This window comes from Nuphar pumila, chromosome 8 (assembly GCF_984573655.1).
Source record: "Nuphar pumila chromosome 8, dmNupPumi1.hap1.1, whole genome shotgun sequence".
NCBI classification, from domain to species: Eukaryota; Viridiplantae; Streptophyta; class Magnoliopsida; order Nymphaeales; family Nymphaeaceae; genus Nuphar; species Nuphar pumila.
Window position 1 is genome coordinate 6,098,959 of NC_143256.1, and position 63,881 is coordinate 6,162,839.

A 63,881-nucleotide genomic window follows, 5' to 3' on the forward strand; every position below is an offset into this window, starting at 1 on the left:
AATACCAAGAAAATGATGCAATTCACCCAAATCTGTCATCTCAAACTCTGCCATCATTGAGTTCTTAAACTCATTCAACATCTGCATATCATTCCCTGTGAAAATTAGATCATCAACATAAAGACTTACAACAATGAATCTTCCTTCTGAATTTGCTTTGATGTAGAGAGTATGCTCATATGGACATTTCTGAAATCCACACTTTTCAAAATATGAATTGATGCGGCTGTACCATGCTCTGGGTGATTGCTTCAACCCGTACAAAGCTTTCTTCAACTTGTACACTTTATTCTCTTCTCCTTCCTTAACAAACCCAGGTGGTTGGTCAATATAGACTTCTTCATTAAGAACCCCATTCAAGAACGCAGATTTCACGTCCATTTGAAAAAGCTTCCAATTATTCTGAGCAGCAAGAGAAATAATTAAACGAACATTCTCAAGTCTTGAAACAGGAGCAAATACCTCTGTAAAATCTTCTCCTTCTTTTTGCTTGTACCCTTTTGCTACCAGCCTTGCCTTGTGCTTGTTGATAGAGCCATCTGGATTCATTTTTGTCTTGTACACCCACTTTACTCCAATAGAGCTTTTGTGTGATGGTAAATCTGTAAGCTCCCATGTATCATTGTTTTCAATTGAAACAATTTCTTCTTTCATGGCTCTCCTCCATTTTTCTTCTTGACATGCATCATCAAAAGAAATTGGATCTTCACCTGCAAAGAAGGCAAAAAATATGGCATCATTTTGACTAATTTCTTCTGTGACATCATATAATTCTTGGATTCTTCTCATTTTTTTTATAGGGCTGCTTGATGAAGTACTTGGGGAAGCAAGAGAATTTCCTGCTTGGGCACCATTTTCATTATTTTCAAATGCTAGACCATTCTCTTCTTCTTCAATCTCAAAAGGAAAGATAGGCAATTTTTCCTTTTCTGCCTCTAAGTCTTCAAATATGGAATTTTCATCAAATCGAACATCTCGACTGATCACAATCTTCTTTGTCACCGGGTTGTACAGCTTGTAAGCCTTGCTTCTTTCGCTGTAGCCTATGAAAATACACTTCTCTGATTTATCATCCAACTTGTTTCTCATAGCATCTGGAACATGAGCATAAGCCACGCTCCCGAATACCTTAAGATGGTGAACACTAGGCTTTGAACCATACCATGCTTCATGTGGTGTGCAATTTTCCAAGCTTATTGTTGGTGATCTGTTAATAAGATAAACTGCACAAGAAACAGCTTCTGCCCAAAATCTTCTTGACAACTTCTTCTTCTTAAGAATGCATCGCGCCATCTCCATAATTGTCCGATTCTTTCTTTCACATACACCATTTTGCTGTGGTGTATGTCGGACTGTCATTTCATGTCGAATACCATTGTCCTTGCAATATTTTTCAAACTCATTTGAAAAATATTCACCTCCGCGGTCAGTCCGCAAAGTATTGATTTTCAGCCTAGTAAATGTTTCAACTTCCGCCTTGAAGTCTTTGAATTTCTGAAAAGCTTCAGATTTTTCTTTGACACAATACACCCAAACTTTTCGTGAGTAATCATCAATGAAAGAGATAAAATAACGATTACCTCCCAAAGATGTCACCGTCATCGGACCACAAAGATCTGAATAAATAAGCTCCAAAGGTCTTGTTGCACGCCATGATGATTGAGGAGGAAATGGATTTCTGTGTTGCTTTCCGAGTTGGCATGCTTCACAAACTTCATCAAGATGATCAATTTGAGGCAAGCCTTTGACCATCATCTTCTTTGAGAGAAGCTTTAAATTTCCATAATTCAAGTGTCCATATCTATCATGCCATAGCTTAGAAACTCTATTATCAATACTTGTAAAACAAGACAAATTTTTATTTTGAAGAGTGAGTGAAAAGAGATTATTTGAAGCAACTCCAACTCTTGCAATAATTTGCTTTTTCCTTGACAAGTAGCAAGCCATGTCATGAAAATGAATGTCATATCCCTTCTTCAAAAGATTCCCCACACTAAGCAAATTATTTTTTAAACCAGGAACAAAATAAATTTCAGACATTTTCTCAATTTTTCCTGATTTTGTTTTGAACTCCATTTCACCAACACCACTAATTTTGTAAGCCTTTCCATCTCCTACTTTAACTTCACCATAATTAGATTCAAACAACTTAGAAAATAATTTTTTGTTACCTGTCATATGTTTGCTAGCACCACTGTCTATGTACCAGACATCATCAAGACCTCCACCATGAGACACAAGCAACAAAGTGTCATGATTTTGTTCTTGGTTTTTGTTTTCATACACCAAACGAGCATCATGCCTTTCTTTCTCCTTGTACCCGCATTCACTTGCCATATGACCAGGTTTGTGGCAATTATAGCATTCAAAATAGCTACGGCTTCTCCCTCTTTGATTTCCACGACCTCTTCCTCTTTGCGAGCTTTTGAAATTTTGATTTTGATTCAAGTCATTCTCCTTGCTTGAATAATCGCCTCTTCCACGAGCATATGAGGCTCTTCCTCTAAAGCTTTCACTTCTTCCACGACCACGTCCTCGACCTCTTTGATTTTTGAAATTCTCCTTCTCATTTAGAGACAATTTCGACTGGAGTGCTTGATCCAAAACTACTTCTTTCTTCTTTTTTATTAGCCTTTCTTCATGAGCTTGCAACGAGCCCGTAAGTTCATCAATGGTCATGGAATTCAAGTCCTTTGATTCTTCAATGGCTACCACAATGTAGTCAAATTTTGAATCCAAAGAACGAAGAATTTTCTCAATAACACAAACATCATCCATAGTTTCACCATTTCTTTTTAATTGGTTAACTATAGATAATACTCGTGAACAATAATCAGAAACTGATTCTGACTCCGTTTTGTGCAAACATTCAAACTCACCTCGAAGAGTTTGCAAACGAACCCTTTTTACCTTTTCACCTCCTTTAAATGAACTTTCCAAAATCTCCCATGCTTGCTTTGAGGAAGTAGCACACGCAATCTTCTCAAAAGCGACTTCATTTGAGGTTACTCCTTGGTAGATTACCACAAGAGCTTTCTTATCTTTCTTTCTTGACGCTTTTAGACTCTCTCTTTGAGCCTGTGACATTTCTTCTTCATTTTCAACTTCAACATAGCCTTTTTCGACTATCTCCCACAATTCTTGAGATCCAAGAATAGCTTTCATTTGGATACTCCAATTGCCGTAATTTTCTTTGGCTAATTGAGGGATGAAAGGAAGAGGAATAGAGTTGCTCATTTTAATCGAACAAAGCTCTAATACCAATTTGAAGGGAATAAAATAGAAAATGGAGAGAAAAGTTGAGAACAATTATGGAGAATGACTTCTAATACTTTTACTCAAAAAGGCTCTTCACACTTTGATACCTACAATGACTCTTAGACTAGGCTTTTATAGCACTATTAAGACCTTTCTAGATGTATTGAGACTCCAAAAGATTCTTAGAAACTTGTACCTATTTAATAACTCTAGAAGACTCTTAGAAACTTGTACATACTCAATAATTCTAGAAGAGACTCTTAGAAACTTGTACCTATTTAATAACTCTAGAAGACTCTTAGAGACTTGTACATACTCAATAATTCTAGAAGAGACTCTTAGAAACTTGTACCTATTTAATAACTCTAGAAGACTCTTAGAGACTTGTACATGCTCAATAATTCTAGAAGACTCTTAGAAGCTTGTACATACTCAATAATTCTAGAAGACTCTTATTCAAGTTTAATTTATTCTCAACAACAATTGTGCATACTGATACACATATTAAAATAAACACGGGATTAAGAGGGTATTTGTTTTATCCTTATGAAAGAGGTCTTTCATAGCCTCTTTTTGGAGTTCGGTTACACTCATTCCCCGTCATCCCCATCATCATACCCCATTCAGGATCTCATTGGCGCAAGTTGTTTTGATCAAATTTGATCACATAGATGGATTCTGTATGGACAATTTGATAGGAATCAACCTTTGGATTGCACTTTTTTAATAAAAACAAAAAGACTTTAAATCAACAAATTTTAGCATGTTTTATAGCTGTTGATTTTTTAATCAACATAAACTCCTATACAAAGGTCGTATTTTAGTGATTAAAATATTTATATTCACTAAAGTGAATTACGTAGATCATATCTATGAGGTAGATTTGATCAAAATAGCTTGCATCAGTGAGATGCCAAGATGGGGTATGAAGATAGGGTTGACATAGGGGATGAATGGAACTGAACTCTTTCTGAGGATGAAACAAACATTTTCATGAGAATTACGTAGATCATAAACAAACATTTTAATTTATAACTTAGATTTTTTTACAGATGAGGATGAGATCTTCTTCACTTGAGTTACTGGAGTCTCTCCTTGATTTCTTGTAACATTTAGATATTTGCCACCCTTATCATCCTTGAATTTAGGATCTTCAAGATAAACTCTGTTGGAGACAATCCCATTAGGTCCTTGATTTGATCCTTCCAAATCAGCATGGTTATCTTATCCTTCCTGATGTAGTTATCTGCATGCTCATTAGATCTTCTGTCTGCGGCGTTACAATATTTTCTGATCTTATCTCCATCAGCCCCCCTCAAACTTGACCTGAGTTGGATTTAAAGTTCAAATTTGCTTCTTAATTTTTCAAAATCTTGTTTAGCCAAAGCCTCAGTAAAGATATCAGCTACTTGGTTCTTTGAAGGCACATATATGGTCTCTAATAATCTGTGAGCCACTTTTTTAGAAACAAAGTGGTAATCAATTTTCACACGTTTCATTTTAGAGTAGAACACCCACTTTGTCTAAACTTGTATGGCAAATAATTAGTTATCACAACATGAGCAAGAGTGGTTTAGCTAGATACACACCAAGATCATGTAAGATGAATGTTAACCAAATTAATTCTGTAGTGGCCGAGGCCATGACCTTATATTCTACCTTAGAACTAAAATGAGCCACAAATGATCGCTTCTTAGCACTCCCAAGAGATCCAGTTAACACCTAAGAAGGTAGAGTACCCTAAGGTGGCTTTTTTGGTGAGCGGGCAATCAGCCCAATTGACATATGAAAAGCATACAACTCAAGAGAAGACTGTGCTAAAAGATGAATTCCCAAGTTTAGTGTTCCATGAACATAATGAATTCTTTTAACCATTTGAAAATGAAAATTGTTGGATTTTACATAAACTGACTCACGTAATTAACACTGAAAGATATATCAGGTATGGTAAAAGTTAAATACTGAAGTCCTCTAACTAAGCTTTTGTACAACGTTTGATCTGAAAAACGAACTTCCCCATCTTTGATAGGTCTTAAATTGGAAATCATAGGAGTTGTGAGCACCTATCATTTATGCTTTATCAAGAAGTTCATATGCATATCTTTTTCAATTTAAATACAATCCTCCAAAAAAATTTGTGAACTTCAATGCCAAGAAAGAAATGTAAAAAAACCAAGGTCATTCATACTAAATTATTATCTGACTTTGGTCTATAAATTCCTAAATGAAACTTGAATTGCTACCCATAAGAATTATATCATCAACATAAAGAAGCAGAATAAAAATGCCTCTTTTATTTTGACAAGTAAATAGTGATGAATCAACAATGCTAGAGTGGAATCCCATAAATAATAAAAATTTGTTGAAGCGATGATATCGGATCCTAGGAGCTTGCGAGCCCATAAAGAGCTCATTTTTATACATGATTTGGTTTCTCCTGATCAATAAAACCTAGTGGTTGTTCTATGAACATAGTTTGATCCAAGTAACCATGAAGAAAGATATTTTTAAGGTCAAGTTTCCAAGTATCCCATCCGTGCACAACAACATAGTAAGAACAATTCTGATGATAGCAGGTTTAATGATTGAAGTTAACATTTTCAAAAAGTCCATGCCCGGTAGTTGGTTAAACCCTCTAGCAACAAGCTTTGCTTTTAATCTTTCCATATTATCATTACTCTTGAGTTTGGTTTTATAAACCTATTTTGTTCTTCTAATATTCATTTCCTTAGTTCTGGGAACCAATTCTCATGTGTGATTCGACACGAGCAATATTTCTTCTTCCATTGCTCTAACCCATCCTGGGTGTTTATGAGCTTCTTTAACTCCTTTAGGTTCAAGTGGAATAGTCAAAACCACAAAATACTTTGGATTTGGTTTAACTATTCCATCTTTCAATATGGCCACCATTCAATGACTCTTATGAGGTTTTCACAAGCTTGACTGCAGAATCCGATTGAATTAGGTTCAACATGAGAAGGATTCATATTATCATCTGGCTCTATCGTGGTATTACTAACTGACCCAGACCTGACCCTGTCTAGGATGCAGACCCGCCCAAGAGCCTCAGTCCGCCAGCCTTGGAGGGCGTTTAGCCATCTTTAGATTCTTGATTTTTGGATTAGTTAGGATTCTTGTTATTTCATGCTTCTTGGTTTATGGGGATTCTTGGATTAAGATTCTTATCTTATTGGTTTCTTGATTTAATTATACTTCTTAGTGGGACTGCCACAGGCCTATTTCCTTCAATGGGCTAGCGCGGCGCGACGGTCCTTCTTCACTGCCGCAAGCCTACTCGTCAGCTCGCTTGCCGATCGCAGAAGCTTGTAATCAGAGTGCAAGAGAGCAAGAGAGAATAGAGGGAGAGAAATTGCAATCACAAGAAGCAATCACAATGAGGGTGAACAAAATAAAGCTCAACGCATTTACTTCATTCACAATTTTGCCCGCAGGCTATTACAGTTCAAGTATACGGGCTGTCCCTTCGGGGTATTGATTCACCTGAACCGGACAGCTTATATCAGACTCAACAAAAGCAAAACAGACTCTAAGCGCAACTGTACACAGTAAGTCACAAGAGAACATGTTCCTCCCTTCAAATCATGCGCCGTCCTCGGCGCCATCTGATTCGTGGTAAGCCCTGACTTCAGCCGAGTAGCGACTGTTCATTCGAAATGCAGGCTCCCACGTTGATTCCGTTGTTTCCTCCCACTGCACCAAGTATTTCTTCGCTTGTCCCAAGTAGTTGACCTTGTGGCGAAGGATCTGACTGAGGTGCTTCTCGGCTCGTTGTGCTGTCGGGGCCCTCTGTATGATGGGAGCGCATTGTGGCACACTGCGTTCCGGGTCTCCATCATTTGGATGGAACTGCTTGAGGTTGCACACGTGGAACACCGGGTGCACCTTGAAGTCTGGGGGCAACTCTAGCTTGTATGCCAGCTTGCCCACCTTCTTTGTGATGGTAAAGGGTCCCTCATACTTTCTGAGTAGTCCGCGGTGCTGCCCGCAGAAGATGCCTATGCGACCAGAATATAACTTCACCAACACTTGGTCCCCAACTTGGAACCCTGCGGGCCGACGATGTTTGTCCGCCCACTTCTTTATTCTCTTTGCCGCTTTGTGTAAGAATGCCTTCGCCAACTCATTTTGCTCGTGCCAGTCGCGGACAAACTGATAGGTGAATGATGGCCTTCCCTTTTCTTGTGTGGCAAGAGTATGCGGGGTCAGTGGCTGCTGCCCCGTGGCTATCTCAAACGGACTGTGGCCTGAAGACTCGCTCTTCTGCAGATTATAACAAAATTGTGCCACATTAAGGAGCTTCACCCAATTTTTCTGATTGACACTAACAAAGTGCCTAAGGTACTGCTCCAGTATCCCGTTGATGTGCTATGTCTGCCCATCTGTCTTCGGATGGAAGCTTGTTGAAAACATCAACTCAGAGTCAAGTAGCCGAAATACTTCACGCCAGAACTTGCTCGTGAAGCGAGCATCGCGATCACTCACAATGCTCTTCGGTATGCCCCAGTGCTTCACCACATGCTTTACGAATAACCCTGCAGTCTTCTCTACAGGGCACTCCTTGGAAGCTGGGATGAAGGTGGCATACTTTGAGAAACGATCCACCACAACCAAAATAGAACTGAGGCTCTCTACCTTCGGCAGACTAACAATAAAGTCCATGAAGATGCTATCCCAAGGACGTTCTGGAATTGGTAGAGGCTCAAGAAGACCGGCAGCCTTCTAGTTTGTCCCCTTATCTTGCTGGCAGATGAGGCATGTTCGCACATACCCCTCAACGTCGTCTCTCATCTGTGGCCAATAGTAGCTGCGCTCAAGGAGTGCTAAGGTCTGTTCCTGACCAGAATGGTCGGCCCATAGTGTATCATGGCACTCCTTGAGTAGCTCTCGGTGAAGGCTTCCCCATCGTGGTACAAAGATACGTCCTCCTTTTGTTACGAGGAGGCCATCCTGTAGCCAAAATTGTCGAGTCTTTTCTGCCTGCGTCAGAAAAAAAAGATGTTGTGCGGTCGGATCCTGCTGCGTACCCTCGCGGATGCGGCTCAGTAATACACCCTCCAAATGCACTTCAGAAGGCTCCACGCGTGCAGCTACCAGTTCAGCCCTACGGGTCAGGGCATCTGCCACAACATTGGTCTTTCCAACCTTGTACTCCAAGGCAAAGTCAAACTCAGTCAAAAACATCTGCCATCGAGCTTGTTTAGAAGTCAACTTCTTTTGCGTCTGAAAATAGCTCGTGGCCACATTGTCCGTCTTGACGACGAACTCGCCACTCAAAAGGTAGTGTCGCTAGGTCCTGAGGCAATACACAATGGCAGTCATCTCACGTTCATGCACTGTGTAACACCTCTCTGCATCTTTCAGCTCGCGACTCTCATATGCGATCGGATGACCATCTTGCATAATAACTCCGCCAATGGCAAAGTCTGAGGCATCAGTGTGGACTTCAAAGGGTCTCGAATGATCAGACAGTCACAGCACTGACTCCCTCACTAAGGCTTTCTTTAAGCCATCGAAGGCATCTTGGCACACTCTTGTCCAGAGTTATACCCGATTCTTCTTTAACAAATCTGTGAGGGGTGCAACACTGAGGGAATAACCTTCGATGAAACACCGATAATAGTTTGTCAAACCGAGGAATGACCGCAATTCTGGCACTTTGCTTGGTGGAACCCACTCCTGGATGGCCTTTATCTTCTGCCCATCCACACGCAGCACACCACGCGCCACAACATGGCCAAGGAAGCTGATCTCCTTCTGCCCGAAAAGACACTTCTCTCGTTTGACACAGAGGTCATTCTCCTTCAGCACCTGAAACACTGTTCGCAAGTGCCCGACATGTTCCTCCATGTTACTGCTGTAGATCACGATATCATCCAGGTAGACTACCACAAACTTGTCTAAGTAAGGGTAGAAGATCTGGTTCATTAAAGTCGTGAACGTGGTTGGAGCATTTATCAACCCGAATGGCATTACTAGAAATTTGCAAGCACCATAGCGGGTGACACAAGTTGTTTTCGGCTCATCACCTTCGGCAATCATCACCTGCTAGTAACCCTATCGCAGATCTAGCTTGGAAAAGATATGGGCACTGCCTAGCTGATCGAACAAGTCCGCTATCAATGACAATGGGTACTTGTTCTTCACCGTGACCTTATTCAGAGCACGATAATCCACACATAACCGTTTAGAGCCATCATGTTTCATCTGAAAAAGGACTGGGGCACCAAATAGGGCTTTTGATGGACGAACAATGCTTGCGTCCAACATCTCATCTAGATGTCTGCGCAGCTTCTTCAGTTCAGTTGGCCCCATACGGTATGGAACCATTGCGGGAGGCTTCGCTCTCAGGGTCAACTCAATCTTGTGGTCGACCTCACGTCTTGGCTGAAGACGCTTTGGCAATTCTGGAGGCATCACCCCCCGAAACTCCTCCAATAGTGGGGCTAGGGTCGGTGACACTATTGCTTCTACCTTCCCTTCATCTGCTCGCACTGCAACTAAGAATGTCTGTTCTCCATGCTTGACACCCTTCTTCAGTTGCATTGTCGATAACACTGAAGACTTGCCTTTCTGCGTAAGGCACTGCACTGTGTGGGACATGTCTGACCCCATGATCGTCAACGTGTTAAACTTTGGCAGCATCATAACATTCTGGCTTCGCAGAAACTCCATACCCAGAATCACCTTGAAATCGTCTAGGGGCACCATAGAGAAGTTGACTTTGCCGACCCAACTCCCCACTTGAGTAGCCACATCTCTTGCTTCACCAAGGATGGGCTTGGCCTCAGAGTTTACTGTTTTGATAGTCCTCTGCTTTGGCCCAGTTTTCAAGCCCAATCGCTCTGCCTCTTCCCGCGAGACAAAGTTGTGTGTGGCCCCAGAGTCTATCATAGCTGAAGTAGACTTTCCATTCATAATGACTTCTACGTATATAAGTTCCTTACTGACCTGCATGTTTTTAGCTATGCAACTTCTAGCTGCGTTAATCGATCGCATGGCCCCCATCCTTGGTTGCATGGTCTCAGTGTCACTGCATTCAATATCGCTGCATTCTTCCCGTGCAACATTGGCTTGCTTGTCGTCCTTTACAAGGCGCTTTGGGCACTGCCTGGCGATATGTCTATCGCCGCAGAACCAACATGTCACAACCGCACATTTTTTACTGTTGTTATGCTTTGTGAAGTTCTGCTTCTTTTCGGATTGATGGTGTGTCGACGCCTCACCTTTATCATTGCGTTGTTCATCCTTCTTGCCTCTGTGGTCAGGCTTCTTCCCAACTTTGGTTGATGGGGTGAAAGGCTTGCGCTAAGTGTCAACTAAGCGCTCTGCCGCCACATATGCATCCTCCAAAATACAGGGGTTACTCCTTTTCACTTCAGACTGTGCCCATGGCTGAAGTCCCACAATGAACCAGTTGAGTATGTCGTCTTCTGGCATGTTAGGTATCTCCAGCATAAGCTTCTGGAACGTTCTGACATAGTCTTGCAACAAACCAATGTGTTTGAGCTCACGAACCATCCGGTAAGCCTACCTCTGCGCATTTCTTGGCATGAAGTAGTTGCGCAACTCCACTTTGAAGTCATTAAAGGTGTCTATCACACATTGACCCCTCTTCATGTCATTGCGCTTCCGCCTCCACCAAGCGATAGCATCTTCATCAAGTAAGGCCGCTGCAGCCTTAATCCTCAGATCTTCGAGGGTCACATTTTGGATATCCAAGTAGTCTTCTACTTGGAACAAGAAGTTCTCAATGGCCTTGCTGTCACGAGAACCATTGAATTTTGTGGGTCTTGGCACATCAATCCTTGATGGCCTCTCACCATTTCTGCCATTTAGGGTCATCGCCTGCTGCAACGTACGGTTCTTCAACTGAAGCTCCCCTACTTCAGTCTGCAAGTCGGCCACTGTAGTCGTCAACGAAGTGACCTGCCCCATTAATAAGGATACCTGCTCTTGCAGTCTCGCCACCACATCATTCAGTCCATTGAATGATTCACATGCGCGTGAAATCGCTTCATCATGCGAAGTCACCTCTTCCACCAGCTTGTTAACAGTTGCAACCAACTTTTCTTGGCCCCGAGGTGAACCCATCTCCTCAGCTTCAGCAACTGCCTTGCCTTTGGTGTTGCGCAAGTTTTGATAAGGCGCCACGATGTCTTGCTCACAAATCGCAGTCTGTCGGCGTGTCTGTCGACACAGACTCCGGAGTCTCTTCCCCAACACGAGAACGGGCTCTGGTACCACTTGTCACGGGCCTATTTCCTTCAATGGGCCAGTGCGGCGCGACAGTCCTTCCTCACCGCCGCAAGCCTACTCGTCAGCTCGCTTGTTGATCGCGGAAGCTTGTAATCAGAGTGCAAGAGAGCAAGAGAGAATAGAGGGAGAGAAATTGCAATCACAAGAAGCAATCACAATGAGGGTGAACAAAAGAAAGCTCAACGCATTTACTTCATTCACAATTTTGCCCGCAGGCTATTACAGTTCAAGTATACGGACTGCCCCTTCGGGGTATTGATTCACCTGAACCGGGCAGCTTACATCAGACTCAACAAAAGCAAAACAGACTCTAAGCGCAACTGTACACTGTAAGTCGCAAGAGAACAAGGACATTGTGCTTTTGAAATTTATTTACGGCTTGAGAGATTATGAGTCTCCCTCCACATGTCTCAAACATAACTCGCAGAACCTCCTACTATGCTTGCGTCTTGCCTTGGGAATCATGCCCTAGGTCAATTGAACCTTCATTTTCTTTTCCTATTTGTATTTAAGACATACCCTCTTATTGCCCCTTTATAGAATCCATTTCTCCCTAGGGCCAGGTTCTAACAATGGTATCAAAGTGTGGATTTCTTGCATACCAAAATGAGCAAGATTTGCATTCATGGTGCATCATCAAATTTTCTTCTACACCAACAAGAGCCCACGCTCTTCACATTTTTTATTAGGGGTGGTCCAATGCCATTCTTATGATTCTTGTTGATTCTCTTGTACTAATTTTGAATCTGCTTGATAACGGGAACTCAAGAACATATTGAAGAGATTTGTACAAAGATTCAGGGTTGTGAAAGATAAGTTAATGAAATATTCAATGCAATGCAGAATGAAATCAGGGCCTTGAATGGAAAGCTGGATGAAAGATTCCAGTAGGTACTATGAATCTTGGACAATATGTAAAACCATAAGGCAAAGAGAAGCAGCTTCAGACATCCCGAAGGGTCAGGTAGTCATGACACATACAATGGATTCACTCAAGGATCATTTACCTAAGTTGGACTTCCCCAAGTTCACAAGAGATTATCCTACCAACTGGTTTTTTCCTTGCTGAGCAATACCTCAAGATTTCTAAAATGCCTGAGAAAGACCGAGTCACCTTCGCTTCTATTCATCTAGAAGGTGAGGCAATACGATGGTACCACTGCATCAAGACCTAAATAGGTAATCTTCCTTGTGAAGTCTTTTTAAGGGCACTGGTAATACATTTTGGGCCTTCTGCATATGCCAACCATTATGTGACATTGTCCAAGATCCGTCAACAGGGCAATATCATGGAATACCAAGCTGAGTTTGAGCGACTGACTAACCTAATGACAAGCTGGTCCTAAGAGTCGCTTATTGGTACGTCCATCATCGAGCTCAAGACAAACCTACATATTGAGGTCCAAGCAGTGATCGTGCCCCAGCTAAGCTGACCCTCCCTTTTTTTTACCTATTTGTGTTTAAGATGTGCACTCTTGTTGCTCCCTTGACTCTTTTATAGAATATGTTTCTCCCTAGGGCCAATTTCTAACATGTGACTTCCTGGTCAGCAATGATAGGTTGGACCTGATCTTTATGATCAACATTAGTTGGTTGGGCTTGATTACTTCTAGGGGTCACCTCATCATGAGACCAAGGCTCATTACTAACAATTGATCGATCCAATCAGATCTCATCGGATTTGGGCTAATTATTATGGGACCATTGGCTCATCACTGACAATTTATAGATCAAATAAGATCTAATTGATTATCATGATTGTCATCTTGAGTTCTTTGACCCTTACTATTTTCCCATTTAGAAAAACTCACAACCTCACCATTGCTTTGGGATGAAGAAAACAATTTTCTCAAATTTTTATAAGGAAGAACATACTCATAAAAAATAGCTTGTCTTGAGAAAAAGATAGCGAGTAAGTGGATAAAGACAATGGATGGGTAAACTCACGCTCTTTTGAACTAAACTGTTGATTTTGTTTGTTAGGTTGTTGACTCTTTGACCCACATAAGCAGCATGATATGTTTGGGTGGCTTAAGCATTGTTGTAATGAAGGACCCAAAAAACCATGCTAGCATCCTCAGCTGGCTCGCCTAAGGCAACCAATTCATCTCTTTCAAAAAACCACATATTTTTTAAAGTTCAAATATATTCATTCATCAAAAAGTCTTGCTTACGATGAGATTGAAGTCTTTGAGTCAGCAAGAATTATCTTTCCTATAATTCATGAGCAAAAACAGTGACTAAGGCATTCTATGCCTACTTGGACGTCTATAGTCTGACCACTAGCCTCAGGACTTCCTCATACAGGGTCTTGGTTATCTAGCCATAAGGATAGGGTCATGGTTATCTAGTCATCTGACTTCCTCCACACTAGAAATTTAGGGCTGCATGGTACTTGGTCCTCACAAATCACAATGAACCTTACCAAACAACTCAGAACAATGTCCTTGTGACTGCATGGTTGAGCTTGGCATAGGATAGTCTCTATCGATAAAGCCCACCATTACTAGAGTCTCTACTTGATTTCTTGTGACATTTAGATATTTGCCACCCTTACAATCCTTGAATTTAGGATCTTCACACTACAAGAAAATAGGGAAATAGTGACAAACTATAGTTCATCACTATTAGGCTTATAACTATAGTTACGGTCAAGACCATCACTAGAAACCCGACCTACCAAATAAAAAAAATAAAGAGATGATTCGAGACAAGACGGGAGGGAAAAAATACCATCTCTCTCTCTCTCTCTCTCTCTCTCTCTCTCTCTCTCTCTCTCTCTCTCTCTCTCTCTTCGTTGATGAGTTTCCGGTGGGATGTCAGCGAAATCTGTCGGCATGCTTCCTATGTTTGCCACCTTTTGTCTCTCATGATCCTTCGCTCTGTTAGAAAAAGTTTCAAAATAAAGTTTTTGATGATTTATTGTTTCCCACCAAAAGTGCTTTGAAAATGTTTAATCCCATATCTAAGAGGGAGAATTTTTTCTGGTGGTTTAAATATATTGTTTGTTCTATATTCTTTACTTTGGTAAACCTTGTGTGTTAGGGTGACTTGCGGATGTTGTTGCACTTCACACAGGAACAAACACACCATTCATGCACGCACACACGTAAGGGCGCTTGAGGTGCAATGTGACATTTTGATGGGCACGCTCACAGTGGCGCAAGGCGCATGTGAGGTGCTGATGTCCGCTTTTACCAAGCCATCTTTTGACTTTCTGTTTTTGAATGGTTTGGTTGTTTGAAATACTTTAAAAATATATTTATATAGCGTTTATGGGGCATTGTGACTGTTGGACGGTTTTAAAGGTCCTTGATCATTAGTCAAATGTAGGTGACCGTTCAAGGTCATTTTTGTCCAATTTTTAAACCATTGAATTTATGACCTTTAATTTCATTTATCACAAAACCGACTTGGCCTTTTTAAAGTCTAAATTTTTTCTTTTTCCGTCTTAATGATCATCATATTTTTTGATTCTCAAGCTTACTTTTTCTATTCTTTTATTCTCGATTTGGCTTGCCAAGTTCAAGTGTGGGAGAGGTCACCTAAACTTGCAAAGCAACGACTCTCTTGAGGTTCAAGCCTAGATGTATCCTGAGAACTCAGTCGTGAACAAACTCTTTTCTTATTTTCAAAATTCTCAAAGTGGAGCGATTGACGTTCTACAAATAACGATCTTAAGAACATACCTCTAGGCTTGAGATCTCAATTTTTCTAAATCTTGTTTTTGGTCACCACTTGTTCCAACAATTTTAAAACTTCAATATGGCCTCTGGTTCGACATCCAATTTTATCAATTTGTTGAGCTATAACCTTGAGAAACTCAATCAATTTGATGAGTCAAACTTTAAGCAGTGGCAATTGAAGGTTTCTTTCTTGTAGTTCAAGTTGCACATCGACTATGTCCTCAAAAAGTCTTGTCCCCCTATTGTTGTTGGAGAAGTTGAGAGTTGAGATAGAAGAACAAAAAAAAGAGTGAGATAAGTGATACACAGACAACTACCTATGCAAAGTGCACATCCTGAACACTTTAGTCGATTCTCTCTTTGACTTGTATTCAACTTTGAAGTTAGCTAGAAAATTGTAGAATGCTTTGGAGATCAAGTATAATGCATAAGACATTGGTAATAAAGGGTTTATCGTAGACTAGTATATTAATTTTTCTATTGTTGATGATAAGCTTATACTTGATCAAATTCATGAAATGCAAATATTGGCTTATAAGATCAAGAGAGAAGGTATGTATCTTGATGATGACTTCCAAGTTGCGGTTATCATTAAGAAACTACCTGATTTTTGAAAAAATATAGAAATCACCTAAAATATAAAAATGAGAAAATCACTTTAGATGGTCTTCTTAAGGACATCTGAATTGAGAAGGAGACTCATTTTCGTGACAAAAAAAATTTGAGTCCTAAAGAGGGTTATCCTAAAGTGAATATTATTAGTTAGAGGAGTGGAAAAATCATGAAAACCCAAAAAAACAAAAAGAATTTTGTGAAAGGAAAAAGCTAACTGATAAAAAGAAAATCAGATGTTATGTTTATGGCAAGTTGGATAATTTTGCTAGAGAATGCAGAGAACGAAAGAGGATTGTCCTCAAGCCAAATGAGTTAGAGGAGTGACTTGTTGCTGTAATTTCTGAAACCTTCATGGTGGTTGTGAATAAAGATTGGTACCTAGATACTAGAAGCACCGTTCATGTGGCAAACAACAAGAACTTGCTTAAGTCGTATGAAGTAGTGGAGGGGGGGGGGGTTATAATCTCTTTATGGGAAACTCTTTCTCAACTAAAGTGCTGAAAAAAGGGAGTGTGAAAATTAAGTTCGCCTCCGGAAAAGTTTTAACACTTAAAAATGTCCACTATACTCCAAAAATTCATAAAAATTTAATCTTTGCAGATCTACTATCGCGAAATGGTTTTAAAATTGTTATTGAGTCTAGAATTGTAATTGTGACCAAAGGAAAAATCTTTGTAGGAAAAGGATTTACCACTAGTGGTATGTTCAAGATGAGCATAAATGAATCTGTTAGTTCTGTTTATACGATTGCCTCATATTTTCTTTGGCATTCATGATTAGAAAATATTAATTCTCATTGCATTCATAATGTGAATAATTTTGGCATGCTTTCTTGTCATGTCAAAATAGAACATAATCATAAGTACGAGACATGCATTTAAGCTAAGCTAATTAGACTCTCATTTTCTAGTGTAGAAAATAATTATAAATTACTTGAATTAGTGCATTCAGATGTGTGTACGATGGATAATGTTATGAGTTATAGTGGCAATAAATATTTTATTACCTTTATAGATGACTACCCAAAATTCTATTATGTTTATTTGATGAAATATAAATTTGAAGTATTTTTCAAATTTGTTTTTTATTTTGCTGAAGTGCAAAATAAGTTTAAAATCAAGATTGTATATTTAGGAACAAATAGAAGAGGTGAATACTTAGGTGGTGAATTTGATAAATTCTATAGAGATAATGGTATTATTCATCAATTCACTGCCCCTAAAACTCCTAAACAAAATGGTATAGAAGAAAGAAAAAACAGAACACTTGTAAAAATGACGAATGCTATGCCTCTTAATACAGGTTTACATCTTAATTTGTGGGGAGACTCTACTTACTACTTGTTATATTCTAAACCAACTTTCTTATTCTAAATCTGATAAATCACTTTATGAATTGTGTTTTGATAAGAAACCTAATCTTAGTTATTTTCGTGTTTGAGGTTGTTTAGTATATGTTAAAATTATAGAAAATAAAAAAAGAAGGTTGAACCTAAAACATTTAAATGTACATTTGGTGGATATATTGAACATAGTAAAACATACAGATTTCTGAATATTGCTAATAATGTTATTATTGAATCTAGGTATGCATCTTTTATAGAACATAAAAATACATTTGATTCTTTTCTTAATGGTAGTTATACTGTAGTTGATGAACATCCGATTAATGACATTATTGAATATTCTAATAATTGTGATGTTGAACCTGAAACTAAAGTTAGGCACAATAAATGCATTAGAAAACCAAATAATTTTAGTTGTGTCTTTTATACATTTCTAATTAAGAATGATCATATGTCTTTTCAAGAGGTTACGTCTTCTCTAGATGCTACCTTTTGGAGAGAAGCTATAAATGATGAAATTGACTCAATTATGTCTAATAATGTTTGGAAATTAGTGGATTTACCTATTGGTTGCAAAACTCTGGGCTATAAATGACTTTTAAAAAAGAAATTAAAAGTCAATGGTACAATTGATAAATTTAAAGCTTGTTTAGTTGCAAAAAAATTTAAACAAAAAAAGGTATTGATTATTTTGATATTTTTACTCCTATAACCAAAATATCTACTATTAGAATTTTAATTGCCATAATTGTCATATATAAGCTTGAAATCCATCAAATGAACGCGAAAATAACCTTTTTAAATGAAGAATTAGATAAAGCGATATATAGAGCAACCTGAAGGTTTTACAATGCTAGGGCAAGAACGCAAAGTTTGCAAACTTGAAAAATCCTTATATAAATTAAAGCAAACCTCTAAGTAATAGTATGAAAAATTTTGTAGTTCTTTGGTAAATAATGGTTTTAAAATACATAATATTGATAAATGTGCCTACAGTAAAGTTGATTATAATTTTATTATTATTATTTGTTTATATGTTGATGATATGCTTATTTTGGGTTCTAATAGTGAATGCGTCAACTAACCAAAAAGATTTTTATCTTCCATGTTTTGTATGAAAGATTTGGGTGTTGCAAATGTTATTTTAGGAATCAAAATTGTGAAAAATAATAATGGCATTGTATTATGTCAATCACATTATATTAAAAAAAATCTTGCAAAGTATGGATATATTAATGGTCCACTCACATGCACTCCATAGGATCCAAATCTAAAATTGACTCTTAATGATGGTGTAAGTGTTTAAGAATTAAAATATGTCAGTGTTGTAGGTAGTCTTATGTATGCAATGAAATGCAGAATGCCTGATATAGCCTATGCAATGAATAAGGTGTGTAGATATAATAATAATTATAAATATCAACATTGAAATGTTGTGAACAAGATTCTTAGATATCTTAAGCATACTTTAGACTACAGAATCTATTATATTGAGTTTTCTGCTATTATTGAAGGGTAACACTGAATTTGAAGATTTCAAATCTATGAGTGGTTGGGTTTTTACCCTTGATGGAGGAGCAATTGCATGGGGGTCTAAGAAACAAACATGTATTACTCATTCCATAATGAAATCTGAGTTTATTGCTTTGGCATCTGCTTGTAGAGAAATTAAATGACTTAAGAATATGCTAGTAAATATTTCACTAGGTGAGAAGCTCATACCTGTTATTTCAATGTTTTGTGATAGCCAATCAGCTATATGTAAAGTAGGTAATATGAAATATAATGAGAAGTTTAGACATATCAATCTAAGACAGTTTTATAAGACTAATGATTGATGACAATATTATATAATTGAAATATGTAAAGTCATGTCAAAACTTGACAAACCCATTTATAAAAGGCCTTTCGAGAGATGTTATAAGTAAAATATCGAGGGGAATGAGAATTAAGCCAATTAAGTCATCGTCTAAGGATACCCAACTTAGAGCGTTGGAGATCTCACATGCCTAGGTTCAATGAGAAATAAATTAATGAATAACAGGTATTGAGAATATTTCTGTGAGCCCATTCCTGATGTGTGCTCACGAGCTGTAACTAATCTGAGGGTTGAGCTAATAACTGTTAATGAGTTTATAGGCCTTAAGGCTAGGGTGTGTGTTACAGAACACCTAGAAAAACTTAGCTATGTGAGTGTAGAAGTGTGAACCGCTTTTTATGAGAATTGACAATTCTCTAGAGCACTCATGAATCTAGGCAATCACAAGGCTCTAAATATGCTAACTTGAAATCTCCACAATTGAACTTTTGAAAACCTATGTGTGATTGAAAACTCGGTTAACAATATAAGAAGCTAAGTTTAAGGTAAATCCACTTAGCACCTTGGTTAATTTAGGTTTTTTTCACTAAGTGTGAGTTCAAGTCCTGCAAACACTCACTAATGCATAGGTTTTCTATGCAAGCCAAGTATACTTTGAAATTAGTAGGAGATTGTTGAAAAAAGTTTCAAAATAAAGTTTTTGGTAATTTATTGTTTCCCACAAAAAGTACTTTGAAAATGTTTAGTCTCGTATTTGAGAATGAGAAACTTTTCTGGTGGTTTAAATAAAGTGTTTGTTCTCTATTCTTCAATTTGGTAAACCTTGTGTGTTAGGGTGACTTGCAGACGTTGCTATGCTTTACACAGGAATGGATATGCCGTTAGCGCATACGTGCACATGTGTGCGCGCTTGAAGTGCAATATGGTATTTTGATGACATACTTTGCACTTCGCATGCTCTCGCAGCGGTGCATGACACATGTAAGGTGTTAAGGTTCACTTTGACTAAGTCGTTTTTAAAATTTCTGTTTTTTTGAATGGTTTAGCCATTTGAAAGACTTTAAAAATACATTTATATAAAGTTTATAGGGCATTGTGACTATTAGACGGTTTTGCATGTCCTTAATCATTAGCCAATGGTAGGTGATCGTTAAAGGTTATTTTCCTTCAATTTCCAAATTATTGAATTTATGACCTTTAATTTTATTTATCACAAAAATGTCTTAGTATTAATAAAGTTTATAATTTTTTTTTTTAGTCTTTGGAATTGTCAGATTTCTTTACTTTTAAGATTTCTTTTTCTATTGTTTTGTTTTCGATCTTCCTAGGCAGTGACTCTCTTAAGGTTCAAAGCTTACTTGTATATTAAGAACTCCACCTTACAAACCTTTTTAGCATTTTCGGAATTCTCAAAGTATGGCTATTTTCGACTTTCGAACTCATACGGGACCCCGATTCTGACGAGGGGACGCGAGGGTTTCCGGTCGCGTGAACGATGAGGAGCACCTCTAATCATGTCTCCTGCCACGGCGCTGAGCGAGCTTCACTTCGGCGAAGGAATGGCTGCGGCCGAGGCATTCACATTTCATGACTCTTAAGACTTTCACACCTATGATGTTGGAGATTCTAGAGTCTGCTTCCCTTTATCTCCTTTCCCTATTTCACAAGGTTTTCACACCCGCCTAGGGTTTCTATCATCCAGATATCTATCTATCTCAGATTTAGATATCTTCATTGGATTTCCCGAGTGTTCCATGGATTAAGGCTTTTCTGCTCTGTATTCTTGTTGGATTTTCATCAAGGGTTTCTTCGGTTTAGGGTTTTAGTTTTTTTTTTCTCATGATAATTGTTGTTTTTTGGATTCTTGTGATCTAGTGTTTTCTTCATTGTATCAACTTTTATTTTTTTGGTTTTTTTGTGTTATAGGGTTTATGATGAAGCAGGTAGACATGGGAGCCAGTAATTCTTTAATCAATTCTGTCATGGGGATTGTGACCGCAACTGCCAATAGGGGACGTCAGATAGAGAGGGGAAGAGCCACGATCGGGTGATCAACAAGTGGTAGCAGTAGGTCTAATTGCAATTTTCATAATCATGTCCATTTGCGAAACCGTTGCTCATCCTTATCTTCATTATCATCACTGAGTAGCCATGGTTCGAAAAGGAAGGTTGATCAAGAGTTTAGAGAGCTCTTGAGTGAGAACGAGGGTTATGGACGGACAATGAAGTTCAAATGACAGATGTGAGGGTTTCATTGTCACCATAACCCTGCCCAAACAACACAAGAGAAGGTATTCTTTGATTTTGTGGGATGTGGAGAAGAAATTTCCACCAAAATCTTATTCAGTGGATTTTGTGGGCTCGCCGAATGGGTCGGTTAATATATGAATGGGTTTGAGTGGGAAAGCACTCACCTTCATAGGATATTGAAAATGAGGATGATGATTATGTGCTTACTAGGGTTCTGTCAACAATCGAGATATGCGTATGACAATAATTTTGAGATTACCTTCAAGGATTTATTGAACACCGATCTCTGTTTCTATTTGCTTTTAGGTATTTGCTATGAAAGGTTATACTTGTACTCAAATATGATGTTGATTTGCTGAAATTGATTGTGAGAAAATTTTTGAGTTAGTTTTTCCTTTAACGCCTCATTGAATTTTCTTTGCTTTATTTTGTGTTTATTTTAGTTTTCCTCAAATTGTGTACTATTTGTTTTCTCTTTGCTGATTTTATTTTATTTTGGTGCAGATATTGGAGGAAGGTTCTATTAGGTTTCAGAGACCAGCAAAACCTTGGTTTTTCAAGGTAACACTCTTGCTAGAATATTTTTTAGGATTTTAAAATCATCTCTTTTTGGTTTTTTGTGTGATTTTTTGTCATATTGTGATGTTATGCTCATCTTAGATTTTGCTTTCACATAAATCAGCTAATCTCGATGGAAAATTTTAGAAAAATTAATTGATGTGTGATCTGCTAGATGTAAAGATAATTTATCAATTTTATTTTCACCCAATTAGAAAAAGGTGTATTACCGATGGGGGCATCACCAGCGGAAATATTATTCTAATAATGAGTTTGGGTTCAAGTATTAAATGCAAAACTTTTTGGCTCAAGTTGAAATATATTCAATTTTGTGGGAAAATATATAAAAACTTTGTTCTGTTCTTGAACTTGTAATGGCATGAATCCCTCTACTTGTATAAAGGAAATTTTGGGCAGGATACAATTTGTAGTTTAAGGTTATGGATATTGCACGTACATGATGACATCTTGGGAGATTGATGTGCCAAAATTTTCTTGTATAACTGCTAGGATTAGTTTAAAACCATGTCCTTTTTTTATGTGCAAAGAGGTACGGTCATTGTTTCATATATATTTTTGTACTTTCTAGTGCTTTACTTTCATGCTGGTGTTTGGGTGATTCAAAGTCAGAGTAGATCCAAGATGTTGTGAAAACATGTGTTGAACACATTGTATAATCCATGATAGCCTGTTGTGAATCTGTTTAGCTATCCGGTCCACCTCAGAAATGATGAGTGCTCATACAAATGAAAAATAGACTGTCATTTCCTTTTAACTTGGCCAACATGGAACAGGGTATCTCTCGACTATCATATGAGTTGCAATCTGCTTCAGGTGCATGATCCAATTGAGTTGGGACAACATATCACCTCCAGCTTGTCAAGTCAAACATAGACTCCTTTACGGATATATTGTCTGAAATCATTTGGATTTCTGCTGAAAATAAAAGATCCAGAGTGGGGTATTTCTTGAAATCCTCCTGTCAGAATCCAATTGAAGCTGAATCATCTGATTTAATAACTTTTATTATAATGCCCACGATTTTTCGAGGAATTTTCATAAATTTTTGTGAATATCTCTATATGTGATAATTTGATAATGATGATACGTGTTACACAATATACAATAGACTAGGTCTTAGATTAGGACTTAGAAAAAAATAAAATAAAAGCACTCAAAACGCCAATGGGTCCTCTTGACCCTAGTGGAAATCGTTTTCGAAATACATTTTTGAGAAAATAATAATTCTAGGAAAATTTTTAAATAAGCTAGACAAATCGTGGTTTAGAAGAATTTCACATACATTTGAAAATAATTTGGTTTGTATTTAGAGTCATTCTATTTAAAACTTAAATTATAGTCTTGAAAGAATTGAAATTCAAAATAATAAATAAAGTTAATTAGTAAAATAATTAAAATAGAATGAAAAATTTAGCTTAACTAAATTGTATAAGTTGATAGAGGTCTATGATACTTCATGTGGGAAAAATAAATTAAATTCTTTTTATAAACTAAAGATAACCTCAAACAAATGGTAACGACTATTCTCGTATCGTAGGAGGATTGAGAGTCTTCTAAGAAGACAACCTAGACATTTCGATAGGTCAAAGGGTAATCGAAACAAGAGCCAGAGACCTGCAGCCGAGTCGAGCAGGGCACCGTCTGCGAAGAAGGCCAAGGTGCACCAGGGTGAGACTAGCCGCCCACAGCAAACCACCACGGTGTGCCCTATCTGCAAGAAGGCACATGTAGGAGTCTGCTACAGGCTTATAGGAACTCAATTCCATGAAGTCCCAAGGGATGGGACATATCGTTCGGAATTGTCTCAAGAGATTGGCAGAGGAAGGAGCAAATGCCGCATCACGTGGGCAACAACAGTTTTCCTAGTCACAGGGACAGAGGAGGGCGATAGACGGGGTGTACACGACTTCTATAGAGGAGTTGCAAGAGGATGCTGATGTCATCAAAGGTACAATCTCTATCGTCAAATTTGATGCTAAAGTATTGTTTGATACGGATGTTACACATTCCTTTGTGTTCACACAATTTGCAAACATGGTTCATATAATTGTTATCACTTTGGGATATATTTTGGAAATCATCACACCCTCGAGCGTTAGATCCATCACTCACACTTACTTACCAGACGTGGAGGTCATTATCTCAGAACAGAACCTCTTTGCCAACCTGATCGTGCTGGATATGGTTGGGTTTGATGTGATTCTTGGCATGAATTGGATGTATAAGCACTATGATATGTCGTGAGCAACGAATAAAATTTAATCATCCCGATCAACCTGTACTTAAGTACAAGGCTAATAAGAAAGCGAGTAAAGGGAGAATGATCTCAACATTGAAGGCCCATCGTTGTATGGAGAATGGTTGTGAGGCCTTCTTGGCTAGTGTTTCGTTGGTGGAACCCAACACGACCCCGATGAAGGACTTGGACGTGGTTCGCAAATTCGCAAATGTGTTTTTTGATGACTTGCCATGCATATCGCCTTCAAGAGAGATCGATTTTGGTATAAAGTTGGTGCCTGGTACGACCCTAATCTCTAGAGCTCCTTATCGCATTGCCCCTACAAAATTGAAAGAATTAAAGAAGCAACTTCAAGAGTTGATGGACAAGGGATTCATTAGGCCGAGCATTTCATTGTGGAGTGCTCCAGTGTTGTTTGTCAAGAAGAAGGATAGGTCAATCTGCTTGTGCATTGATTACCACATGTTGAACTAGGTGAAGATCAATGATAAGTATCTTCTTTGACGAATCAATGATTTATTTGATCAACTTTGGGATGCCAAAGTTTTCTAAAAAATAGATCTTTGATCTGGTTATCATCGATTGCGGATCAAGGAGTCAGATGTGTAGAAGACAACATTCATGATGCAATATGGTCACTACGAGTTTTTGGCGATGCCCTTTGGGCTAACCAATGCTCCGACGACATTCATGGACCTGATGAACAATTATTTTTGACTCTATCTTGGTTTGTTTGTGATAATCTTCATCGATGATAATTTTTTATCTATTCAGAGAGTGAGAAAGATCATAGAGAGCACTTGAAGATTGTTCTCGAGATACTTAGACAACATCAGTTGTATGCAAACTTTTCTAAGTGCGAATTCTGGTTGGAGAAGGTGATGTTTTTGAGACATGTGATCTCAAAAGACGAGGTGTCAGTGGACCCTGATAAGGTGAAAGCAGTCTTAGATTGAAAACAACTAAAGAGCGTGTTGGATATATGCAGTTTTCTTGGTCTTACAGAATATTATAGAAGATTTATTTAAGACTTTTCTAAGATCGCGACACCGATAACCAAGCTACTTCGTAGGGGCATAAAGTTCGTATGAACGCAATAATTTAAAGAAAGCTTTCAAGAGCTGAAGAAGAGGCTTACTTCAGCCCTAGTGCTTACTCTACCTTCAGGCCATGAAGAATTTGTGGTCTACAACGACGCATCAGGTACAAGACTTGGATGCGCATTAATGCAACATGGGAATGTTATAGTGTATGAATGAAACTATTCCACACATGATTTGAAACTAGCAGTCGTAGTTTTTGCACTTAAAGTATGGCGACATTACTTGTACAGTGAGAAGTTCAAGGTTTTCTCCGATCATAAAAGTCTCCAGTACATTTTCTCTCAGAAAGATCTTAATATGAGACATAGACAGTGGTTAGAGTTTTTGAAGGACTATGACTTTTCCATATCCTACCACCGAGGGAAAGCCAATGTAGTGGCTGATGCATTGAGAAGAAAAGCAAGAATCTTCGCAAGCGTGATCAATAGTGAGCAGAGATTACTCGAGGACCTAATTGATTGAAAACCTTGACATAGATTCAGATCGCAAGTCTAGCTGTGCGAACCAAACTCATGGATCAGATTATTGCTCACCAGAAGGATGACCCAAGCTTCACAAAGATGGTTGCAGCATGCAAGCAAGATGAGATAGCTCTACATCTAGAAGAAGATGGTAGCATCTGGTACAATAAGAGGCTATGGGTGCCAGAGGATCAACAACTACAGAGGGAGCTACTTGATGAGGCGCATTGAACTAAGTATATTATACATCGAAGTATCACCAAGATGTATAAGGATATGTAAAGGAACTATTGGTGGAATGGCATGAAGAGAGATATCATAGAATATGTGTCGAGATGCTTAGTTTGCCAGCAGGTCAAGATAAAATATCAGAGACCTGGTAGAACACTGCAGACGATCGAGATACCGTAGTGGAAGTGGAAGGACATCACCATGGACTTTGTTGTAGGTTTGCCCAGCACACGACACCAATACAATACTATATGGGTTATAATGGATCGCCTTACGAAGTCAGCACACTTCTTACCGATCAGGGCGAATTAGACACTGGAGAATCTAATAGACTTATATGTAGATGAGATTGTTAAGTTACATGGAGTGCCTGTTTTGATTATTTCTGATAGAGATCCGATATTTACGTTAAAGTTTTGGGGGCAACTTTAGAAAGCTTTAGGGACAAAGCTTAAGTTTAGCACGACTTTTCACCCGCAGACGGACGGAGAGTCGGAGAGGACGATCCAGGTGCTAGAGGACATGTTGCGCGCTTGAGCGTTGGAATGGAAGGGCGATTAGAGTAAACATTTGAAGCTAGTTGAGTTCGCCTATGATAACAATTATCATTCGAGCATCGGTATGGCTCCATACGAGACTTTATACGGGCGACCCTGTAGGTCTCCGATATGTTGGAGTGAGGTTGGTGATTGAGCTATCGACTCACCAATAGTCCTACAACACTACATCGACCAAGCATAGTTGATACAGAAGAGACTTTTGATCACTCAGAGCTGTCGAAAAAGTTATGTAGATCCAAAGTGTCGTGAAGTCACATTTGAAGTCGGGGATCATGTGTTCGTTAAGGTATCGCCAACCAAGTGTGTGTTTTGGTTTGGCAAGAAGGGTAAGTTAAGTTCGAGGTATGTAGGACCTTTCCTCATTCTCGAAAAGATTGGAGGCGCAACTTACAGATTGACACTCTCACTACAGTTCTCGAACATCCACTATGGTTTTCACGTGTTGATGTTGAGGAAATATGTGCTGGACCCGACACATATTATTCAGTACGATGAGATAGAAGTGCAGAAGGATCTCACGATCAAGGAGTGTCCAACAAAGATTTTTAATCAACGAGAGCAAGTGTTGCAAAATAAGACGATTCCTTTGGTGAAGGTACGATGGAAACACCATGGGCTTAAAGAATGTACATGAGAGCCAGAAGCGGAGATGAAAGCGAAATATCCACGCCTATTCGGTATGTAACCCTAGTCAAATTTCGAGGACAAATTTTTTTAAGGGGAGTTGGATGTAATGCTCGCAATTTTTTGAGGATTTTTTATAAATTTTTGTGAATATCTCTATATGTGATAATTTGATAATGATGATATGTGTTACACAATATACAATAGACTAGGTCTTAGATTAGGACTTAGAAAAAAAATAAAATAAAAGCACTCAAAACGCAAATGGGTTCTATCGACCCTAGTGAAAATCGTTTTTGAAATACATTTATGAGAAAATAGCAATTCTACGAAAATTTTTAAATAAGCTAGACAAATCGTGGTTTAGAAGAATTTCACATATATTTGAAAATAATTTGGTTTCTATTTAGAGTTATTCCATTTAAAACTTAAATTATAGTTTTGAAAGAATTGAAATCTAAAATAATAAATAAAGTTAATTAGTAAAATAATTAAAATAGAATGAAAAATTTAGCTTAACTAAATTGTATAAGTTGGTAGAGGTCTATAGGTGGGGTCGTCCCATCCTATGTGGCACCTATTTGCTGACTTTAAAATAAAATTAAATTCAAGTTTTAAATTGAAAGGATTTTAAAAGTTACCAAAAACCATGTTTTAACAAGGCAAAACTTACTAAAACATAGGGGAAGCCCCGGGGGGGGGGGGGGGGGGGGGGGGAGGACGTCCCATCCTAGATCTTTCTAGGATGGGGGCTGGACATTTAGAAAGAAGGAAGAAATAACAAAGAATATGAAAGTGGCAAAAAAAGAAAAAAAAAAAAGAGTTTGACAAAGTCAAACTTGCTTGCCAAGCAAGGAAGTTTGATATTAGGCAATATGGAGAGGTGAACCCCATATGGGGATGTCGACCGGTCCATATGCATAATTATTATATAGTATATACTATATATAATACACAGTATAATACTAACTTAATCCATTAGTTAAATAGAAAAAAAATGTAATGCCAATTAAAAAATATAGAAAAGGAAACAAGAAATTAGAGAAAAGGAAAGGGGGTTGGAGGTTAGATCAAGGGTTGAGATTAACTCAGCCCCTTGACCTAATCCCCATAATTTATAAAATGGCAGGAGGGGCTGATGCCCTATTTGCCCCTTTCTCATTGTTTTGAGTTTGCTCTCTCTATTCTCTCCTTCTTTTCTCTCTTGCTTCTTCTTTCTTATTTTTCTTTCATCTTTCTTGTGGTTTTCCTCTTGTGCAAACCAAGAGGTGAACCTACGTACGTTAGTGGAGCGGGTTGATCATCTTGATGCAGCCACCACACAATGCGGACGGTCGGTTCCCTTGGGAGGATCACTTTTTCCGATTTAGAGGATTGTTTTCGCACAAAAGGTAGGGGGTTCTATTATCTAAACGTAAATTGAAACTCGTAGACACGAGTTTATTCCGATTTCTAATAAAACAAACACTATACCAAACCTCTCATGCGTGGGAGTTTTCGAAAGAAAACCCCTCTCAAAAATTGTTTTTGTTTAAAAATCAGATTTTCTTGGGTTCAAATCAAAATTTTGTTTCAGTATTAATATACTTGCATACACTCCGGACCTATACATGTGATGGAAACCATATAAACCCTAAAAAAATTAAATATTCTAAACGAGTATGGGGTTCGAATACGGGCAAATCGGGCTTAGCCGATTAGCCCGGATTCAAATTACCAAGTTGTTAAAAAGAAAAGTCTTCATAAAATTTTATTTGGATTAGTGAAGAGGTGTTTATTTTGATTTTACCAAGGAGAAATCGGTTCAAACCCCTAAAGAGAACGATTTACTTGAAATAAAAACGAATAAATTTATGTATGTCATGTGATATGGGTTTTCAAAAACAAAAACCGTATTCGAATTATAGTAGGGTAAAAATCTATTGCTTTCTTGCGTAAATCTTAGTTAGAATTTGTGGCCTAATGTTCTTATGCATGTGGTCTAATGTTCTTATCACAAACATTACCAAAATATCTTGATATTATTGTAATGATATTGTTGTGACAGTATCATGGTGTCTCAAAAGTATTTTAATTTTTCCTTTTTCTAGTTATTTTCTTACTCTTTATCTTATATATTTGTGTTTTTGGCAGTTTGCAATTTTTTACCCACTTTCCCCATATGTGAACAATGAGAAACATATGCATTTTGTGCTGTTTTTCTTAGCCATATGCGATTTCTATAATTAAGAGATGTATGCCTGTCTTGCATACATCTCTCAAAACTTGTTTGCTTATATGGTTAGCTTGCACGTTCCTTTGTTGGCATTCTGCTGTCACTGAAGTCATCCACATGTGCAAGCCTCTGTGCACACCTATCCACATGATGAGTGGTGGTATAAAATTAATTAAAAATATTAAATGATCTTAAAATTCATCCTTGATACTGGCCTAGTGAAGGTCGTTCTAGGAAGTGTTATCGAATCTGCTATGAGATATGTATGCTGTTATTCCTTTTATGTTCTTGCTGAGAATCTTCAAAGAATTTGTGAGATTTCTTGGGAGGATTCTTTCTTCAGAGGAAGACATTGCGGAGGAACTTAACAAAGTCTTTATGAATACATTGGATCGACATGGAAGTGGGCAATGGCCTGATGTGCAAGATCTTAGTCTCATTTTTCTTGAAACAACATTATTTGGTGTTAGTGCAATTAGAGCTGCATCGAACTTTGATGCTGAGGGATGTATGGAGGATCAGAGGGTCTCCATAATGTTTTTTTGAGGGCAATGTAAATATTGTGCAGTCTCTTCGTTGCTAATTTTCAATTAAGTTGGATATGAATTTTCATTTTGGATTCTGATTTTTGATGGATGGCCTATTTCAGTTTCATGCCGATTTTGTTGTGAATAATGTTTTCCTGAATAAATGTTTCCAGATTTTGTAGTTTTAATATCTTTTAGTGGACTATTTCATAGAATTTGTGTTTGCCTTTCCTTTTAAATCTAGTTCTTAGTGTGAGTTTTCTCATGATGGATGGACTTCATGAATTTGGTCCTTTGTTGATAATTTATGTATATTGATGTTGACAACTGTGCTGTTTTTAGAGGTAGTCTTCTACTTATAGTTTTCTTCAACTGTGTTGTTTTTTGTCAGTTCAACTGAGTATTCTGTCTTTTAAATTGTTGTTTCATACTTAAACATGCTTCCTCTATACTAGTCTTTTGGCACTGCAGCTATTATTTTCAGTGATGTTTGGGTTGTTGGCCTATTACCTGTTGACATAATTGCATATTTATGTTATATATTTTTTCAGAGACTTTTTGCATTCTATATACTATGTCATTTGTGAATTATAGATGACTGTGGAGTCCACTACCCAAGAACTTTGTTGAAGGTGATGAAGAGTCCATGGTAATAGTTGTAACCACTTCCTATTAAAAAACCAACTGTCCTAGTTGCTTTTGAATTATGTTGTTCTTTATGCATCACTCTACATATTTAGGATTTTGTTTCTCTTTTCCTTTTTTTTCACTTGTTTGGATTGTAAAGAGACATTTGCTTCAAATTTTATTGTCTTCAACGTTAAATACTTTGATTCAATGGGCAAACAGGAAAAAAAGGCGGGATCTTGTATTTTGTCTTACAATTGCTTCATAGTGTGTTTAATAATTAATTTATATGTATGCATGTAACTGCTAAATTTATGCTATGGTGCAATTGTGCATACACACCCACCTGGTCACGTTTCCAGTTAAGCTAAGCATAACCAACCATGTTTTTACTCTCATTTGGACTGTAACAAGTCATCTTCTGGTCGAGTTGCATTGTGTAGGAGCTTGGAAAGACCTGCGTGGCTTGAGGTATAACCTGATCGAGTTGATTCAATTACAGTTCTGCAGGCTGAGCAACACGGCGCAGGCGCACTATAGAGGGAAGACTGTTGGCAGATGGCTCAAAGACCGGAGAGAGAAGAATAAAGAAGAGGCTCACACACACAATGCCCAGGTTCATGCTGCTGTTTGCGTTGCTGTAGTAGCTGCAATTGCTGTTGCAACCGTTGCTTCCTCCAAAGAAGAACAGTCTAAAACCGATGTGGTTGTTGCCTTGGTGTGTTGAGGCTGCAAAATCACTAGGTGCTGAGCGAGATCACCCAACCTCTGTTAACAATTCTGCAGTTAATGTTAGAACTGCTGGTGACATTATTACGTTAACAGCTGCAGCTGCTACGGGTAACACCTCTGTTCTTTCTGTTGGTGTTGAGTGGGATCCTGATTTTCAATTTTTTTTCCTCTGCTAGTTATTGCTTCGGTGTTTATTTGCTGGTGTTAAAGCCTGTAGTGCTTAACATGTTCATTTGGCTATTTTCAGGGAACTTTCTAGCTTTATTACAACAATGAAGCTTCATTGCAAGATTGACAAAGTTGCTGGAGTACTTGAAACTAACAGGCCAGATGTAAAAAATGCTCTGTATCAGGCAACCATAAAGCAAGGGGATGGGGTCAAGTTTGCCTGTAAAACATGGGGATGGGGTCAAGTTTATTTGTTTTTCATTGGTGACGTTTTTTATTTATTTCGTTTGCTGCAGGATATAGTAATTTTTGACAGGAAATATAATTTGAAAAAAAAGTTGCATATTGTCATATATATATATATATAATTTAGTTATTAACATGTATTTTATATATTTTATGTTTTTGATGCAAATGATCATTAGTGACAGTTAATGTCGTCACTAATACTGAATGTGTTTTTGAAGAGAATGGCCATTAGTGACGGCTATAGCGTCACTAGGCCTTCTCTTGCGATGGAAGTAACTGTGGCTAGAAATTTTTTTTAGTGATAGCTTGACCTGTTGCTAAAACATTTAAATAGGACATTTAGTACTGCTTTTGGAGCTTTTATTGATAAATCTTGGGGCCTTTAGTGATGGAAAATTCTGTCACTAAAAGTCTATTTTGTTGTAGTGGGTCAAGATGGACTTTGCTGGAGACGATTCCCATTAGGTCCTTGATTTGAGCCTTCCAAAATATAATTTTTTGTGTTTTAAAAATCACACACACACACATATATATATATATATTTAAATACAACCCAAGAGTTTGATTCTTATTAAATCGACCATGTTGAATCCATCTATATACAGGTCGGATCTTAACAAAACAACTGCCATCCTAAGATTTAAGAGGGGTACGAAGATGGGGATGACATAGGGGGCGAGTGGAACTGAACTCACACTGTCACACCGTGTGGAGCCCTGGCCGTTCTTAGTGTGCTGATGCATACCTTCATTGTTAAAAGGCAAAAGCCAAGTGCGCATATATATATATATATATATATATATATATATATATATATATATATATATATATATATATATATATATATAGAGAGAGAGAGAGAGAGAGAGAGAGAGAGAGAGATCCCTAGTGATGCAACATGGTGCTTTTCCAACTAAGCCACTTCTACAGATGACATAATTTTTTGTCGCCTTCACACGTTAAGTTCATTCACTAAACGCTAGAACCAAATTGTGGATGGGGTCGACGAAAAAGCTAAAGATGGAAATTTTCTTTATGCATCTCAGCCATCCAATATTTTTTACCAAATACCCACTCAAGGCTCCAAGATTATTCTAAACAAGTCAAAAGCAACTTCATGCTCAATTTAGTGGGAATCAATTTTTTGGATGAAAAATATATTTTTATAATCCAAGAAAAATTGATGCCTTCATAGCCATTGATTTTGAATTACAGGAAAAACCTACGTATAGTTCCCACTAAACAAAATCTATAGATCACATTTATGGTGTTAGATGTGAGAAAAAACACCAAAAACTATGATTTTTAAAGGGGCTTAACGGGATAGAATGAGAAAACTGTGCAGAATGAGCACATTACTCTCTCTCTCTCTCTCTCTCTCTATATATATATATATATATATATATATATATATATATATATATATATATATAGGAGAGAGAGTAGATATTAGCTACTAATGATGGGACAAAACTAATCAAAAAAATCTGATTTTTTGTAGATCAAATGTTATGGATGTGATCTACATGGTTTGTTTAGTAGGAAACTTGTTTTGAATCATGTGATTGTAACAAGTAATTAGGTTTTTAAAGGGGTCCAAAAATCAACGGCCCATAATGTGTCAAAATTTCATAACTCAAAAGATCATATTTTTACATCAGAAAAGCACATTCCAAAGTTTGATCCTTAGCAAACAAACCATGCTGAACACATCTGTGTGGTTAGATTGAGTCGATGCAACTTGCACCTATGATTTCTAATTCATTAGTTCTGTACCTTCATTATTAGCCAATATTTACCCTAAATATATACACTAGGGCGTAATGTTGGACAAAAGTGCACCAATTGTGCGAGTGACCAGCAGCATGCTTTTTCTTTTTAATTTCTTTCAACATAATGTCAAAACACGAAAAAAACCATGCGGATGCCTTTGGCATGTTCGACGCCAAATGCATCCGGTGATACGCTGCTTCGTGTATATATATATATATATATATATATATATATATATATATATATATATATATATATATATATATATAGAGAGAGAGAGAGAGAGAGAGAGAGAGAGAGAGAGAGAGAGAGAGACTTCTATAAATTGAGCCCAACATTCAGCACAATATCAATGAAAAAGTCATATATGCTCTTTGTTTGTCCACCTTGTTGATTCCCCAAGTTAACAAGCCAAAAGCTTTGCAAACATTGTCTTGTGTTACTCATTGTGCATCTGCCTGGTACTAGATCAAACTGATGAACATGGGATCCATGATTTTTCTATACCTTGGATGTATCCTTTGTACACTTGCCCTTGGCCAAGATACCTTGACAGCAGGCTTCTACTCTTCTAGTTGCCCAAAGGCTGAGTCCATCGTCAGATCCACCGTTGAAGCACATTTCAGAAGTGATCCCACCATTGCAGCAGGCTTGCTTAGGCTCCATTTCCACGATTGCTTTGTCCAGGTAATTCTCACTTTCTTGTGCTAACAAAAAAAAGTGAAAGCTCGCTTGGTGAGATTGTGTTTATTGATTAGATCCTGCACCATGCATGTGTTTCATTTGGTTTGGCAGGGGTGTGATGGTTCTGTGCTCATAGCGGGCCCTGCGGCTGAAAGGAACGCACTTACTAATATGGGTCTTCGAGGCTTTGAAGTTGTGGATGATGCCAAAGCTCAACTGGAGGCTGCTTGCCCTGGCGTTGTCTCTTGTGCTGATATACTCGCTCTTGCAGCCAGAGATGCTGTTAACTTGGTAATCCCAAACGCACACAAATTAAGAAACAATTGCCTAGCTGCTCTTGTGTGGGCAAAACATAGCGGGCTTTCTTTCATAAAAAACAGGAAAACATTGCATATAACTTGTTCATTCAGTCCTAGTTAGTAGATGTAAAGTGCCAACTTGTCTCTTATGCCCTAAAAGGCTAGCACTAGTATTCCTTAGCCTTAGGTGATTACACGGTTTACGCACAAGGGAATGATGGTGCTAGTGAGATGATGGAGCAACACTTTTGAATAGGAAAATGCAATATAATCTTTTCTTGTTGCATTTAATAACATGGTGATTGGTCTGGTTGACAGAGCGATGGACCTAGTTGGTCGGTGCCAACAGGCAGAAGAGATGGTCGGATTTCTTCGTCGTCAGAGGCCTCAAACTTGCCATCCCCAGCTGATTCCGTCTCAGTGCTGAAGCAGAAATTCTTTGATAAAGGCTTCACTGTCCGGGATCTTGTTACACTATCCGGTCCTCTCTCTCTCTCTCTCATCTTGTCCATAAAATCCTGGTTGATATATATGCGATTCTACGTATGCATCTTAGAGACCTCTCCTTCTGTCCTTGGCTTTGTTGTTTGTTGCTAGCAGGCTGTAGTTTCTTTTTCTTTAGCTTTTGTTTTTCTATATTAGCTTTTGTTTTTCTATATTTTTAGTTTTGTTTTCTATTTTGTTCGGTTCATGGGTTCAACATTTTGTTGATCTTCATGAGTGATAATGTTGATCCTCTCTCACTCTCTCTGAAGAGGGTAGGTATGACAGTGGACCGAGAGAAAATAGGGTTCTGCCCTGCCTTGCCTTGCCCTGTTTAGACTAGGGATGGAAGCGGGAATAGAAGACATGAAAAGGGGATGGAGGTGAGGATGGAGGGCAGAATTTTGAGACAGGGCGAGGGTGGCCTCGGTCCACTGCCATCCCTAGAAGAGGGTAACAATGAGCCCTTCCTACAGATTTTCCCAACCATCATAAATCTGAAGCATGGACGTTCGGATTGTTTTTCTTCATCAGTGTTGTTGCCCGTTAACTACAAAAGGATGACACCATCATGACAATCGCCGGCTGAAATGCCTGTTGAACCCGGCGGTCATTAGAAGAGAGAGAAAGACGAAAGAAATACAACATTACCACACTCATGAAGATCAACAAAATGTTGAACAGATGAACTGAACAAGAGCAAAAGCCAAAACAAATAAAAGAAAGCAGAAGAGAAAGAGAGAGAGACACCATCTATTTTTTCCCCCGAATTCCTCTCTCTCTCTCATTGTTTGAATACGAGCCTCTTAGATCCATGTCAACAAGAAAATTATGAAAACTTTGCTCTGTCCAAAAATGGCCTAGAATTTTTTATTTATTCTAAAGAGTTTTTGAGGGTCCAATTGTTTCAAGAAAGAGAAAGGTTAAAATGTCATTTACTGTAATTAACTAAGGAGGATTAAAATTTAACTAAGGTTAGTTTGACGGGAACTAATAGAATCAGTTAATTTCTCCAAATGGTAGGTGGCTATCTTAAAACTTTAATAACTTAAAACGGTTAAATGTAATTTCTCCATACCTTAGACGGCTATATGTAAATTACTCAAAACTATAAATAATATCAAAATAATATTAGTGTCAGGGCCGTGTCTGGTGTCAGAGCATACCCGATACTTGTCACCAGGGACACGCCATAGATCAAACATAGACCTTGTGACATAGATCTTCCGATCTCCAATCCAAGCATATCTTTTGGATATCAAGATCGGAGGATATCAAACTACCAATCAATCAAAGTCCTTATTAATCACCACACACACACACACACACACACACACACACACATATATATATATATATACCTTGTAAGGCCAACAATCCTGATTTGAAAAGTGTATTTTGTGCAGGTGCACACACTATAGGGCAAACTGATTGCCTCTTCTTCAGCTACCGCTTATACAACTTCACAGCCACAGGGAATGCAGATCCAACAATGAGCCAAGCATCATTGTCTCAGCTCCAATCCTTGTGCCCCCCGGGTGGTGATGCCTCCAAGCGTGTGGCACTAGACAAGGACAGCCAGCTCAAGTTTGATGTTAGCTACTTTAGAAATCTAAGGGATGGAAATGGGGTGCTGGAGTCCGACCAAAGGCTTTGGGGAGATGATTCTACAAAGGGCTTTGTGCAGAGTTATGCAGGCACTATAAGAGGATTACTGGGTTTTAGGTTTGATTTCGAGTTCTCCAAGGCAATGGTAAAGATGGGGAGCATTGGGGTTAAAACAGGGTCACAGGGGGAGATCAGGAATGCATGCTCCAAGTTTAATTGACCAACCCGTGTATGTTTCAATAAATAAGGCCACGAGATAGGTTTGCCTGTTTATGATCCTGCGACCTCTCTACAGCTAGCGTAGAAGTTGCATGCAGGGATTGACCAACTTGATCATGTTCGGTTGGATCGATCCAAGTAAGACTGAGAATGAACGGCTCAAAAAATACTTCCCCTTACTGTAAGAAGGTTAGTCATGATCACAACATTAGATTACGTTGGAACCCACTATATTGCAATACGGTTTGCTAAGCATGGTAGTGGTCTTGATTGGATAATGGATATCCTAGCCCCACAAAACCTGTCATGGAGACGTTAACACTACGTTAAATTGACCATTAGGGGTAGACATCAGGCCGGGTACCCGATGGGCTTTCGAGCACCTGACCCGGTATGGGTTGTGCTGTGTGTGCTGCACTCATGCAGACCCCAGCAGGGTGCTTCCTTGGGCGTGAGAGTGCTTCACACACACTGATCGTGTGTGCTGCATGTCCGCTGATTCCATCCTCTTTTTCTTCTGTTTTATCTAGCTTACACCTGCCTTCTGTTTTAGTAGCACACGTATGCACCTAACACTGTATTTCCATGCACGTAACTGTGTATTGTGGTGTGAGTGTGTAGTACTCGTGAAATTCGTGATGACCCCAGTTATAAAATCGGCTTTTATGTTGCTTGCGATTTTTGTCCATACCTGTTTTCAATGCCAAAAAAAATGTTGTATACAATTATATGTAACTCCAACCTACTGTAATATGTGTTTCGCATCCAAGTTAGGCCCTTAGATACAGAAGTTTCTATTCTGTTTTTTAGCTGAAAATAGAGGTGCTGTAACCAAGTATGTTTGAATGGAAATTTCAGCATGAGGGTGTCGATAAGTTCATACTGAACTCGACTAGTCAGGTACCTTGTAGTGAATCCTATCCTAAGTCCTTACATGCTGGTAGAGTGTGATATATGCCAGCATGACTTTACAGGCAAACATGTTATGGCAAATTTTCCCTAAAGCCATGGATGCTGTTACCAGATGTTAGATGCAAGCACGCTAAGTAAACTTTTATCTAAATCCATGCCTACTGATTTCAAGGGAGTATGCAAGTACGTTAAAATTAGTTGTTCCAATGTGATGAATTTTCTTATGAAAATTTGTGAATTTAGCTATCTCCTATGTTGGAATGTATGATTTTTTGGTGGAAGGCCTGAAGATTGTGGCATTAATCGAATAATGAACCGGTACTTGTTAATTGTGATAAGAATGAACATAACACTAGTGATTTTGCACATTTTTTTATCTTTGTTGGCCATGAGGATGGATTCTTGATGCTTTTTAGATGAATAGGTCTTAGTAAACTAATTAAGTATGGGTTAGTGGTCTTCATAAAAATGCAATTTTATGAATTACCCAAGTAACTGTTGGTTATAGACCTTGGGAAAACAATTTTCCATGTGTGGGCCTAACGCATGAGTGGTTGTAGGGATTCATCCATGACGTGATGCGGTTTGGGGTACAAGAGTCACCTCATGCATGAAATAAGGATTTTTGCACGAATAAAATATATTGCTTAATTAGTTTCATTGTGTAGTTTGTTGGGCAAGGGCCCAGGGTACCATATGGATACTTAGATACCTTTTTATTAATGCACATAAATAAATAAAAAAGTGAGGTTACACCCTAAAAGATGGGATAACCTCTCACCTTGAATGGCTTCATTCTCGTCTTGTTACCGAGTTTGCACCAACCCCGTGGACTTAATGATTGACATGGTGTGGGTGAGGTTATGTCATTTGGTCATGAGTGTGGACCAATCATTGATCATGGTGGCTAAGAGGACAAGGACTCTTCACAGTTAAAGGTCCCGTTACGTTTGCTAGTGGTAGAGCATTACAACTTCTTTTAGAAAAAAGAACACATTGACAAAGGGTTCTGGATTCTGGTGCTGATATAATCGAGTGCTCTTAGGGTTTAAAAAAATACTAGTGATTGAAAATACATCCCTAGGTAGACCGGTGACCTTATAGCGGACCGAGGCAGTGGTGCCCTTGTGAAAACCTTCAACATTAGGATCGAAGAAGGATTCCTAGAAATCCTTCAAGAAGTATTTTCAAAAGAACCATCGAAAGAAGAACTAGAGGCCAACCTCAAAATCAGAAGCAATAGAGGTTCAAGGGCTGACAACAACAACAACAACAACAAAGATAATCTACTGGGAGATATCAAAGATGTCAAAAGGACCATGTGGATCACCTTGTCCCCATGAGATTGCAACATGTTTGCTTTGTGGCCAAAAGGGCCACTACATTCGGTTTTGTCCCTAGGGGTTGGCTTCACCTCGACTTATATAACAACGATATGTGTCACAGTAGCTTCAACAACAACATACTCAACAACAACATCAGACCTAGCTAGCTTATCCACAGAGGAGGACTGGAAATTGAGTTTATGCAGCTACCATAGATAAAGCCAACTCGAGTCACTAAGTCATCGAAGGTATTGTCCATTACCGATTATTCTACACGAGTATTGTTTGATTATGGTGTGAGACACTTGTTCATGTCAAATGAGTTTGCTAAGATGTTAGATATTCCTGCCATAGAGATGAATAGTTGTGTGGCAATAACCACACCCTTAGGAGCAAATTCTTTCTGTGTTTTGTATCTTTCGAAGGTCGAAGTATTATCAAGTGTTTCCCGCAAACCTCATCCTCCTAGAGATTACTGACTTTGATGTCATATTCGAGATGTATTAGCTTTGCGAACACTTTGAGAGTTTGCTAAGATGTCAGCCAGTGATAGAGTTTTGTGTGGTGCAACCTCCCAGTCATGGGAGATTGATTTCCTCATTGAAGGCTTCGAGATTCGTACAACATGGAGTCCAGATGTTCTTCGCCAGCATGATAGCCCTGAACCAAGAGGTGGCACTGCGTTTCACACTTAATATGGACATACGAATTGTTAGTGATGCCATTCTAGTCGACAAATGCTTCAACAACATTCATGGATATGCTGAATCATGTTTTCTGTGATTATCTGAACCTATTTGTGATAGTATTCATCAACGATATTTTGATATATTCAGATGATGAGGAGCAACATAGAACCCATCTTCGCATCGTGCTGGACTGACTGCATCCTCTGGTCTTTGACTTATCCTCATAGAGATTATCCATTGGAAAATCATTCCTTGATAGGTTACTTGATTTTAGAATTTCATCAAGTGAAATATGGTGTCGTATATGCATAAGCACCGTAGGCTGCTCACAGGGTCAAAGGCCATTATTCGGGCACAAGCATTTCTGCTAAGTTCAATTATCAAAGCACAAGATTATCAACCATCACTTTGGGGCACCAACACAAATCAATTCAGATGACCCCACACAATGCCTTATACCAATTTGCCTCCATCAAGACTGTCTACTACTACTGAGGTTGGACTCCCCGAGCTGTTCATTGCTCATCATCGACCTGCTTATTGGAACACTCCTGAATGTAATGGCCCATTTTTCTACAGTAGTTACAGGCACCCATATCACGAAGGCACATCTGAACACTGTGAAAATGATGGTACTTTCGACACCTTTGATTCAGCCTCGACTGAGACCCGGTTCCTTTATATTGCTTATGCTTCTTGGTAGGAGGTAAGAGATTCTTTTCATCTGAATCCTTCTTTTTGGTACTCCTCCAGACTCCAGTCTGTGGTACGAACTTCATCAGTTGGAGTTTTTGTGTCTCTACCGAGTCACCCTCAAGCAAAGTGGCTACCTCAATGGCCTCATCAAGCATCTTTGGTCCACGGGTGTAGACCTTGGTTTGCAGTGTTGGTTTTAATCCTCATGCAAATTTTATTGCACATTCTTCCTCGGTAGTGTAGATATTGAGGCAACTCCAAACCTCAAAATTTTGTGATATAATTGATCAAAGTTTTTCCCGCCTTTCTGTAAGTCAAGAAACTCCTGTATCTTTCTATTCTTTTCATGCTTCAAAAAATATGCTGCATAAAAGACTCACAAATTGCTCCCATGTGACCGATTCACTCAGGAACTTTACCTCAAAGGTTGTTGCCCACCAACGCTCTGCATTCTCTTTAACCCGTAGGTTTCGAAGTTGACCTTTTTATCATCAGGGACCTTCAAAACTCAAAAAAAAAAATCTATTTCTCGGAGCCAATTCTTAGCCGCCTCAGGTCTTTCCAGTAAAGGCTGGAGGATTCATGTCTATGAATCTCTTGTACAAAATCCATCCACCAACTATTACTCAATCTTGCGCAACCTGCTGAAGGTTGTCCTCGATAGTCCGCATGGCCTCGGCTTGCTGGCCCACAACACTCGTTAAGTCGCTCAGGGCATCCATAACATTATTAAATTTAGCTGCTCACATCATCTAATCGGACCAAAAGTAATCAAACTAACTAAGGTCCACAATAATGCATGCTAAGTGATATTCCTAACATTATTTCTAAATTCTTGATTTCACAGATGTATTCGTAGCATACATGAGAATATTTTAATTCAATCAATTTAGTTGGGGTATACTTACAGTGCAATGTTGATGTTTGATGAGACTTGAACCATTTTTTTTCAAATCTTACTCTGATACCAATGTTGTAATGCCCCAAATTTTTTAACTTTAAAATTGTACAATTTTAACTATTTTTTTTTAAAATAGTACATCAGATATAATTGAGTTTTAAAAAGTCAGACAATCGCGGGTTACCGAAATGAAATAATTGCTTGAGAATTAGATCCATCTTTAACTCACAAATTAAAAGAAATGATTTTCATTCCATCTATCTCACATAGTTTTGAATATTAAAATTACAAATTTCTAAATAACATCAAAACATCCCATTTAAAATGAGACACCCAAAAGTTTGTCCAATGATCACCAAGACTATTAGGAAGGATGGTTCATGGCCTCACCATACACCGTACTTTTGCACCGTATCATCATTCATTACCTACGCTCATTGAAATGAGGTTAAAACTCTTGCGAGCCGATAAACAAATCCACATAATATACATCATGATAATTAATCAAACATCTATCATGGGTATCATAGCATGCTTCATGACAATCATATAATTAGAGATAATTCATCATGTAAATCTAATATCATATAATGAAATCTCAAGTAAAGAAACATCAAGGATAATCATGAAGAAGTAATAACTATATTAGCTAGTTAGCCGTGTTAGTAACTTTAGTTTCGATATGTTTAACAAAGATGTCATATTGTTTTGTGATATTTTGAAGACAAAAGTCAACTAGAGGAGCTATCGATGAGTTGCTGAATTGGATCTTGCACAACTTAGGCTTAGTCTTAACTAATGCATGCGCAAAAGAAAATTTTTCAAACCTAGGCCTATCCTTAATTTTAATTAAGAATAGAAAATTTTCATTGCAAGATGTACACAAATATTTGTTTTACCAGGTATCGGTATTACTATTCCCAGTCTTACCTAAGCTATCTCCAGTTCAGGTAATAGCACCACAAAGTTAGATTTGGTCAGGACTCACACACCCAAATTCCGTGCAGGGCCAACCTGTTGACTGCTCTAATCCTCCCTTTATATGGAGCATCGAATATTCTTAGGCTTAGATCCAGTACTGGGCCGATATTGCACTTGGGTTGGATACGAGAGAGGTTAGACCTGATCCCAGTTGACCTGCATCCATTGCTAGATTATTACTGGACCGAGTCTAGGATCCAAATAAGCCCATGGGCATATGCTCCTGAGCTGAACTAGAGATACCCGTGTCCAATAATTTCAGATAAATGGATCCTCTTTGGACCAGGGTAGGAACCCAATCACCTGCACCTCTACTGTTTGGGCTTGGGATCAGTTGCAAACTACCTGGATGAGCTTTAGTCCAACCTTAAAAACTATGTTACAAAGACACGCGGACACAGGGTTCGTGATTCGGGTTCGACTCGCAAGTTCGAGATTTTTTTTTTTGCAAAATAGGACACGAGGGCAGGATTTCTTTTATTTTTTTTCAATAAATAAAAAACCATGGACAAAGTGCCCTGGTGGGTGATGTTCAATATGGACCGGATCTCCAAAAACCAGACGCCCCACGAGGAACGAAACGAGGGTCATTTTCGTCATTTAGAATTATATACAAAGGGACTCTCTTGAGGCAGTGAGGATCACAAACGCAAGTTTAGATCGAGCACTTCACAATTCAAAGATGACGAAAATGCCCCTGTCTCTTCTCCCCCTCCTCTCCGTCCTTTTGCTCACCGTCACCGTCACCGTCGCAGACTGCACCACCACCAGTCCAAGACCACAGCCGCTGAGATCTCTGGAGATCCCAATTTTCCAGGTATGAAATCGCGATCTCCTCTTTACGAAATCCCCTAAAATCCCAAACCTTGTTGGATTTTCTTTCTCTCGATCTTGGTTGGATGGATATCAGAGCGTCGTTTGGTTTTTGTGCAATGAAAGGGTGTTGGTGGTGAGGTGGGAGCAGGAAGAGGGTGCTCGTACACGGTGGTCGTGAAGACGAGCTGCTCGTCCAGGGCGTTTACGAGGGACAGGATCAGCCTCGCCTTTGGCGATGCCCACGGCAACCAGGTTTGACCCTTTTCGCTCTTCTCCTTCTGGGTTGGTCCTTTGGGGTTTCCGGGGAACAAAACAAACAAGGACCGTTCTCTATCTCATAAGATGTTCGCCCGCCACACGTCAATCCGAGCCTTCCAAGTTCCAACCGAGTGCATCGTGGCCGTTCACATTCTGCTGAGAAAACAGAGAGCCCAACTTCCTTCCCACACAAAGACGTTTTTTCCCCAGGAAAATAGGGGATCAGACGTTGAATTTGGAGGCGACTTTCTACCAAGAAAAAGATTTCCCCATGTTTGCATCATCAAGTGACGCACTTGTTTCTGTAGAAAAACGATCCCCTCCCTGCGCTTGCGCCATCACGCCTTAAAATATATATATATATATTCTGGTTTTTCCAAGGATTTAATGTGCGTTTGCGTAACGCACAAGGGGACTTCCCGCTGCCTTCCGTGGTAGACGAGCCCCTCGGGAAAGTTATCGTGGAAACAAGGGGCAACGTTGACTTTGGGGGTTACTTTCCGCAGAAAAGGACACTCCCTCGTTTGCGTTGCCATGGTGTGTTTCCGCGAAATTCCCCTCCATTTTCGTGCCACAACAAACACGCACCGCGTAGAATCTCCTCCCACAGAAAGCGAGTCCAGCCGTGAGCCATAGGAAAGGGTTTCTACGGAAAAGGGAGGTGGTGTGCCTTGATTTTGGGGGCTTGTTTCCACGACGAAAGCGACTTACCATGTTTGTGTTGGTCAATGGATTCCTCGTTTCCTTTCTGCTTCCCATGCCGGGCCCAGGTAATTTTGCTGCGGGTCAGGTTAGGGATGGCAGTGGACCGGGGGAAAGCGGGCCCCGCCCCCCGTTTGGACCGGGGATGAAGGGTATGAAACGGGGATGGAGGCGGGGGTGGAGGATAAAATCCATCCCCGCCGCGGAGGCGGGGAGGGGGTGGACTTGCACTTTTCCCCGTCCCACCCCATCCCCGCCACGATCCCCGCCCCGACCACTTTTCCCCACAATATCCCCGCCCCGCCCCGCCTCATCTCCTTTTGGACTGGGGATGAAGGGTATGAAACGGGGATGGAGTAGGGGGTGGAGGATAAAATTTTGAGGCGGGGCGGGGGTGGAAACCTTGTCCCCCGCCCCGCCCCACTGCCATCCCTAGGTCAGGTGAAGTTGGAGTATAGGTATTATTGAACATTTCGTAATTGGATCTTACCTAACAGGATTCAAATTTGGATGAAAGAAACATTACTCAATCTGGATCCGATAAGCTATATAACATAATCAGAGACTCATTTTACATATTGTCTAGTTTGGTTTTGGGTTCGGATTTGGATTTAGATATAAGCTCTAACACCATTATGCCTTACCCAATCCGGATAAATAGATTCAGACTTGGGCTAAAGAAATCTGCACATTCAAATAAATGGAATTAGAGCCGTTTATCTTTGAGATGGACCGGGATGGGTGATCAGAGGTCCACATGGACTCTGGTTGGGTTGCTGGTGACTGTCATGGTCTGTATGGACTTGAGGTTGGATCCTGCAAAACGGATTTCTTATGACCCAGAGCTGTTTTCAACACCCTGAAATTCGGATATACGGATTTAATGGGATCTGAGTATGTTACATTTGCTAAGACTTGAGACCAAGACAGGAAATGGTTTTTGTTTACTGCCATCATGCATGTATTAGGATTCTTTAACTTTTTGGACTCAAATATGCTATTTGGATCCGATTCAGATGCTGACGGACCCTACAATAATTGGTCTCAAAGGTTACAAAAACAAGAAATTCTTGTGGGTAGCTGACAAACTGCGAATCTTGGAGGCATCATCCATTATAAAATCTTTGGGAATGTTACCAAATGAGCCCTTCGTTTTGGTGGTGTCAATGGGTCGGATTTGTTTGGGGTGCCTGATCTGACCCAAACCCAGAAATATGGGTATGGACATAAAACTGCCCACCCGATTGTTATTCGGGTTGACTTGGACCGACCCAAACAACGTGGGTTGGGTTTGAGATACGATTTTTTGCCAGATATCCGACTTGATCCTGCCAATCCAGGTGTTCACTTGTGCATTTTCATGTAAAGGAATATAAATTCTGAATACCCTTTAAATTATAAGGGCCTGGCTTAGGGTTTCATTTTCTCAACAGGACATAACTCCAATTCGAACCTGAATATGGTTGCTTGACATTTGAGTAGGTTTGGGTGCACCCAATGGGTCAGATATCCAACCCATTGACAGCCCTACTTTGATTGTCATTTCTTTTTAAATCTCCGGAAAATCCCCCATCATATAGAGTGCAAATGGGTCAGATTCGGTTGGACCACTGTTCCTAATCCTACTTATTGTTGGGCATGGATCTTAAAATATGATCCGAACGCATCGAGTTCAGATTTGCATGATTGGGCATTTATAGAGTTCGAGTTTGAATTAAGATCGATGCTTTCTGTCAGGTATACATTTGGATTGGAGCAAATCCCATTTGTTTGCACCTTTTACATGTAAAGCCGTTGTTTTCAACCTTTTTCTATTAGAACTAGAATTATCATATAAAATTCTGTTTTGGATTCAATGTTACTTCATTTAATCTGGTCCATATCCAGATTTGGATTCAGTTTTCACACGCAATATTTAGATTAAGATTTGGATTTGTGATGATCCAGCCCATATCCATTCTGCTTGCACCCTTTGACATCAGATATGCATTCTGCCATACCAATGGGGTTGGTAAACCAGCTGAAAGAGCCTAGCTTGAAGTGTTCAAGCTTGGTGCATTATTGTGACGAGCCAAGCCTAGTTCAAGCTCATAATGAACCCGAGTTAAACGAGCAGAGTCCAAGCTGTTTTTTTTTTATAGAAAAAATGCACTGGTTTAGAGCTGGAGAAATAGAATTACATAAAAATATATTTTTTAACACCTAACAAGCTTATGTGAGTCGAGCGGAGCCGAGTACTCATTGTTCATATTTAGCTTGCCGAGCTTATTTTACGAGTTTGAATGAGATTTTTTACGAGCCAGACACGATCTAAGCCATGAGCTGCTTGGCTTGTTTCCCAACCGTAGGCATAACAACACATATATCCAATTTTTTCCTTCTCAAGTTTTACATCCAGGTAATGTACTTTGCAGTGTAGTCCCATTGTTTTTCAAATATTTTAGTTGAATGCTAAGCAGATATAAATGTGTATATTTGATATCCACAGTCTATTTAGTGGTACTGCACTTCCTATGATAAGAGAACTGGTCTTAGGAAGCACTTTCTTTATATTATATTTACAAAAAATAATTGTACTGTCCTTACAAAATGTCGTGTTTTTGGAAAACATTTTGCCAAAATCCACTTCATGTCTAAAATTTTGATTCTCAACTTTTTAAGACATTTTTGCCACTTCACAAATATAGCATGATGTTCACAAATCATTGTTGTGAATGTTCCTAAAATATGTGAATCATTTTTTACTAAAAAAAAAAATTGCATAAAGTGCACTAGGAGAGGACATTTGCAAATATAGTACAACCTTTGCAACTCATGATTGCGAACACCACCAAAATGTGTGAACCTTCTTTTACTATAAAAAAATACACATAAATGACACATGGAGGAGGACATTTACAAATACATGTGCAAACCTTCCTTTACTAAAATTGCATAAGAGTGTGGCAGGAGGAAGTTCACAAATGTGTAAGGACATTTGCATGTTAAAGTCATAACATTCACAAATGTAAGAGTATTTAGTTAAAAGAGGTTCACACATTTTGAGGACCTTCACAACTCAGGGTTGCGAATGTTCCCAAAATATGTGAACCTTCTTTTATTAAAATCACATAAAAGGTACATGCAGCAAGACATGCTCATGTAAGGTTAGAACATTTGCAAATTTAAGAGTATTTAATTAAAAAATGTTTGCACATTTTGGGGAGTTATTGTATTTGTGAATGTCCTGCCTTTGCCCCCTTATGCTTTTTTTATTTATTTAAAGGAGGCTCACATTTTGGGGATATTTGTAACAATAAGTTGCGAACATTGTGGTATATTTGTGGAGGGGTAAAAATGTAAAAAAAAAAAGTTCGAAATCAAAATTTTGGACATGGGATGGATTTCGGCAAATTGTGAGGCTTTTTGAGAAGTGTACCATTTTGTAAGGATGATATGGTTAATTTTTATTTTATTTATTTATGACAAGGAGAAACCACCCCCAAGATCGGAGACCTAGTCACGATGGACTTAGCCTCCCGTACTTACGGTCAGTGTTCTGATAGAGTAAAACTCCATGAATGCACCCCTCGCCCTTAAGGAGACACCTTTCTTCAGCTTGCATAAGGGGTGACGCCGTGGGATTTGAACTTAAACCACCATCTAGTGGCTTAGGCCCCATCCCACTAAGTGAAACCCTTTTGGAAGTGGTTACCTTCCAGCTCCCCAAGTAGCCTTGGGGAGAAGCAAGTTCTCCAAGATACATGGAAGCTTTCAATAATTACATGATTATAACCCCTTAGATGTGTGTGTATCCTCATGACTAATCCAGTTTCAAAATGAGCAGGTGTATGCACCAAGGCTGGACGATCCATCATCAAGGACATTCGAGAGATGCTCGACGGACACGTTCAAGATAACTGGCACTTGCACCTACAACATCTGCTACCTCTATTTGCTGAGGGTTGGAAGTGATGGCTGGAAGCCTCAACAGATCACAGTCTACACCCCCAATTCCCAGGCTGTAAGCTTTTACTATGACATGTTTCTTCCTAATGGTGTGTGGTATGGCTTCAACCTGTGTAACAATGCTCATCTTGGGGCTGATGATGTTGGTGCTCAGAGCTTGATCACAGCCATATAGATAGAATAAGAAGTTCCTTATTTATATCTGAGAATAACAATTATTTTGTGTTTGGACTTTGGCGTTTTTCTATCAGCTGAGACTTTATTATATATCTTGGGGTAGTAAACCAAAATTTAAAGAAAATTTGTGTTGCCTTTAGATCTGGATGCCCATTCACAAATTGAAATATCGAAAAAAATCTGTACAGTGCAAGGCTTTGTAGTATTTCATTCCTATGAAACATGATCTGGATTCTTTTTGGTCAAGAAATGGTTCCTTTATGCAGAAAATGCATCGTTTGCATAATGATTATCCACTGGGTGGAGAATGGCTAAATCCCATGCTGTTCTGTAGAAATAAATGCATAGATATTGGTCTTTTCCTTCTTTTTTTTAATTTATGAATGACAGATTTGTGAAAAATTGCCCATAAGGGCTGTGTCTTCAGGATTGGGGCGATGATAGTTTGTCTTCTAACATGGAACAACCATGGTTTGAAACCCACTGGGAACGTCTCTTGCAGCTGGGTATACTCCCCAATGGACAGAGGGACCTCAAGGGTTTTGCTAGCCAGAGACTTGTTATATATATATAGAAAGTGCTGGCCCATTATGGTGTGACACCCAACTAACAAAGATTGTAAATTCTGTGCAGGGTTGTCTATGAAACTTCCATTAGTGTAATTTCTTGATTGATTGAAAATTAAAAAAGGGAAACAACTTGCCGTTTGCTTTGCACAAGGACAAAGTGGACGACTTGACCCAGCGAGACGTTTCTTCCAAGCAAGTTTCCGTCTTTGTAATAAATATAAAAAAGCTCTACCCTCAAATCTGAGGGAGATCGAAGAGCTGGGTTTCCTGCATTTAGTACCTTCCCTTCATTATTTTTCGTTTATTCAAGGTATCTTCTTCATCCTGTGGATTTCATAGTCTTTTGTGTCATCATCGAGCAAATGCAGCAGCAACGCAAGCCATCTCAAACGTCGACGATGGGTTGCTTCTACGATTGCATTCTGGAAATGTCGCTAATGATCCTGACCATTGTGGCAGCCTTGCTCGTTGCTTACAACGCTTACCTTCAACTAGCGAGTAACAATGACCAACTGGAGTCCGCCTTCTCTGTTGCAGCATTCGCGACGTTCCTGGTGTCCGTTGTTTCAGTTGGCTATGCCCACTCTTTGACCCACCTGGGCTATGAGAAACAAAAGCTGAGTTCCATGAAGGCAGCCGTCTTGCCTTTTGTGATGATAGCTGCATCGTTTTTGCTCAGGGCGTTGCTGATTCTACCAATGGAGATGAAGTGGGTAGTCGTCGTGCCCTGCGGTGTGTCTGCTTCAGTATGGGTAGGGTTTCTCACCATTTACCGTAGGCTTACCATTCAAAAGTAGCTATCGGATCCTAGAGATGCGTCCTTCTCTGTTAGGTAAGTTCTCGGCGTGGTTTCACTGCTTGGGGGCAAACTGACAAAGTGAACGTCCTTTTTAATGGGAGGAGGCGTTTATTCCGAACACGTTGTTTTACCTGATGTAATAATATCTCTTTGCCAGTGTTGTAATGAGCTTTGTACTTTTTTTATAATATTTCTAAGAAATAAAGATGACATTTATGATTTTAATTCTTATTTGGGTTTTAACTTGGATCTCAGTGGGATGTTGGTATGACCCATTTGACATTCCTGCATTTTTATATATAGTTTAATATTCTAATAATGGATCTCAGATATTCTAATAATAGATCTCAGATATTCTAATAATAGAGCTTCAATATTCTAATAATGGACTTCGGATATTTTAAATGATAAATGCAATGTTGTTAGAGACGAACGCCTCAGTACCTAAAGCGTATGCCTCAGAGGCAAAGCTCAAGCTCAAGAAATCGAGGAGTTGTAGGGAGACATTTGCAAGTTTGAAGTACACGCTTCACATGGGTGAAGCGCACGCCTCGCGTCGAGGCACGCTTTGCTTCTAAGGCGTACGTGCTCAAACTCCTGTCGATCAAAACCTTGTCGCCCAACGATCAAGAACTATCGAAACCTATCGATCAAACCCCATCGCTCAAACCCCCTGGCGGCCAAAACTTATGAAATCCTACAGCCTGACGATCTTCCTTCAGGTATGAGAGTCATCCTTCTTCGTGATTGAGGGTTTTGAGGAAGGTGGTAAAGATATCAGGTGGATATAGGGAAAGGTAAGACGGATTTGAGAAAGATGGTTCGCAGGCAACTAGGTTTGATAAGGGTGACAGTGGTCTGGTGATGGAGGAGCAATAGTGGGCAGAGAGGGTGCAGCGAGAAACTTGGGAAAAAGGGGTCTCTCTCTCTCTCTCTCTCTCTCTCTCTCTCTCTCTCTCTCTCTCTCTCTCTCTCTCTCTCTCTCTCTCTCTCTGGTGTTTCTGGTAATGGTGGTCCATGGAGGAAGCCTGGTGTGAGCCTCCGACAATGAATCTCTCTCCGATGAGGGACGATCTCTGACAGAGGTCTCTCTCCGACGATGGTGGCTTCGGCCCGAAGAGAGAGAGAGAGAGAGAGAGAGAGAGAGAGAGAGAGTAGCGGGCAGGCCATTCTTTCATTTCCTTGCACTCTCCCTCATTATCGTTAAGCTTTTTTTTGTACTGTTGGGCGACACCGCCTCGCCCGATCACTTTCCCAAGTGGGGTGTAAGTGGGTCGGATCCAAATTAGATATCAAATTCAATAGAAGTTACTTCCAGCAAATATAATACTTAAAATATGCACATTCTACAGGTGAGTCCGTACTTGGATCCGAGTAGGAAGTGTCGATATCAGATTCAAATTCGGATCTGATTTGATATTTCTTTAGAAAGACCATACTTGGATCCAATAAGGATTACATAAACCAAACTAGATAAAATAATATTTTTTTACATTGAAAATTGTGGATGGAACTCGGGATGGATTTGATTTTGGTATAAAATTTCATAAACCATATTGGACTTCATGGATCTGACCCAAATAGTTAATCAGACTCCTTTCTTTGTTACCAAACCTTGACCCTATCAAATTCAGTACGGGTTGAAATCAGGTCATACCCAACCCATAGCATGGTCAAAATAGTAAGAATCAGCCAATTGACTATTGAATTATGATTTTTCAAAGTAAAATATGATTTTATAAGGGTTGAAACTTTGTTACATTATAAGATGTTGCTTTAACCCTTGTAAAAACTTACATACATGTTGGAATAACAAGATCCAAACACTGATTTCTATCATGGTCTAGTTTTATACAATAGTTGAGGAATTAACTTATTTTATATTAATTGTGCATTTGAACTCTGTTATTACAACAAAAATTTTGTGCATAGAAGGTATTTCTAGAACAGGTCGATTTGGAGATGGCCCCACATGTATTCAATATGATTTCATGATTGTAGATATAACTTGTTTTATCTTACACTATGAGTCTAACTTAATTGTGGTTTACATGTGCATGGATATAAGAAAATGAATAATACGAGTTAATTGTAGAAAAGTAGTATTTATTTTATATTGACATTTATTAGTAGTTCTTATTTAAATTTTTTATTATTTTATTAATATTATATATTTTATTATTTTGATCATGAAGCTTACGCTTCAATGCCTCTCTTCATAATAGGCTCAATGCCTCGCTTCGCCTTATCGCATTTAACAACCTTGGATAAATGTGTCCCATGGGGTGGGATGCCCCAATGGGTTTGTTTAAGTGGATTCAAGGAAAGTGGGGCCCACATCCAAGCCAAGGTGGGATGCCCCATTTTTCTTCTTTAATTAGGTAGTTAAATAAAATAAATGAATCTAATTACTTAAATTAATTAGGGTAACCTAATTAACTAGTATATATATATATATATATATATATATATATATATATTAAATCATATTTTTACACCTACTTAGATAAGGTTAATATCAAGGTATTAGAATACCTCTCCCTCTCACACATTTTTTAGAGAGAGGACTTGGAAAGAAGTCCTAAGCAATTATGAAATAGGAAACTCAAATTCCCTTAATGGTACTTGGTCAACAAAGGAAGAGAAAACTATTAAACTACCTATTCCTAATGACCATAGTCAAACAAAATATAAAAAGTGATCCCTGTCACCCCCCCCCCCCCCCCCCCATTTATCTTTCATTAGCTTTCTCTATCTCTCATATTAGCTCCCTCTCTCTCTTTCCCTAGTTCTTCCTACCTCAGGTTTTTCTAAGTCCAGTCTTTCATTAGAGGAACTTGGAGTGTTATGTTCTTTCATTAGAGGTGCAGTACTTGGAAGAATCTTTAAAGAGAAGAAGTCCTCTACAATTTCGGTTTTCATTTTCGGCTTTAGAAGTAGGTGCACTCTAATTATAGGTGTATGTAGGAAGCTAAGAAGCATGAGCATACTTAGATTCGATTTTCAGATTTATAATAATGCATATAACATTCATGATTTATGTAGGGACTGATGGGGTTTCTCCCATGGAGCTAATCAATCTCCAAAATCATTTTCGAGAAAATCATTTTGATGTAGTAGCACAAACCAGTTTGATTATTTGAAAAATCATTTTATGTGATTCATGTTCTATGTTATCTATTAAATTTACTTATGAATATCATATATTAAATTAGGTCATTGATTAGATATGTAATTATGAGTTCATTATTGATTTAAAAATCTAAGAATGAGATCAACCTATGTTAAACCATTTTTTTTTGTGAAAATCAGGTTTTTCTATGTAAATACAATAGATCTTATATTTGATTTGTATTAGGAATTTGATTTCTATGATTTCGGCATGCTGGATGTGTACATGTCTATGTATGGGGTGTTTATATTGAAATCAAATCATGAAATGCATGAATGTGGTGCTTTCTTCTTGAAAAATATGTATTTAATTATATGCTTGTAAAAATGCATTATGTCCCATAATTTATATTCTGACCAGTATGAAAGATATTTATGGTTCTCTAAACAGTGAATCAAAAAAAATTCAAATTTTAGAAGGACGTTTCAAATATGTAGGAGCACTCCCAGGAAAAAAAAATTGGATTTGTTTGATGTTCGGATTGGGAGATACAAACTTTGCAAATCAAAACAGAATTTCTGTCCTAATAGAAATTTTGTAATGATTGTATATTTTTGTTAATTTTATTTCTCATAATTTATTCTATTTTTATGGCCAATATTTTTATGTGTGTAAGGTTATACATTAAAAAACATATAATAAAAAATATTGTATATTGATTCATTACGGTTTAAGAATTAAAAAACACAAAAGTTTGTTTCAAAACCTAAAATTTCTGAAACACAGTCTGTCAAAGAATATGAACAGACTGTAGTGTGTAAATTTTAATTCTTGGTTGGGATGAAGTTTAGGCCTAATTTTTTTTTTAAGATTGTATCAGGCACACCTAGATAACTATAGTAAAATTTAAAGAATTTATTTAATTTTGTAAATTTATTGGCTTTTGGTTCTTCAGTAAAGTCGATCTGGATAGTTCGGTTCTGTAAAAAGAAAATTAGTTTATGTAAATAATTTATTTCTCCTTGTTTCGAAATGAGATTAGACCCAAGCTTTTGGTTGTAGATATCTAATACACTTGTTCATCTACTCTAAAAATTTTAGATTTAACTTCAATGTATTCAAGCTGTGGCAAAATTTACACTGACCAATAGATTTTGTCCATATAGTTCCTCCGAGTTAAAACTCTTGTTTGCATACATGTTGTGGTTTAGAAAATAGACCAGTAAAACATGTATGGGTCTCAAAGCTGGACCAGATGGACACACACTTTATTAGAGGACAATGTGGGGGCTTAATGAGGTCGTATATGTATGTCTTTTAACTCTGATCATGCATTGATTTATATCCTAAATTTTTTTGTCTCAATGATAAAATGAATTGCATGCTTATTTAATATGCTTGTGATGACATGCTAGCTTATTTAATATGCTTGTGATGACATGCTATGTAACATGATATGACTTGCAGCATAAACTTATGATAGTCAATTGATGTTATAGTATGTATCATAATGATATATGTTGAACTTATGTGTTACGAGATATGGTATGCATGCTTGCACATGTAAATACTTATGAATGAGCTTAAGGTTCAAGGAACCAATTTAGTACTACAAGAGAATGAATTTGATAAGTTGTATATATTTATAATTTTAGTGTTGTAAGACATGAAAATACATGCATGAGCATGTTAATAAATAAATATATAGTTTAAGGAACCAATATGGTGCCATGTGTGAATGAATAAATATACATTTGGCATATAATTTTCAATGCCGACATAAGTATGTCTGATGTTATATTTGTGTATGTGATTATGAAAATTGTATATATGAACATGTGTGCTCATGTTGAGCATTAGTTCCAAAAGAGAACCAAGACTCATTGAATGCAATGGGTTGTCCATGTAGATAAGTCGCGTTGACCTATGACCTTAATAAAAATAGCTCTAAATTGGGAGATTTTGGGTATACCTTGCAAGGGTATATGTTATCGGACATCCTAGGCTTACCTTGGAGAGGGTAGGTGGTATAAACCTCTGTGTGACCCAGTATCTGTTTGGTGAGAGTATTGTTGCATCACGGCTTACCTGGTCTTCAGTTCATAGGAGGCTCAAACTACCAATATTTATTTTAGGCAGAATATTCATATTTTTTGCAGAGGTTTAAGATGCATTGTGTTTGTTTAATAGCCACTGTTGGGATTTCTCTCGGCATTGGACCACCCTTAGTGGATTTGTCTCAGTAAGTCACTCATAGAAATTTAAATCACATACGATGGTCTCTTCTAATTCGTGATAGTGGTTTGTGAGTACACACAGGAATGGTAAAAAGAGTAGCAATAACTTTACTCTTGGACACATTTATTCTGTAAAACTTGTGTGAAAACATGCCCTAATAATTCATATGCATATTCATAAGTTTATTCTTATTTTGTGATGTATTGCATAAAAGCATCGACTATGCATGTTTAGTTTAATGTTTTATGTTAGCTATGTGCAAGATATATGTTCTTAATGATATTTGATGCCATGTGTTTTTAATTTAGTATATACATGCATGGTTACTATGTTTTTCTACTAAGACTCATTGAAGTTTGACCCCTAGTAATGAGTGAACAAGTTAGAGCAGTTGCGAGATGCTGTGGAGATGCCATGTGAACCGATTATTTTGCTCATCAAAAATTATAATCACTCTTTGTAGGTTTTTGTTAACATCAAATTTCATTTCATCTTATGTCTTTGTGCTTTTTAGGTTTTTGCTAAACAAGATCCTTTGAAGTCGCAGAAGCTTAATAATAGCCAAGCTGCAAATACTAGTTTTTTTTATTAATCTTCACCTTTTTTCACTATTGCTAACTTCCCAAATTGATTAAAAGCATAGTTCTTAACATAGAGGCATCAGAATTCACAAGCTCGGAGCTCCTTTACTATTAAGAACTAAATTTAAAAGTCAGAGGGCAAAATTAGTACAGGCTCCTTGATGAAGGCAATTTTTTTGACTTACTAAATCACCCTTGAGTTTCTGCAAAACTTTGTGCTAGCACGAATACCATTCAGAAGTCTTTGTCTAAATGCATTTTCATATCTGCAAAACTTTGAGTTCACATGGCCCCTCAATTTCAAAGAAAAGGAAAACGTTCACATATCTAAGAAAGAAGCTCACACTCTTACAATTGTTTTCCTTACCAAAAGGAAGCAAGATGTTAAATCTGAATCAAGATACAGATTCAAAACAAGAGGGCCCCCTTCAATAAAAGAAAATACCTAGAAGAATATCAACCATCACGGTGATGGAACAAAGACAGAGGTTAAGAACAGAACCAAAAGAATAAAAAAATCTAGTAAAAACCTAAAAATGGAGGAGAAAGAAGCTTCTTGTGTTACCTTGAGCCCAAAGATTCAAGCGAACCAGAACCAAGCAAGCAACAGAGGAGGAAGAAGGTTGTTGGGTCCCTGGGGCATCTCTTCTTGGTTGCAGAAAAAATGAAAGGAGAGGGGTGAGAGAGGGGCTTTGCCCTAGTCCATAAAGTGTTTGATAGGAAAGATGGGAGGAATCTTTCCTAGAAAAATGATATTTTTTAGAAAATGTGTTGCAGATAAACATTTTTCTCTTGTTTGAAAAGGTCAGAAAGACCGTACATTTTTCCAACCGTAAAATGTCAAAAGTGAACAACATAAGGGTAAACACAACTTTTACTTAGGGAAAGCAAATCATCCATTTTTCAATTGGTTTTCCAAGTTTATCCTTGCCTTGTCGGCTTTCCCCAAAAAGATCCTTCCAAAAATGGTAAATGCAACTTTTAGCTGACCTTTGACTGTTTCTGTCAAGACCTTCATGCTAGTTAACCGGATGGGGGTACTAAGGCCAAGTTAAACATATGGCTGGGGCAAATTTGGGAATAAGTCAAGAACGGATTTGGTTATGGCCCATAAGGCAGGAACAGATATGGAAAAATCTCCATAATAAATATTTTCATGTACTATTTATTTTTTAGAGTAATTTTATATAATTGCCACTCCCTGATACGGCAACTCAAAACACTTCTCTTATCTCATTTTCCAAAGTCATCCCTCTCTTTTTGCCAATTAAGGCAAAACCATCCTTAAGGTAACACGACCATAATTAGCAATATGTGAAACAGAAAAAAATCATTAAATACTGAATATGTTATTTGAAAGATTTTTGAAAAAAAAACTATTGAAGAAAACAGCATAAAAACATGAGTTGCAAAGAATTTGGCAAACAATACATGTAGGTTTAATTTGATTTTAATTTTATAAATGGGGGTAAAAGCACACACACACACACACACACACACACACACACACATATATATATATATATATATATATATATATATATATATATATATATATATATATATATATATATAGAGAGAGAGAGAGAGAGAGAGAGAGAGAGTTGCCTACCACTTTCTACCACCAGTCAATTGAGCTTTTAAAGGTTTTTTTTTATGTTTTCCTAGATGTGTTATATATGCTTAGTTTTATAGGAATCGACTCTTAGATCGTCCCATTACAACACATAGGTAAGTTTTTATAAGGTTTAAAAATTGACAATTGACAATTTACAATTTTCATAAATATTCAATGCTTAGAAATTATGCTTTTAGCAAAAAATATCACCTAAGTAGGCCAAAAAAGTAGTAGGCAGCCACAACTTTTCTCTTTTATATATATATATATATATATATATATATATATATATATATATATATATATATATATATATATATATATATATATATATATATATATATGGCCACAACTTTTCTATGGCAAAGAATCCATTAGACCTAGGTCCAAGACCCATCTGTATAATTATAAATAGGAACCATGTTCCCAAGTTTTAGGATTCCATGATATATGATCTTGAAGCGTCTAGCACCCAGACCTTGTCAGATTGTAACATCCCTAAAAAATCTAATACTTAAAAACTTTTTCCAAAACCTGAAATTTTGAGAAAAAATAATTTTTTTCATTTATTATAAAATTTTACATAACTCTCAAGAGTATTGTGTCAACGAGTTCATCTACTACCACATTTCAACTATTCTAAATATTGGTCATCTAAGCACAAACTTATATTAGCCTCCTAGTATTCAGTATAGTACTAAACCAACCTTAGACATAACCCGATTGAGGTTATTACTCTAGGAAAATCACATATAATGTGCAAAAAACAAAATTTATTTAAGAGTTAAGATGGTTGAGGAGTTACGTAAAAGTTGAGATTTGCAATCATATTTTAATTATTGCATAAAAGAAATAGCAATATCCACAAGAAAATCTCATTCCAAAATATTAACAAGTCATTAAAATACTATTGATCTAGAATAAAAGTTAATGTTTATAAGTTTGAAAAGAAATAAAGGTTGGATCTCTCAGGATCGTAATAGGTAAGAGAGTCTCTTCGAGTGTGCAAAAACCCATCCTTCGCTTTAATCATCCAGAATGGTATAGGCCATTAACAACATGCATGTAGGAAACTTAGAACCAAACTTGAAGAATACAAATTAAGTTTATAATGGTACAACCATAGTGTGATTTCCATAATTTATAAAATGAGGTTCAAGAAAATCTATAACATAGCATTCATTCTCAATGCATATATTCATTCATGGCATTCATTCATTCCATGACATTCAATACCATGGCAAACATACATTCATTCATTTATATGGCAACCATTTGCACAAATAAGCAGTCAAACAACTTCATATATAATTGCATAAAGTAAATAGGTCAAATCTCATTGACCATATCCAGCGTAAAATACACACACATGCTTTTTCAACAAGTCAGGATAAGTTGCATATGACAAATAGGTTGAAATTTCATTTGACCATTTGAACATACTTTAAACGTGCATGCTTTTCAAGTACATGAGACATATAAGTCTATAAAAAATGAAGGCATTCACATTTTTATCTCAAGCGGATATAAACATGTTCATCTCATGACTATAATATGTATTCTTACATTTATGTAATCATTAGATTCATTCTTAAGATCATTTATGTAATTTTGCATTTTTATCATATGAGAAATATGTTTATTCTCTTGACATTTCCCGTGTATTTCACACACACATGCATCTCACATGCATTCTATCAAGTCTGTGAGTTGAATCTTTAAGTCAATCACATAACTCTATGCATGTATTTTTTATTTACATGTATAATTATATACAATGACATATGTAAACATTAGAAAAATATACATGTATACTTTTATATGTTTATGCACATGATAATTGTGATTCTACAAATCTAATACATTATTTCTCTTGATTATTCAAATACATCTAGTACAATAGAGGGTATAGCTGGCCAGAAATAACCATAGGAGTCTTTATTATTCTATGTATTTTATTTTTCCCTCTTATGGATTAACTGAGTTTATCATAGGCAGTCAATCCTATAATCCAGTGATTAGAAAATGGACACAAAGTCCTTGTACCAGCCTATGCCCTCATACGTTGCCTGAGCTAAAAACAAAATAGAATGTCTTCTCTCACTCTGCAGAGTTTTTAACCCTACCTTGTAAATCTTCGAGTAGGTCTGTCCCCATAACCTCGGTAGGTCTGGGATGAGGCACACATAATCCTTTAACATCATAATACTTTACGAAATTTATACCACCTTTTCCTCTCTAAAGAAGACATGAGATTGAGATGAACCCAGTCATCTTATTGTAATCAGGATAGACCCACCCATCTTTGAAAGCCCGGCTTTACCAGCGCCTCATTCAGACCCATGGTCTTAAGGTTATCTTTTCATTAAAGTCACAGGTCATATTTTAGTGCTATTTTCTCACAAGATAATCCTCAAATGCCCTTATGTATTATTCATGTCATATTTAATTCATGCCCTCATGCATGATACAGGATACATTCAAATATGCTTTGATGCATGATACATGTCATGATCAATTCATGCCCATATGCATGATTCATTATATTCAAATTTGAATGCATGATACATTTATTGTGTACACGTTATGATTTATATGCAAACATTTGCATAAATATTCAATTTAGTCATGCATTCATATCATTCACACAACATCCAATTCAATCATGCATATATATATATATATATATATATATATATGCACCTGCAAAAAACAATTCACATTCCGCTATCTAAAATCATGTCAAGCATGATTTCCTAAATTACAACAAAAGAACACTTCTATACTCATACATTCAAATCATGTTTTGCATAATCTCTGAACTACAATTCAAGGTTTTGCATTATACTTTGCATCATTTTTACTTACCACGAGTAATTACTCGATTTTAAAAAATCATTGCATTTTTATTGCGCTTTGGCCTTTAGCCTTTTATGATACTTAGCATTGAATATCTTTTTATTTGTGGTACATGTATAACAATTCATATATTCGCAAGGTACATATATTTATGCATTCATAAAATTCTAGACTGAATTAATATGTGCCACTATTTTCTTTAAATTGCAAACATAAACACTGCATAAGCATGTGCAAAGACCGCATTTATAATGTGTATATTAACATGGTTAACTACACATATTTGTGCTTGCTAGCATGCATTTTTATGACGTATTTCATACATAATCATAACTATGACATAATTATGTATAAAACCTCTTCAAAACTGAGTTTTAAATACACATTATTCGTATTTGAAAACTGGTTACAAAACTCATTTAAAATTGCTTCAAATTTTGAAAATTATGCGCTCATAGGCATTTTACCGAACACTTGGCATATGACACAATTTCGAAGGCATAAACTGAATTTCCAAAACTATAAACATGTATTACAAAATTAAATAAACTAATTTAGTCATTCTAGTTATATGCTTGATACATTAAATAATTAAATAATGACATAATCATCTAATTAGGCATCTCAAAACCTAATTCGCTAAACATGATACTATACTACACGTACCATAGAACATAACACTACAAATACTAGATTACTACCAAACAACCTAATTGTACATTCATCGAGTTCAATTTAGGGATCCTACCCTCATAGATCTATAATATAAGTGTGGCGAAACTCAAAAGACCAATGAATTACCTCTATGGCAATTAACTGAATACTTGGTGTGTGCATGCAACACAAGGAAAAATGACAAATATGGTTCTACTGGGGTGCTCTCACATTGACGGAGAGCGTTACAACACATGTAAATCAAGGAGGTGCCAAAAGGTGTCTCCGCACACAAGACAACACCAAACGGAGATCGGGTAGGGCGATTTCTCAAAAATCGATCTCAGAGAAACCCAACTTAGCAAAGGCTAGGTTGGACAACTATGTTTGGAGTCCTCCACAGTCTATACACAAATCTAGGCCATTCAACATTGATGCATGCTTCCCAATATGCAATCTCCCAAAGAGAAATCAATTTCCTTCGAGAAATCGATCCAAAAGAGGTGAAAAAGGAAAAAGAACAATGTGATGATGGTGGAAATGGTACCAATGATGATGGGTAAACAAGAAAAATAGTGTAGATCTGTTGTGCACAATTCCCAATGTTGAGAATGAGACACAGATTCCAAAAAAACCCTATTTTAAGAAAATGCTAGAAGAAAACCCAAAAAAAGAAAGAAAAATATGTAAAGGAGGAGATGAAAGAGAAGAAACTCACCTCTATGTTATTGGAGTGGTGGGCAGTGCAAATCCCCAAAAAATATGGTAGCATGAATCCCAAGGTTGGTCGACTAGGGTGAATGAAGAAGAGAGTAGTTTTCTCTCAAAACAAAGGAGGAAGAAGAAAGGAATAGGGGTGTCGATCCTATGGGGTTGGAAAGAAAAGAAATAAAAGGGGGTTGGGTTTCCTAGTGGGCCCAACCAGCCCCTCTTGAGACCCCTTGTGCGCATATTCTATACCGGATTAAATTCAGATCTGTTTCACTCCAAAATCCTATATCAATTTTATGAAAATCTCAACTTTCAAAAGTCATTTATATTTTAATGTTATTTCTATAAAACATTACAAATTTCAAAGTAAACAACACATAATTTTTTTTACTTAGTTAATAACCATAAAAACCCTAATTTGGGTCAACTCATTTGGGTCCAAACCCATATGGACTATGGATCCATATTAAAATCCGTTTTCTTTACTAAATTAAATCCTAAGTTTTGGTAAAACAAAAAAACTATTCTAAGTCTAAATAATTTATTGTCATAGCAATTTCGTAATCAATAATTATATTTGATTAAAATTTTAGTTAAATTATTTTGACCAAAATACCCTTTTGAGAAAATTCATTTCATAAGCTACCAAAATACATCTAGTTAATGTTGAAAGCACTTTGAAAACACCTTGATAAGTTATAACTCACTAAAATATCTTGTTTTTTTTTTAATTAAATATTTTAAATAGTTATTTATCAAAAATAATTTTAAAAATGCTAATTATGCACTTATTGGTCGGAAGTGAGCAAATGAACATGTAAAATATCAATAATTAAAATTTAAAAGCTAGAAACACATAAAATGTTTCCTTTATTTATTTATAATCATAAAAAAGCTCCAAGTTTTATATCCTACCCCCTTAAAGAAATTTCATCCTCAAAAGTTTTAATCGGATATAAATAACTCGGGATACTTTTCCCACATACCTGCTTTGGGTTCTCAAGTACACTCTCGGTACCGTGATGCTACCATAGCACTTTGACAAAAAGAATGGTTCTGGTTTGTAGGACTTGCTCTTTCTTGTCAATAATCTGAATCAACCTCTTGATAATAAACAAATCTGCTTGAATATCTACATCCTCGTACTGAATGATGTGAGAAGGATCGTGAACATACTTTCTCAACACAAATACATGAAATACATCATAAATCTGCAAATACTAAGGCGGTAACTCCACGCGATAAGCTACCTTGCCAATCCTTTCCAAGATCCTGAAAGAACTAACATACCTCAGAATGAGTTTACCCTTCTTGCCAAAATAAAACACACACTTGGTAAGAGAAATCTTTATAAACACAAAGTCGTTTACCTCAAAAGTAAGTGCTCTATGACAACAATCTATATAGCTCTTTTGATGGCTTTGTGTAGTGCACAAACAATCATAAATAATGAACTGTCCAGATTATGCCATGGAGATTTCTTAGGAAGTTGAAATTTCATGTCTCCTTTGAGGAAGAAAAAAATTCTATGAATGAGATTTCTCAGGACAACTCAAAATTTGTCAAAAAAGATACAATATTGGCATGCCTATGCTCATGTTATTCCTCAGTCTTGTGATCTCGACCTATAAGGGCGCTATGAATGTTTTACTAAAGACGTCATATTTTGTTCTGACTATCACATGGTCGTGCTTATTACATAAATAGAGCTCCAAATTTTACAATAGATGGAAAATTTTGTTAGCTTTTCAACAAAATAAATCATTCATCAAAAATTCTCTGAACGAGAGATATACGAATGTTTTACTGGTCAGAGGCTTGGCCAAAAAACTATAATTTTGGGTCTATGCATTCGAGTCGGGCAAACGGGCCACCCGAATCCGTACACCCGTGATTTTTCTTTCATATTTTAAAATTAAAACTATAATAAAATATACATGTAGATCTGACATATTCTATATGAGATAAATTATACTTTTCCTTATCCTTTTGGCCAGAAAAATATGCCCATCTCGCATATGCTTTATTTTCTCAAGAATAATTTTGGCAAAATATACAATAAATTAACTAAAACATGTAATATATATGAAATAAAATTCAAAAAAATCTACAAAAATCATATAATATTTATCTAATCATAATCTATCAAAAACTATCAAATATTGCATGAATCTAACCATGAAATCTATATTCTTTCTAAATTTACTGATTTCTTTTCTAAAAAACCCGATATTGCCAAAATCATAATATCTCAAGATTTTGACCATAGAAATTCACAAAAAAATTATAGAAGGTCTACAACAACATATCCTACCAATAAAAATAAATACTTTTAAGAAAATCATAGCATAATTTAAGTATTTACAAATTTTACAGATTTCTTTTCTAAGAAACCGGGTTTTTTTAAAGACCCGATTTCAAAGAGAGTTTTCTTTTGAGGAAAATATTCTTTTTTCATGGATCTTTAGATCTGAGTCAAACCCATGGTTAAAAGGGTCTGATCATGGTCTAAAGTCATGAAAAGTCATTAAAATCCATGCAAAGAACTTTGTTCTTGCAAGAAAAGCATAAATCACCTACCTCATGTTGGAAAAATATTTTTTGAAGATTCTGGTAGATCTTTTTGTACAATCCGCTCCATCTACTAACTTGAAAAATATCTAATATACTCTCTAGAATCACATGAAGGTCTTTCTTGAATCCA

At 37.5% G+C, this 63,881-nt stretch overlaps 2 protein-coding genes and 2 long non-coding RNA genes across 4 annotated transcripts; 3 read left to right on the forward strand and 1 right to left on the reverse strand.

Moving 5' to 3' along the window:
- Positions 1-21,754: 21,754 nt before the first annotated feature.
- Positions 21,755-31,550, forward strand: LOC149829506 (uncharacterized). Its single transcript, XR_016433563.1, has 3 exons — positions 21,755-21,811; positions 30,919-31,256; positions 31,396-31,550. It is a non-coding gene; the product is annotated as an uncharacterized LOC149829506 (long non-coding RNA).
- Positions 31,551-33,483: 1,933 nt separating this feature from the next.
- Positions 33,484-36,632, forward strand: LOC149829507 (peroxidase superfamily protein). The gene is made up of 5 exons (XM_090016218.1): positions 33,484-33,540; positions 33,807-34,025; positions 34,134-34,313; positions 34,640-34,802; positions 36,211-36,632. The coding sequence occupies exons 1-5, from the start codon at positions 33,484-33,486 to the stop codon at positions 36,630-36,632; spliced, it is 1,041 nt and encodes a 346-aa protein (XP_089872344.1).
- A 4,719-nt stretch (positions 36,633-41,351) lies between these two features.
- Positions 41,352-43,541, reverse strand: LOC149829508 (uncharacterized). Its single transcript, XR_016433717.1, has 2 exons — positions 43,117-43,541; positions 41,352-41,582 (listed from the first exon to the last, which is right to left on the reverse strand). It is a non-coding gene; the product is annotated as an uncharacterized LOC149829508 (long non-coding RNA).
- On the forward strand, positions 42,686-48,241 carry LOC149829509 (embryo-specific protein ATS3A-like). The gene is made up of 3 exons (XM_090015988.1): positions 42,686-42,952; positions 43,075-43,203; positions 47,738-48,241. The coding sequence occupies exons 1-3, from the start codon at positions 42,818-42,820 to the stop codon at positions 48,032-48,034; spliced, it is 561 nt and encodes a 186-aa protein (XP_089872114.1). The 5' UTR covers positions 42,686-42,817; the 3' UTR covers positions 48,035-48,241.
- Positions 48,242-63,881: the final 15,640 nt, after the last annotated feature.

Excerpts from the sequence above, each read along its gene's own strand:
- LOC149829507 (XM_090016218.1), top strand. The coding sequence starts at position 33,484 with ATGCGGATGCCTTTGGCATGTTCGACGCCAAATGCATCCGGTGATACG. Across the intron at positions 33,541-33,806 it reads CCGGTGATACGCTGCTTCGT|ATCAAACTGATGAACATGGG; the intron begins GTATATATATAT and ends GCCTGGTACTAG. Across the intron at positions 34,803-36,210 it reads GGATCTTGTTACACTATCCG|GTGCACACACTATAGGGCAA; the intron begins GTCCTCTCTCTC and ends TATTTTGTGCAG.
- LOC149829509 (XM_090015988.1), top strand. The coding sequence starts at position 42,818 with ATGACGAAAATGCCCCTGTCTCTTCTCCCCCTCCTCTCCGTCCTTTTG. Across the intron at positions 42,953-43,074 it reads TGGAGATCCCAATTTTCCAG|GGTGTTGGTGGTGAGGTGGG; the intron begins GTATGAAATCGC and ends GTGCAATGAAAG. Across the intron at positions 43,204-47,737 it reads GCGATGCCCACGGCAACCAG|GTGTATGCACCAAGGCTGGA; the intron begins GTTTGACCCTTT and ends CAAAATGAGCAG.